Genomic DNA, 58,030 nt, shown 5'->3' on the forward strand with positions numbered 1-58,030 from the left:
AAGGCATTGTCACAGAGACCAAGCTTAACAATAAGTCCATGAACTTGTATACCTCTACTAAGATCACTATTCATAACACAAACTTTGAGCACACTATTTAGACTTAAGTGGTCCGGTACAAAACCACAACTTAACATCATTTTAAAGAATATAAACGCATTCCAACCATACCCAACTGAAAGATAGCCACTTATCATGGTATTCCAGGACACAACATCTCGTTCTGGCATTTCATCGAACACTTGCTCAGCAAGTGAAACATAGCCACATTTCCAGTACATATTGGCCAAACTGTTGAGTAAAATAGTCTGAGGCCCTGCTAAGAGTTTGATAATGTGGCCATGGAGGGCTTGTCCCTCTGAAATTTCCTTTGATTCTGCACATATTTTTAAATGATGGGTATATATTTTCTCAACACGAATAGTTTTACTATAAAACTCTCTTATTATGCCTCTATTTCTGAATTCAATATCTGTGTGATAGAATTTCAGACATACAAGTCTGGCCCTTTGAAGCATGACCTTTTACTTTTACATGACCAAATAAGAACAAAGAAAAAAAAAAGACCTTAAATCTCATAATTAATTGCCTGGAACAGAACCAATATTGTTTTGCTTCACCAAGAATGGGCCAGGCTTGAGACCATACTTTTGCAAAATATTTTTATGGAATATCTACCCTCGTTTTAATGAAGGCCCAAAGCTTTCTTTTAGGCTAGTCCAGGCACTTTTAACTTTAATTCTCCTGTCCCAAAAGACTTGTTTCTGTATATAAAAAGATCCCATAGGTTTTCAACAGTAACATTTTGGTTTGTTCAATCATTGCATAACCACAAAACTCACTATCGGACACTTTACTTTTGTTTTGTTTTGTTTTGTTTTTTTGTTTTTTGTTTTTTTTTTCGTCTTTTTAAGTGCCCAATTTTGACACTTTTGCTCTGGCTTCTTTTTATTTTTTATCTTTTTAAATGCCCAGGTTTGGTTTGAAACTTTGACTTTACCTTTTTATTTATCATGGTATTTTTTTAATCTTAAAATAATAAAATATTGATTCAACAAATTGTCATAATATTTTCTCAATTTTTTAGGTGTTAGTTCCTTATAGGATAAAATAAAATAATAAAAATATCATACTAGAATCAATTATAGGAAAAAAATAAAGGTTTTGTGAAAATGTTGTGGCTTTTTTTTTTTCTTTTTTTTTTTTTTTTTTTTTTTTTTGTATTTCTAGAAAATCAACAGTAACATTTTGGTTTATTCAATCATTACAGAACCACAAAACTCACCGTTTGACACCTTGTTTTGTTCTGGCTTTTTTTTTTTTTTTTTTTTTTTTTTTTTTGTCTTTTTAAATGAAAAATTTTGACACTTTTGCTCTAGCTTCTTTTCATTTTTTTGTCTTTTTAAATGGCCCAGGTTTGGTTTGAAACTTTGACTTTGCCTTTTATTTACCGTAGTATTTTTTTTAATTTAAAAATAATAAAATATTGACTCAACAAAATGTCACAATATTTTCTCAATTTTTTAGGTGCTAGTTCCTTATACGTTAAAATAAAAATATCATACTAGAATCAACTACAAGAAAAAATAAAGGTCTCGTGAAAATGTTGTGGCATTTTTTTTTTTTTTTTTGTATTTCTAGAATTTTTTTTTCAATTTTAATGAGCTAAAATTCACTATTTCACACATAATTTTCTTGGGTTAACTTTTTGTACTTTTGCTTCTTTTTCTAATATGCTGTTTAATATATATATATAAACATAGTTTTTTTACACACAAAAAAAAAAAAAAAAAAAAACTTTAGGGAAAAAACACTTTCCGTATTTTATGTTTGGGATAGTTCACAATTTCCATCTCCACCCCCCTACACTTTAAAATCAAACAATTTTTCCCTTAGTATTTTGGAAACAAGCAAATACCCCATACTTTGCTCTCTCAGTTAAACCCTATTGAAAATTTATAATTCATAAAATATTTCATTTTATAATGTCCAAAATACAACCATGATAAATTTTAATATCCCAAAAATTTTCTTCAAGTATTTTGAGTTAAAGGTAGTAGTAATGCTTGAAAAGTTGGACTTGTGATATAGGATGTTTTATTTGTTACCTAAAGAATATTGATTTGTTAGATTTATATCTTCTAGATATATGATTTTTGCTAATGGAAAATTTGATGATACTACCTTTTTTTTTTATATATAATTTCTTTTATTGCTTAAAATGGGTGTCCATTAAAAACTAAGTAAGCTAAATTTCTTTTATTGCTTAAAATGATGTCATAAACAAGGAAGTATGAATATTTAAAAAAAAAAATTTATTGTGGATGATTGTAGGTCTTAGATAAAGGGCTTCAGTTGTAGTATATGACATCATTCATTGCAAAAAATTAAATATTGTGACAATATTTTAGCAAAACTAAATTGATTATTATTGGAAGATAATGATATTCGTCATCATTTTAAGAAATTTTTAGTAAATGGATGTGGTTGCACGATTTTCTTGGCCCAAATTCTAATGATCAGGCTTTGACCCAAGACGCAACCCACAATGAATGTTCGTAGAGAATGGGTGAAAGAACTTGGCTTCAGTGAGCCTGTTCGGTCGAATGCATGGATAAGGTGGTTGCAGAAGATAAAAGACACGGGGAAGATTTCTCAAGTCTCCTTATATTCCTTTTCTCTTTAGGTCTTCATACAGTTTTTTCTCGTCCCCTTCTTTGGGGGACTGTATTACATTATATAGCTCTCCTTCTTTCATCTAAACCTTACACCTGTTGATCATCTAAGCATCCACTTGAGCGCCTGTCCCATCAGCCGCCCTCACCACTCCCTTTGTGAGTTGCAGAGGCCAAGGCGGTACTGTTCAGGGGTCTTTTCCTCATTAATGCGACCAAGAGGTTGGTTGGGGCGCAATTAATGTGGTGGTAGCTTTTCGAGGGATATTTTGGATTTTATTCATTTTATATGTCTGGAGGGTGAACTGAATTGGTTGGGGATGGCTCTTGGTCTGGGCTTCGTGGTATCCGAGGAGGAGTTTCTCCTCGGATAGGCTTCTTGGGCGTTGTTGGGATTGAGTAACGCTTCATGTGTGGCCTCTCCTCGGAAAGGAAGCTCCTCGGATGGGCCTGGATTTGGAGTGGCCCATTATTTTTGGGCCGTGCCCCACAATAGCCCCTCAAAACTCCGGTTTTTATCTCATTCCGAGGAGAAAAGCGGGGTTTTGATGTTAATGAGTGGATAGGGATAAGGAGGACCTGGGGCGCGTGTGCAGATCGTGACCTTTGACGTGCCACAATTTTCGAGGCGTGGCCATTAATTTCTGGAGGCGTTATGTTCCCTTCATCCAACGGTGCGGTGCGGATCGAACGACCATCGTTCATTCGCGTATTTTTAGGCAGGAGTGATTTCCTCTCTCTCCTCCTGACTATATAAGGCGTCAGGGGGGGGGGGTTCAGTTCCTTCTTTTATCTGCTTTTCATAAACCTCAAAGGACTCCAGAGATCTACAGCGAAACCCAGAGACATACAAGCACTTGCGCCCTTTACGCCGCCGTGACCATTTTCTGCGAAACGTCTCGTCTACGAGTGATTTCCAGGCATCCCATCAAGCGTTTTGTGAAGGTACCAGTACATTTCGCTCATCTCGTCGTTTCAATTCTCTCCTCGGACCCTTCTTTTCTGCTCAATCTTTACTTTCGCTTCCCAGTCCAGTTCAGATGGGTAGGTTCGAGAAACTAGTAAATACTCCGGCCGCTATGGAGGTCTTTAGGGCTAAATACCGCATCCCCCCGGGGGTTGGGCTGCGGTACTGTCCTCTTGAAGGAATAGTGACAGATAAACGTCTGGGAGAAGTTGTCATCCCCATGATTGCTTTCATAGAGGGAGGGATGACACTTCCCATGCGTAGGATTACCAGGGAATACTTGTTCAACCATAGGTTGGCCCGCAACAGTGTGCCCCAAATATGTTCAAGATATTAGGCTGTGTAGATGTCCTAGATGAGCGGATGAACCTAGGCCTTACTTGGCACGATGTGGCCTATCTGTACGAGTGTCACCGCCTCGGGGATGAGGGGTATTATCTTAAATCCCGGAACGAGGACGTTAGGTTGATCTCTTGTCTCCCGGTATCCAATAAGACCGTGAAGAATGACTTCCTCATTGCTTCTGGGGAGTGGTTCGACGGTATTCATTGTCCAACTCGGGCAGGAAACCCAGGTGCGGCGTCCTTTGGGATCGGTCCTTGTTGGGAGAGGAATTAGTGTTGAGGGTTTATTTTTACTGCTTTCCTTATAACTGGTAGATTTCTTGAACTAACCCCACTCTTCTTGGTTGTTTGCAGATAAATCTCACGTAGCTCCTCGGCTTAGCCTTGTGAACGTGCCAGCGTTGAACTACCTTCTTAGGTCGGAGATTTACGTTTCCGAGGACGGACAATTGCGTGCGGCTCATCTAGTTTTGGGCTATCAACCTTTAAGCAGCTCTTTCCAGGCGATCGGTCACGCTATAAGGGCCGGCAGTCCGAGGCTGGCCAGGATTGACGTGTCCAAGGACGGGTTCCTAGCCGACCACGATTTACCGCCAGTTGTGTTGCCCGGTGTTAGAAATCCCTACTTGGCAGAGCAGTTACCTCCGCCAGACGAGCCTGGCGTTGCCGTTCAAGTTGAAGAAGAAGCTGAGTCGTCTCGTCTTTCTCTTGAGGAAGAGATAGACGAGTTCCATTTTGAGGAGGAAGTCCAGCAATCCCCCTTAGCGGAATTTTCCGATCCCGAAGGAGAGCGGGATCGACATTCGGCAGTTGGCGCTCCTTCCCTTGTTATCTGCTCGGACGATACTTCGGACGAAGAGACGGAGCCCATGGCAGGAAAGGGAAAATCTCTGAAGGAGCTGTTGGGTTCCAGAGGGAAAGGCCAATCATCGAAGGGACCACCTCCACCACAAGCCAAGGCCCTTCCTCCCGTGGTCCCTCAAGGAACTTTGGAAACTGGTCTCAAGGTCAATCCGGACCTGAAGAAGAAGAGACCGGTTGACACCCCTGAGGAGGGTGAGGTGGCTGCTCAGCCCACCAAGCAGCAGAAGACTGCTCGGGCTCCAAGGAGCAGAAGGGGCAATTCCTCGGAGAGTAGGGACGAGGAGAGCCTTGCGGATGTACGGGTTACTCCGCGTGTATGGAGCCCCAAATTGGAGTTAGAGGGGGTCGCAATCCCTTACAATGCCTCGATCAGAGAGTACAACCGCGGCCGAGCTGGGTACGTGGCTGAGGCCTTAGAGCAGCCCCTGCTCCTTCCTCGGGACATGGAGGCTTACAGGCGTTTCTCTCAGTCCGAGATCTTCCTATCCCTTAAAAGGGATCTCGCAATGGTAAGTGATCCTTCTACTGTTTCATTAACTCTTTTGATCTCGTTAGATATTTTTAAAGCATTTTGGTTTTGTCTGCAGATTACTCAGCAGGTATTTGTGGCTGAGGAATTCTGCCGAAGTGAACGTAATCGGACTGAGGCCGAGATCCAGGCTCGGACAGAGGTGGAGAAGACCTTGGGGTCCCTTAGGCACGATCACCTTATACTCACGAACGAGTTCAAGGAGTCGGAGCACCGGCGCAAGAGTGCAGAATCTGGTCTGAAGAGCGCCGAGACCCAGGCGGAGGACCAGCGCAAGGAGCTATACTCGACGCAGCTCAACCTTGTCACCGAGAAGCAGGCAGTGCAGGATCTCAAAACTGCCTTGCAAAAGGTCGAGGATGAACTGAGAAGGGTCAAAGAGGAGGCTCAGTTGATCCGAGAGGCTATAGAGGCTGAGAAGAATGCTGCTCGCCAGCTTGGGGCTGAGGAGACGGAGGCCAGGCTATCAGAGGAGGTCCCCGAGGTGTGCAGGGATTACTGCAGTATCTCCTGGGCTCATGCTCTCGATGCTGCAGGAGTTCCTGCGGATTCGGCACTAAGACTGCCCGAGAACATCTTCTACCCTCAGGAGATCCGAGCGAATCCTGATGGTGCCCAAGTGACTTCAGAGCAGGATTTGGCGGCGCCTGATACCGCCCTTGTGCCTGAGATAACGAAGAGTCCCACCGTAGACTCAGTCGTTGAGGCTCCTCCTCCTCAGCCCGAGCAGAAGGAAGATCCCCCTGTTGAGGCTTAGTCTTTTAGGCTTTCGTTTTTTGTACTCTTTTTTTTTTTATGAGAGCCGTCCTGTTTTTCCATTTTTTGTAAGGACCTCTCTTTCCAGTGTACTCGAAATATTAATCTGGAATGTTAGTTTGGCTCTCTATGGATGTATGCCAGTAGCGTTTTACTTTAAATACTTGCAATGATGCAGATATGGCTCTCGATGGATGTGTGCAGCGCATAGAAATGATTTCCTTTAAGCGATAATCTCCCGATCTGACACAAGTAATAGTTTCCCCTAAGTCTGTGGTCCGAAGTGCCATGCAGGACTTAGGTTCTGTTTAGAACTTATGCGATTCTGCTTTTTTGTACTTGGTTTCCCCATAGGCTTGAGTCCGAGGACCATGCAAGACCTTGGTTCTGTCCAAGACTTACGCGATTTTTCTTCTGTACTTGGTTTCCCCATAGGCTTGAGTCCGAGGACCATGCAAGACCTTGGTTCTGTCCAAGACTTACGCGATTTTTCTTTTCCGTACTTGGTTTCCCCATAGGCTTGAGTCCGAAGACCATGCAAGACCTTGGTTCTGTCCAAGACTTACGCGATTTTTCTTTTCGTACTTGGTTTCCCCATAGGCTTGAGTCCGAAGACCATGCAAGACCTTGGTTCTGTCCAAGACTTACGCGATTTTTCTTTTCGTACTTGGTTTCCCCATAGGCTTGAGTCCGAGGACCATGCAAGACCTTGGTTCTGTCCAAGACTTACGCGATTTTCTTTTCGTACTTGGTTTCCCATAGGCTTGAGTCCGAGGACCATGCAAGACCTTGGTTCTGTCCAAGACTTACGCGATTTTTCTTTTCGTACTTGGTTTCCCCATAGGCTTGAGTCCGAGGACCATGCAAGACCTTGGTTCTGTCCAAGACTTACGCGATTTTTCTTTTCGTACTTGGTTTCCCATAGGCTTGAGTCCGAGGACATGCAAGACCTTGGTTCTGTCCAAGACTTACGCGATTTTTCTTTTCGTACTTGGTTTCCCCATAGGCTTGAGTCACCATGCAAGACCTTGGTTCTGTCCAAGATTTTCTTTTCGTACTTGGTTTCCCCATAGGCTTGAGTCCGAGGACCATTTCTGTTTTTGTACTTGGTTCCCCATAGGCTTGAGTCCCATGCAAGACCTTGGTTCTGTTAAAACTTGGTTTCCCCATAAGGCTTGAGTCCGAGGACCATGCAAGACCTTGGTTCTGTCCAAGACTTACGCGATTTTTCTTTTCGTACTTGGTTTCCCCATAGGCTTGAGTCCGAGGACCATGCAAGACCTTGGTTCTGTCCAAGACTGACGCGATTTTTCTTTTCGTACTTGGTTTCCCCATAGGCTTGAGTCCGAGGACCATGCAAGACCTTGGTTCTATCCAAGACTTACGCGATTTTTCTTTTCGTACTTGGTTTCCCCATAGGCTTGAGTCCGAGGACCATGCAAGACCTTGGTTCTGTCCAAGACTTACGAGGTCTTTTTAAGTGTTAATTTCCCCTAAGTCTGTGGTCCAAGGAGCCATACAGGACTTAGGTTCTGTTTAAGACTCATAAGAATTGTCATGCAGATCAGCAAGAAGTGGATAGCCAATAAACAAAATGTGGGCGAAGCCATTTTCATTAATAATAATATCTTCTGAGGTTATTTACATTCCATGGTCGAGGCATAGCTTTTTCATCCAAATCTTCTAGATAGTAGGCGCCTATTCCAGCTACGGATGTTATACGGTACGGTCCTTCCCAATTGGGCCCCAACTTGCCCCAAGAGGGGTTTTTTGCGCTGCCAAGGACCTTCCTCATCACGAGATCGCCGGGACCGAGGGGTCGTAGCTTGACATTGGCATCGTATCCCTGTCTCAGCTTTTGGTGATAATAGGCCGTATGAATCGTTGCTTTTTCCCTTCTTTCCTCGGCTAAGTCTAGATTTCTTTCCAACAACTCGTCGTTACCGTCCGGAGTAAACGAAGCAGATCTCAGCGTAGGAAAGTTGTTCTCAATTGGGAGTACAGCCTCTGCCCCATAAGTCAATGAAAAGGGGGTCTCACCGGTTGACCGCCGTGGCGTTGTCCGATAGGTCCATAGAACGTGCGGGAGCTCTTCTATCCATCTTCCCTTTGCCTCATCTAGCCTTTTCTTTAGTCCGTTCACTATGACCTTGTTCACGGCCTCCACCTGCCCATTTCCCTGGGGATATGCAGGGGTGGAATATCGGTTAATGATTCCAAGCTCGTGACAGTACTTTCTAAAGCTTTTACTGTCGAATTGAAGACCATTGTTGGAAATGAGTGTACGCGGGATTCCGAAGCGGGTGATAATGTTCTTCCAGATGAATTTCTGGGCATCCACGTCCCTAATGTTGGCCAAAGGCTCAGCCTCCACCCATTTAGTGAAGTAATCGGTCCCGACTATGATGTATCGCTTGTTCCCCGCGGCTTTAGGAAAAGGTCCGACAATATCGAGACCCCACTGCGCGAACGGCCACGGGTTAGAGAGGGGGTTGAGAACCCCTCCGGGTTGGTGAATATTCGGAGCAAATCTCTGGCACTGATCGCACTTCTTGGCGTACTCCTGGGCCTCCCTTTGCATGTTCGGCCACCAGTATCCTTGGGTGAGTGCCCTATGCGCCAGCGACCTTCCTCCGGTGTGACTTCCACAAGTTCCTTCATGCAACTCCTCAAGCAGAGACTCGGACTCTTCTGGATGTACACAGAGTAGGTACGGTCCAGAATAGGAGCGCCGATATAATTGGTGGTCCTCGGATAGCCAGAACTGAGGAGCATTCCTCCGTATCTTATCGGCTTCCAGCTTTTCTTCCGGCAAGACGTCACTCTGAAGGAAGTTCTTTATGGGATCCATCCAGCAGTGACTCTTTCTGATCTGATGGACTCTGGCCGGATTTCCGCTGATAGGGCTTGCCCGGGCTAAGTCTTCAACCAGGATCATTCGCGGCAGATTGTGTGCTGAGGACGTGGCGAGTGTGGCCAGCGAGTCTGCATGGGTGTTTACACTCCTGGAGATGTGCGTCAGATTGAAAGATTCAAAATTCGTCTGTAGCCGCTTGACTTGTCCCAGATACTCTTGCATCCTGGTATCTCGAGCTTCCAGCTCACCCATCACTTGTCCGACCACTAGTCTGGAGTCCGAGAATGCTTCTATTACTGTGCCGCCCAATCTGTGAACCATCATCATCCCTTGCAGTAAGGCTTCGTATTCGGCTTCATTGTTCGTGGCCGAGAACCCGAGCCTCAAAGACTTTTCAATAGCAGCACCGTCCGGGGATATTATAACTATCCCAACTCCTGACCCTCTTTGGTTAGCCGCCCCATCCACGTAGACCTTCCATGGCCTGGTTTCGACTGCTGAAATCACGCCAACCGACTTCTCATCCAATGCTTTCTTCTCAGTCATTGTTTCTAAAGAGGGCTCAGCAAACTCTGCCACCAAGTCCGCGAGGACCTGTCCCTTGACGGAGGATCTGGGCATATATTTGATGTCAAAGGCTCCCAGGAGCGCACTCCACATGGCGATCCTGCCTGTATAGTCAGCGCTGCGAAGAACTGCTCGAAGGGGAAGCTGAGTTAAAACGATGACCGTATGCGCCTGAAAGTAATGAGGGAGCTTACGGGTCGCATGCACTATCACCAGAATTGCCTTTTCCAAAGGAAGGTACCGTACCTCGGCTTCGTGCAATGATTTGCTCACATAGTAAACCGGCCGCTGCACCCCATTGTCGTCCCGTATCAGCACCAAGCTCACAGCATGGGGAGCTACGGCAATATATGCAAACAGCACCTCATCTGCCTCAGGGCTGGACATGATGGGTGGTCGAGACAGGTAGTCCTTAAGCTGCTGGAAAGCCTGAGCGCAATCCTCCGACCATTTAAACCCTTTCCATTTGTTTATCAGGAGGTAAAAAGGCCGACATCGATCCGCCGATTGCGATATGAACCGGTTTAGTGCTGCAATCATGCCAGTGAGCTTCTGCACTTCCTTCGGATTCCGAGGAACCTGTAGGCTGTTAATGGCTTTGATCTGGTCGGGACTTACTTCTATTCCCCTGTGAGTGACCATGTACCCTAAGAATTTCCCAGACCCGACCCCAAATGAGCATTTGGAAGCATTCAGCCGCAACCGGTGCTTTCTTAAGATAGCGAAGATCGCTCCGAGGTCACTCACGTGCTCGGAAACCCTTTTGCTCTTCACAACCATGTCGTCTATATAAATCTCAATGATCTTGCCCAGCTGTGGCTCGAACATCCGAGTCATCATCCTTTGATATGTTGAGCCTGCGTTCTTCAGCCCAAACGGCATCACCTTATAATGATAGTTTCCGATGGGCGTCATGAAAGCCGTTTTTTCTTGGTCGTCAGGCGCAAGGGATATCTGATGATAGCCTTGAAAGGCGTCCAGGAAGCTCATTCGAGGGTGGCCCACGGTTGCATCCACCAATCGGTCGATTCGGGGTAGGGGGAATGGGTCTTTCGGGCATGCCTTGTTCAGGTCCGTGAAGTCCACACAGACCCTCCACTTCCCTGTCTTCTTTCTTACCACCACTGTGTTCGCCAACCATTCGGGGTAAAAGACCTCTTTGATAGCCCCTGCCCTTTTTGATTTCGCCACCTCGTCCCTTACGGCACTGGCGTGTTCCTTCGAAGGACGTCGAGGCGGCTGTTTCTTTGGAGTTGAAGAGGGGTTGACGTTCAGGTGGTGACAAATAAAGCTGGGATCAACTCCCGGGGCGTCGTAGGCGTCCCACGCGAACACGTCGACATTCTCTCTGAGAAATCCGACCAACTCCTCTTTTTCTTGGGAAGGTAATTCAGAGCCGACCTGAAAGAACTTCTTAGGGTCGTCATTGACAGCAATCCTATCCAGACCTTCGCACCTTATCTCCTCGGCCAGCCCCTCGCCTTGGCTCGCCGAGGGAGTTGGTTGCTATAAGCTCTCCGGGACCGAGGACTTGATTGGGGGCTGATGTAAAACGGCGGCCACCATACACTTCCTAGCCACGGCTTGATCTCCTCGGAGCTCTTCCACTTGTCCTCGGGAGGGGTATTTCACTTTTTGGTGAAGTGTGGAGGTCACGGCCTCCAGGGCATGGATCCACGGCCTTGCCATTATCGTAGTGTAAGGCGAATAAGCGTCAACCACAATAAAATTTACCTCCACTATCTCCGCCCCAGTCTGTACGGGCAGTCGGATCTGCCCTTTTGGCGTGACCATCCTTCCCTCAAAACTGAGAAGAGGGGAGTCATAAGCGGCCAAATCTTCTGGCTTCAGGTTCAGCCCCTTGTATAGGTCGGGGTACATTATCTCTACCGCGCTTCCCGAATCCACCATCACCCTCTTCACGTCGAAGCCCCCGATCCTCAGCGTGACCACCAAGGCATCATCGTGGGGTTGAATAGTTCCTCTCTTATCTTCGTCCGAGAAACCCAGTACCAGAGAGCTTCCCTTTCTTGACCTTTTGGGCTCTCCTTGCCTACCCTCAGGGGGGAACCGATCAACAACTAACACCCTGGGAGTGGGTGGCCCCGTCCTTCCTGGTGCAGCAAGGATGACATGTATCGTCCCGGTGGGGGGTCCCAAGGACACGTCCTTTCGGGGCTCTTGTGTTGTTTGGCCGGGATGGCCACTTGACGGGTGCAGTAGGTGACGTAGCTTTCCTTCTCGGACCAACTAATCTAGGTGATTCCATAGATTCCTGCAGTCCTCAGTAGTATGCCCATGATCCTGATGATAGTGGCAGTACAGGTTCCGGTTACGCCTGGAAGAGTCTCCGGCCATCTTTCCTGGCCACCTGAAGTAGGGCTCATTCCGTACTTTCTCCAACACTTGTTGTACTGGCTCCCTGAATATGGCGTTCACTACCTGCGGGTTGCTCTGGCCCGCCTGTCGCGAAAAATCTCTCCTCGGCTGACCAGGATGGTGCCGTTCCGACCTGAAGTCGTTTGCTTTGGGGGGGATAACTTTATCCTTACCCCTCCCTTGCAGTTGATCTTCCTCCACTCTTTTATACTTGTTAATCCTATCCCTCAGCTGATCGATGTTGGCAACCGGTTTACCAGTGAGGGATTTCCTCAAGCCATGGTCGGTGGGGAGCCCGCTCTTGAACGTGCTGATAGCGACCGCATCATGGTTGTCATCCAGGTCGTTGTACACCTCCCAGTATCTGTCCGAGTATGCTTTCAGAGTCTCTCCCTCGTGCATGGACAAGGACAGTAGCGAACCGAGGGGCCTGGGGACTCTGGTGCTGGTGATGAAGCGGGTGCAGAAATCCCGAGTGAGCTGCTTGTATGAGCTTACGGAATTTGCCTTTAGGCCATTGAACCACCTCATCGCCATTGATCCCAGGCTGGATGGGAAGATTTTACACATCAGGGCCTCATCTTTCGAGTAGATCGCCATCTTTTGGTTAAACTGGCTCACATGCTCTACCGGGTCCGTTCGACCGCTATAGATGGTGAATGTCGGCTGGTTGAACCGTCGAGGCAGCTTAGCCCCTTCAATTCTATACGTGAAGGGGGATCTTGAGACCTGGTCCAACGCCTTCTTCATGGCATCGTTTCCCGAGCCCCTGCTGGATGTGCTCTCATACTTCCGCACGTGGCGCGGTTCCTTTACGTAGGAAAATGTTTCACTTGGGGGGGTCCTTGACCTCCGTCGGTAACTCACATCCTCCGCATTAGAGGACCCGTCTGAGTCTGAAGGAGATCGTTTTCGCTGGGTTCGTCGCAACTTTCTCTTCAGATCATCTATCTCTCTCAGCATGTCCTGGTGACTCTTTCGCCTCTGGGAAGCGTGGCTTCCTATCTGAGTGTGACTCTGGCTTGTCCGGATAGTTTGCACACTTCCCTCACGATCTCCCCTGTGGCCTGGGTTGACGGGGTTATTCTGCCTCTGGGACTCGACGGGTTGTGTCCGTTGGGAGTCGGCCTGGTGAGGATTCCCCTGGTGCGGATTTAGTTCTGCCATGCTTGACCGTTGCGCCTGCTGATGCCCTAGTTCTTCCCACAGACGGCGCCAATTGTGGTTGCACGATTTTCTTGGCCCAAATTCTAATGATCAGGCTTTGACCCAAGACGCAACCCACAATGAATGTTCGTAGAGAATGGGTGAAAGAACTTGGCTTCAGTGAGCCTGTTCGGTCGAATGCATGGATAAGGTGGTTGCAGAAGATAAAAGACACGGGGAAGATTTCTCAAGTCTCCTTATATTCCTTTTCTCTTTAGGTCTTCATACAGTTTTTTCCGTCCCCTTCTTTGGGGGACTGTATTACATTATATAGCTCTCCTTCTTTCATCTAAACCTTACACCTGTTGATCATCTAAGCATCCACTTGAGCGCCTGTCCCATCAGCCGCCCTCACCAGTCCCTTTGTGAGTTGCAGAGGCCAAGGCGGTACTGTTCAGGGGTCTTTTCCTCATTAATGCGGCCAAGAGGTTGGTTGGGGCGCAATTAATGTGGTGGTAGCTTTTCGAGGGATATTTTGGATTTTATTCATTTTATATGTCTGGAGGGTGAACTGAATTGGTTGGGGATGGCTCTTGGTCTGGGCTTCATGGTATCCGAGGAGGAGTTTCTCCTCGGATAGGCTTCTTGGGCGTTGCTGGGATTGAGTAACGCTTCATGTGTGGCCTCTCCTCGGAAAGGAAGCTCCTCGGATGGGCCTGGATTTGGAGTGGCCCATTATTTTTGGGCCGGGCCCCACAATGGATATTATCTTTAGCAATTAGATACAAAGAAACTTTTATTAGTTTATAGTAAAATATATATTCATATTTGAAATAACTACACTGACTTTATATAATCAAAATTCTTATACGAATGAAATTAATATTATGACACACATATTTTATTTATGGAAATTGCCTTTTCATGGTTTCATATTTTTTCAAATATGATTTTATGTTAATTTTCTCACTTAAGAGGCCATGCTAATATAAATTTATTTTAAAAGCCATAGGGAACAAATTGGTTTGGAAAATGATTTTTAGTTCTATATATGAAAAAAAAGAAAAATTTATGTTGACTTTTCTTATGAAGACTTTAAAGGTACTAACAAGCTTAATAAAAGAATAAAATAATAATAAAAAGAGAGAGAATTATATATACCCTTAGGCTCAAAGTTTTATTGGGCCTGACTATGCATTGGAAATTAATTGATTATTAACAGTAATCAAGGACAAAGCAAGGAGTAAGAAACTAATACTCGTAGCAAGAAATCGTGCAAATCCCAATCAATCATCATTATGCGAGGATTATAATAAGGTGTTGGTTACATAGCCACACTTAATAATAATAATAATTATTATTATTATTATTTGGAAAAAGACTTTTTTTATTTTTTGAGAAAGCTTTATGGAAACAACTTAATTGTATAATTTGAATTATATTTGTTGTAACTTGTAACTAGCTCCTTAAACTAAAGGAATGTGATCCACATTGTCCATATAAATATATATGCACACACACGTCCTTTTCTAATTGATAAATCCCAAGAAATATTGCATCATGGATGACATTGACATCAATATCGTCAAAGAATCAAATTAAGTACACATGATAGGATTTGGACCTGGATCTTAAACCCTCAATTACAAGAGTTTTTAAAGATACTTTCTCTCTGTTTTTTTCTTTTCTTTAAAAAAATAATAATAATTGAATCTATAGGATCATTAAGAGATCCTCATCGTTCAGCTCACCCAAAAAAATAGGAGAAAAAGGAGAACATGTTAAGAGTCTTTGAGGAAGCATTAATAAGGGAAACTTTGTCGTTACATTACTGTTATGTAGTTGTAATTAATAATAGTGCAAACTTAAGCAACGTTTATGATGTTCCAAATTATTTGTCATTGGCCTCTTGGCTAAATAAATTAACTTAACACGTACTTCAATTCTCTCTTAAGTCTTCACTCTTAATTAATTGTTAGTTCAGCAATAGCCTCTTAAGTGTGCTTTTAACACTGGTCAGCTCTTCCGTCTGGGTGCAAGTGTCAAAACTCAAAAGACTCAAAACCTAATCTGGCCAAGTTTGGTTTATGAAAGTTTTAAACCATATCACAGGAAGTTTCTTTGAAAATTTAAGTCAAAGTTTCTATATAATAAACAGATCGTACATTTATTTAATTTAGACGTTGTATTTGTGACTAGGATTTCTTAATTAAATTATGAAAAGAAAGTTAATGGATGCCTTTGGAGAATTGGTTTAGAAAGTATTTTTTTTAAAAAAATTATGAAAAAAGAAATTAATTGTTTTGACAATTTTTTATATTTCTAATGAAAATTGTGTCAAATTTATTTTAAAATGATTTATTAATAATTTATCATAAAAGCACTTGTTAACAAGACTTAAGGGTGGACACTTTGTTCAGGGGGTTCAAATGAACCCACTAACTTCAAAAAAAAAAAAAAAATATATATATATATATAGAATACTTTTGAAATTTAATACTTTAATTTATTCTTAAAAATATTTTTATACACCCTAACTTAAATCTTATACACTTTTATTACAAGTATTTTCAACTCTAAGAGTAAGAGAGTAAGTGTGTGTTTAGCATGCTTAATTTTGCCAGTTTATTTTACTATTAAGCTTATTTTTGCTACTATTCATGGATTATACTATACTGCACTTTTTGGTATTATTCATGGGTCTCATTGTATTATTTCAACTAACTTTTACTTTTATCTACAGTACTTTCAACAAAAAGTTTTTAATTTCAGCAAAATAAACGGATTCCAAAAAGACCCTAAGTGTTTGTAAATTGTAAGTGTCACTCTTTATTATAAATTTATATTATATGTGTGTGAGTGTGTCTAATATTGATTATGTGTATTATTTTTTATTATAATGTTATTTTTGTAAATAATAATGTATGTGGATGTTTGTGTCTATAGTATAAATGTAATATAGCTTTATATAATTTAATAATTAGAAAATAGAGAGGATTTGTTACATGTGTGTGTATTGTTATCATATTATAATAATTTTTTGTTATAAAATGAGAAAAATTCAAGAAAAAAATTGTGAAGTTAGTGATTGTTTAAGCATTTGATTAGTTAAGGAGACATGTAATGTATTGTTTTATGTATGAATGAGTGTAGTTGTGTGTGTCAATAATTAATATAGAGCCAATGTGTTGAGTTTAGTCATTTGGTTTTATTTTATTTTTTTATAAAAATAATGACAAATAGATAATAACAACTACATAAAAATAAAAATTTTAGACAAACTTAACAAAATAAAATGGTCATAGCTACCTACATTGACAATAAATATTCATAATAAAACATCATGTAACAATTCAAAATTTGAAAACTTGTAGAAGGAAATTGTAATTTTTTTTTTCTATAACTCAATATATTCAAGTTCTCTTTTTATTAAAAAGTTTTTAATTTAAATTTCTTAATGATCCTCTAAACAAAATTCCAAGAACCGCCATGAACAAGACCTTTAAATTAATTATATGATTGTACTGGTCAATAAATCACATTGTTTAATAACTATTGTTGTAAAAGACAATAAGGTTTGTATTGTATCAATCAATACAACCATATGGTTGAATTTAATTGAAGAATCTAAAATATTAAATTGTAGCTAGTAATCTTCTCCAAAAAAAAAAAAAAAAAAAAAAAAAAAAAAAAAAAAAAAAAAAATTGTAGTAATAAGTTTGGTCCCTTTGCAGCTTGTGAGGAAAACTCTTTCCATAAAGAGCCTTCATTTGACCTCGAGATTCAATTAAATTTCCTGGACACCTAGATCTCTAACGTAGTAATCAACTAATCATGTACTAATTGTGCGTGACCAACTTTCTTCTAATGTTTAAAAAAAAAAAAAAAAAAAAATTCTTCTAATGGTTTTCGTTCAAGCAATGAGTTTTGCAGATCTTGAAACTTGACATCAATTCAAAACCCAATGGAGTTCTAATATATATAAGATGTATTCCTTATAAGTCGGACAAATGATCCTTTATGAATTTTTTTTTCTTGAGATAAATGCTTGTAAAACGTCATATTTATATATTAAAAAGAAAATTTATCAAGAACCCTATAGTTTGACTTATTAGTATTTTTTGGTGTTTTCAATTAAAACATAATCTAAGATTTGAATTTCTTCCTTCTCAATTATCAAATTAAAATAAAAACTACCTAGAATTTTAAAGTTCAACTGGTTAGTTTCTTCATCCAAGATTCAAATTTTGCCCTTTCCAACTATCAAATTTTTTTTTTAAACCATAACTTACCTTCAAACCCGCACGCTTCTCCAATGATAGAAAATGTGCAATTTTTTAATTAGAAATAGAAAATGTGCAATTTTTTAATTAGTCACACTAGATAAATAAGTTAGAATGAACATATTGTAGTTTGTCAATATACATGTTATGAGTTGGTTGCCACTTACGCAATCATTTTACTAGAAATCCGAAGAGAGTTGAATAAAAGCATATGGACATTTGCTCATTGCTCATTCTAATAATTTTTTATCTAATCAAAAATATTCCTTCAATATTTTACCTAATTAACAACTTTTTCACTACGGCACTAGAGAATTAAAGTATAACATGATTAACAATTAAAAATGTTACTAAGCAATGTAGTTACTAATTACTATCGCGTTGTGTGTGAGAAAGAGCATTATTGAAAAGATGAAAAGTATAATAAAAATTAGAAGTCAAGGGTATTAGGTGTTGAAATTTGGGGGTCCTCGTGTTCCTATTTATGTTGAGAAAATTTGGATCAGTGCCATTGTGACTGCTGTCATATAAACATAAACAATAGGGTTTCGAATTTTAAAGAAATTTTTTAAAACTAGTAGTCCAAAATGAATTTCTAATGCTTCAATCCACTTGCTGAAGTATCGTTGACATAATTATTTTAAAAAATTAGATGATCAAAGAGCTTGGTCTTCACTCATCATTACCTAGTTAGTAGGGTTGTGATTATTTGTTCCCACAATTAGCGTTGGGAAACGGTGATTTATTACACTGCATGCAATGATTTGGGTTCTTGCCATAACCCTTTTTTTTTTTTTTAAGGGGGGGGGGGGGGGGGGGTGTGGGGGCAAGGAACGTAATTCTTTGATTTCATAACTAAAATTTTATTTTATATCTATACTGTAATTTAAAATTTTAAATAATACGACTTTTTAAATATTTTTAGTTTTATAATATTTAATTTAGAATGTAAAATGAATTTCTAAAGAGATCCATTTCTTAAGCTTTTGAATTTTGAATAATCTATATTATTATTTAAAGGGTTTCTCCTATTTGGGATCTTTAATTTAGATGTCCAGAATATCCTCAAATTCATCAATTTCTAAGGTTTAAATTATATATAGGGTTAGAAATGTAAAATTAGTAACTTAAAAACTCCTAATTTTTTGCTAAATTAAAAAAAAAAAAATTTTCTCCTATTTGCGCAGTTCTCTCTCACATTAGTTGTTAAGTACTAATATAGCTTCTTATTTTTGAAAAAATATAAAAAAATAAAACTATTTTTTTTTTTTTTCATAAATGTACCTTTTTTTTTAATCACTAAACTGTTATTTTCTCACTTTCACATTTCTCTCTTATATTAGTAGTCAAGTACTAATGCAACTTCTTCTTAAAATAAAAAAATAAAATAAAACTGTCATGAGTAAAATATATAAACCTAAAAAATAAAAAATAAAAAGCCTCATCACATGTGCAAAGTACGAGTGATGAGGCTAGTATCATTCAAGTGTGTATTGAGATGTGCATTAACTTGAAGTAAGTTAATAAAAACACAAAATAAGTATTAATTTGTTTTTTGGAACCCACTCAAATAAGTTTAATAAAAACCCAAAAGAGTGGGGGTATGCCTTTTTTTTTTTTTTTTGGCTTACCATGATTATCTTACACTGTCTAGTATACACTATCCATACAAATGTTGAAAATGTTTTTCATAAAATATTTTATAACGAAACAAATAGAGAGTAAAACTCTTAGTTTAGGCATTCCTTCCCACATTAAGCTGACATTTTGGGTTTGAATGATCCAAGGTGTTGCAAATAGTTGTTCACTTGTACTCCTTTGTAGGATCATTTATTTCCTTAAAGTTAAAATATTTTTCCTTCACCTTTAGCTTTAAGCAAGTAAATTAACAAAACAGAAGCCTTAATTACCAAATTCATATTTAACTTAATTAATATCTCATCTCTCTAACTAGTTATTTTATACCATAAAAAAAGGCACGACCTTTCCATCATGGGTAAAATTTTTTACTCCCCATGTGGTGTGGGAGTCTTGCTATTGCGTGATTCATACTCCGTGCAGAGAGATATGTGGAATTTTGAAACACGTTTGTTTACTAACTCTGTCGAAGGAAGCCTTATAAATAGTATCATACTTCAAGAAGCAATACTACAATAACTTGCTTTCCAGTTTGCATGTGTGAGAAAGAGAGAGAGAGATCTAGAGCTCAAAAATGGGCAGAAGTCCTTGCTGTTCTAAGGTGGGAATGAATAGAGGAGCTTGGTCTGCTGAAGAAGACAAAATTCTCACTGATTACATCGCAACCAATGGTGAAGGAAAATGGAGAAATCTTCCAAAGGAAGCAGGTAAGACATAAAATAAAAATCCTAGCAAACGAAATGTATACATATGCTTTTCTCTTTGGGATTTAATTATATTGTTCCATGCTTGCATGTAGGTCTAAAAAGATGTGGAAAGAGTTGCAGGCTTCGGTGGATAAATTATCTCAAGCCTGACATCAAGAGAGGAAATATTACATCTGCTGAAGAGGACCTCATTATTAGGCTCCACAAGCTCTTAGGCAATAGGTATTTTCCCATTATTCTTTTTTATCTTTATTTTTGTTAAAGATCAACTATTATATTGAATTGGATAAAATGTTGTATAAATTAAAGACCTTTATATAAATAGAGTCATGAGCTTTGTTTAAGCAGTATAAGTGAAGTACAAGTAAATAAAGTACAACGAGTGTAAAGCTCATTGGACTTGTACTATACATCAACAATGTACTATGTATTGATTGTATTGCTAAATTGTTTTTACAGATGGGCTCTCATAGCCAAGAGGCTGCCTGGGAGAACAGACAATGAAATCAAGAACTACTGGAACACTGTCCTTAAAAAGAAGCTGATCAATAAAGGTAAGGAAGCAAGCGACGATAACAAGAAAATCAAACCTTCAGTTAAGAGTGTGCCAGAGGTGGTCAAGACCAAGGCATTTAGGTTCACGAAGGTCTTTGTTGCACCACAACATGACAAGCATGAAGCTTTTGATGATAATAATAATAATGTCCTTCAAGAACCTATCTACTCTGAGAACGATAACCTTGAAATGGAATTGAAATCCATTAATTGTCAACAACCACTTCCGTTGGTTTCTTTTGATGAAGAAGAAAAGTCATCAAATTTTGCACTAAACTTTAGCACGGAAGAGCTTTTGATGTTTGATAATTTCGAAACGGATATTTGGAATTTATGCATGTTTGATAATAATATGGAAGGAGAGGCTAACAATGGTGGTGCCAATGATCTTTGCTCACTTTTGGATGAGCCTCTTCCATTCTATGAAGAGAATTCTGAGCAGATGCATTGGATCTAGATTAATATACTGTTTGATAACTTCTTATAAGTTAACCTTAGTTGGTACAAAAGGTTAGAATTGACACCCCATGAAGCAGAAAGGCATTCTCACTCTCTCTTTATTTTTAGCTTCTCCTTGTGATAACAATTTGAACAACTTGGTATAGAGATTCAAAGTAGCTTGTACACTGTAACACCAAGTTGACTACTTCTGAATATTGTGAAATAAAACATCTAGGTTTAAATATTTTTCTTGTCCCTATAATATAGCATACATTTTATTATCATCTTTAAAAATATAAAATATTCTAATTTAACCGTTGAAAATTGTGAAATGCTCTAAATTTCATTATTCTTTCTATCCACTATCTATTACGCACTGGAGGTATTTCGGGAACAAAAATAGAAACCATATATTTTTTTTATCCCTTAAATATGCATTCTATTACATACATATGTTGACTAAAAACATTACAAATGTGAATGGAAGGATGACAGATACAAATCTGTCTATATCATACACTTTTCCTACTGATTTTTCAAATTATCTTTACCTTTTTGTATGGGTCACATGCAGAACGTTAAATTTCAAAGCCTTTTTCCTTATGCTGAGTTATTAGACTACTAATTGTCGGGTCCCAAGTGGCAGAACTATAGTCAATTCTGGCATGTGTGGGTTTTTCTTATATTTATTATTATTTATAATTATTCATTTATTTTATTTTTTTCGTTAATTAGGACTTGGGATGAGGGATTTGATTCTGGCCGACATCTCCATTTAAAATACTCGCCAATGTTAATTTGACTATAAAACTCTACGTTGACGTTTGTGTGGGTTAAAACTTAAAAAGTTAAAAGTTTCATTCGAGATATCTATAAAATGCCAAATATTTCATCTTTTCATACTCAAAAACAGGTTCCAGTGTGAGGATTTATATCCCCCGATCATTTAAGGCATTCCATTGATCATGAGATTGATTTTTAAATCTTGTCTTTTATAGATAAAACTATACTTTAAATTTCAAGTCTACTTAAATTGGGGGGCAAAAAATATTTATTTTGTAATATGGAAATATGAAATTAGTGACAATTGGAGGTTTAGCTCAGAATTATTTTCCATAAGAATAGTACAAGAAGCGAGTGATGAGGCTTTGATTACCCAATCATCTGTAATATTCCGTGAAAAATGGGCTAGCGGGCATGTGAGATGGAGCAAGGTCTTGTTTGTTTTCAATATTCTTGGTATCATAGAATTGGAATATCCCAAACCCAAAGGCATTTAATGATTCGATGCATTCATCTTGGCCATTCGATTTTTCAGTGAAACTGGGGACTGAAAGGCCATGGTAGATTGCAAAGAAAGAGATGCATCAATTTTGAGGTTCATTTGGTGTCTTGTACATGAGTATCTATTTGGTGATGGAGATATATAGATGAACAATTAATAAGAAATTTTGAGAGGGTAGGGGTGCTTCGTAATTCTCAATTACGATAGAGATGACCGTGGTCCGTGGACAATAATACAGATGATTTTAGTAATGTTGTTTGTATTTTTTGGAAATACGTGTGGATAAAAAAGTATGTAGAATTGTTTAAAAATTGAAAACAGTTGTTTAAGTTGTGATACCAAACACCCTCTTACTCTTTTGGTGGGAAAGACTATAATAACTAGTATTTCGGTATCAAAGAGAGGATGAGATTATTTTTTAAGGATTTTTTTTTCTTAATAATTATTATGTATTTAGATAATAGAGGTCGAATCTTAGTGCGACGACAAGTGTCATCCACCAAAAGAGGAATGATGCCTACTATAACCTTTCTTTGATGGCTACAGCTCTCAAGGTAGGAATATATATATATATATATATATATGTATATGTGTACTAAATATGAGTATATGAAGAAGAAAAACTGTTTTCTGACTTTTCTCCGCCTTTGGAGATGTAAATATTTTGCCATTTTTAAATTATTTTTTATTCAAAAGTATTTTTATTTATTTATTAGGCATATTAAAGAATGAATAATATTACGTCTACAATATTTTCACAATAAAAACTGGATGATAAGTTGTTAATAGTTCTAATCTGGACTCACTAGTACTGACATCACTTTTTACCCACCAATAATAATTTGACATCTAAAACTTGTTATGAAATTGTTGCAAATGTGACATTAATCTTAAAGAATAACTATTACACTATTTAGAAAAAAAAAATTATTTAAGGACAAAATAACAACTCCATGTTATTATTTCATTATAGGACGTATTCCTACTTTCCTACATCCTAAATTTGGATACGCTGATCAACTTGTTTAATGGCTTGTTCTCATGCTAAGATCAAAATCAGGGGCGGCTTGATGCATTTTGGGGCCTAAGGTGAAAATTGATCATCTTGTTTTAGATGCAAAATTACTACTAATTAAAATGAACTATGAAGATTTATTTTTTTATTTTTTTATAGAAATTTTATAGACAGAAAAAATTTGACAAAATTTTTCATACTTGTTGATGTAGTAGATTGATAGTGGTAAGTAAAACAGTGGTTTTAATGGTAGACTTAGATAAAAACTAGTAAAAGTTTGCAAACTAAACTCTTATTATTATTATTTTTTTTTTAGAAGTGCAACATTCACAATATTTTTTACAACAAATCCTAGATTTTAAACTGCTTTTTGTTTTCTATTTGAAAATATCACTATAATTATTTTTTTGCCATCAACAATAGGCTGTAACAATCTGCTACTTAGTATTAGTAGTAAAAATGTTGTGAAAAATATTGTGGACGTCGCATTTTTCTCTATTTTTTTTATTTGTTTTTCATCTGGTAAAAAAAGATTATTTTATTTATTGATTATAAATAACCATATTGGTTAAAATTTGGGGGCCTTTTTTTTACTTGAGGTCTTAGGCGACCGCATTTCTTGCTCCACCATTTAGCCGGCCCTGATCAAAATCTAATTCTAAGGAAAATTATTTTATAAGACTGTGTTATAAGATATTCTCTCGTAACATGTATAGCTTCTATTTCTTACATATTGTGAAAGAGATATCTTATCAGACCTACATCTCATATACTATGAAAAAGATATCTTATAAGACTGTTTCATACCCTCTCAATCCCAAGGGGGTAGAGGGAAAAAAATAAATCATTAACTAGGTATACACTGTGTTGTGGTAGAAATCTTTAATTACTACCTTATAATTATCATCTTATATAAGTTAAAAAGTAGCTAATGCCAACGCCCTGGTGCCACGGCGCCACGCCTGCCTCCTTCCCATCACAGTTCACAAGACAATTTTGAACTGCCAGTCTTGTGTTGGACATGGTAAAATTTTGCTTAGCAAATAGTCAACTAGCAATACCTATACGAAAACCAAGGAAAGAGTATATAGTGTCATTAAGTTGAGAAATTGAGATCCTAACAAGAAGTTGATAGTTACCAAGAGATCTTTTCATATAAGAATAAAATATACTTTGGGTGGGGATTATAACTTATAATTATGGTTATTTGATTTGAGATCCAAGATTCTACTTTCCAATAAATAAAATGTTAAAAATGACCAATAATGATGTAGAATGTTAAAAATAATAATTAAAACCATTAAAAACAAAATATAAGTTCATACTCTAAATCTCCATCTATTAAAGAAATATTGTGTTGTTATCAATACAGATTAGTCTACCATGAAATCAGCCAATCTTATAACATTTAATAAAAATAAGATTCTTTTTCTTTTTTTATAAGGAAAAAAAATCAGATTCTTAAGCAAGGACTAAAAATAATGGTCTCAAATTAACGACATAATCGCAAGTTGAGACTTAGGACAAGAATGTAGGTGGCATGGGGGTCATTGTAAAAGAAGACTCGAGAAATAATATTGGGGGTGGGATAAGTTCAAAATACTAAAACCCCATTATGAGTTATTCCAAACGCTCAGTGTACTATTTATTCCACTCACATAAATGTGGGTCTAATATGTGGGGTTCACACACGAGGTCTTTTTATAGTATACTAAATGTATCGAATAATTTTTATAGATAAACTTAAGTACAATTCCTTAGGTATAATATATTAAGTATTTTAAATTAAATTTAAATACTATTTGATTTAATTTAATTGTCCTTTGGGAGAGATAATATTTATGCTTCATTGAAAAATGTAACCATGAGATAGAATATAAATTGAGAGATTTAATGTATAACATCTAAATAACCGGCCTTCTTTGTTGCCATGGTGGTTGGGAAGCAAGTCTTTTTGTCCAACTTCAAAGGTTCAAATGCTGTTAAAAAGAAAGCGAAAACACTATTTTAGCCCCTACATTTTGTGGTTATAGTCAATTTGGCCCTTACATTTTAGTGACCGTTAATTTGGTCTCCATTATTTTTAGCTCACACTCAATTTGATCCCTACTGTTAACTCACTAACAGAAAATACATACGTGACAAACAGTGTGCATTGCTGGCACACTTGAATATATAATTAATGCCATTGAAAAGATGTGGACCAATTAAAGATTACCGCGTCAATTAAAAAAACACCAATAAACTCCAACTTAGCTAATCTAAGTTTTCAACCTAGACATATTTCACTTCTCCCATGAACCAAACAACCCTGTCCATTACCTATTAAACCAACCCATTCTCGGCCACTTTATCTTTATCTTCATTTCTATGTTGCTTGCCACCGGTGCCGATATCTCCACAACTCGACAACTTTCTTGGCGGCGCCTCGAGTCATCCTGCACCCACGCTGTCAAAAGATCTTCGAACACATCATGCTCCACAAACTCCAAGTCTCACTCCCTCAAAAGTTTTATTTGTGGACACTTTTCTATGATCATTTAATGAATTTTTAATGTATCAAAATGTGGGAATAATCCTTTGAATGAATTTTACATGTTATGAGTTTATAATTTTTTGGACTCTTTTCTACGATACTTGTGTTTATCTCATTCTTATTCTTATATTTAACTAGTAACAATGATAAATTTGTATATACGTATCAATCCTTTAAATGACTTTTACATGTTATGAGTTTATAATTTTTTGGACTCTTTTCTACGATACTTGTGTTTATCTCATTCTTATTCTCATATTTAACTAGTAACAATGATAAATTTGTATATACATATCAAAATGTCGACATAAGATAAACCTATATAAATTATTTTAGTAGTAAATGTTTGTTACTCTTCAAATTTCAAAATGGCACCTCCTTAGCCTCTTCAGAATTGCCGTGATGGATGATGTGATCTAGGTGAAATTATAAACCCACCTGATAGTGGGTTCCACAGGTTGATCCAACATAGCAAAATTTCAAATCTAAAGGGAAAATGATTTGAATGTCCACATGTACACTTTGATCTGAAACAGACTTCTAAAGTCAGCCAGTGGCCAACGACGTAGCAATGAAGATAAAGATGAAGGTTGAGTTTGGTTGACAAGTGATGAACGGGGCTGTTTGTGTCATGGGTGAAGTGGGATCTTTCTGGGGTTGAAAACTCAGATTAGTTGAGTTATAGGTTACTGCGTTTTTTTAATTGATGTAACAATTTTTAATTGGTTCAAATCTTCTACATTACATTAATTACATATTTAAGTGTGCTGGTAGTGCACACTGTTTGCCATGTAAGCATTTTCCGTTAATAAGTTAACGGTAATTATCAAATTGAGTGTGAGTTGAAAATAACAAGACCAAATTGATTAACACCAAAATGTAAAGACTAAATTGACTGTGACTCCAAATATAGGGACTAAAATGATGCTTTCGCCTAAAAAAATGAACTGTACCAAAGTATTATCTCATCACAACATCCCCAATCCTTTGATAACTGCCATTATAAGAGATGACTCAAGAAATAATTTAATGCAGGGTGGGGAGGGAGAGGTGAGTTTCAAATACTAAACCTTTATTTTACAAATATATATATATAAAAGAATTTATCCTTTCAATTTTGGGGGCCAAGACCCCTCCTTAAAATGAGGAATGATTTTAATTTGAACAGGAATTCAATTAACAAAAATAAAGATATTAGTTATGTTAAGAATTATAATAGAATGACTTAAACCGATAATTTTTTCCAACAAGGTTTTTGAATTTTATATATTTAATGATTAGGAATTTAGGATCCCTAAAATGTTGTGGAGCCAAGGAGGATTTATAAACTATTTTCCAAGAAGTATATTTTTCGTTTATTTATTATGAAACCATCCATCAAAGAGATTGCTCAAAATTTATAAACTCAAGTTTAACGTATCAAATAGTGAATAAAAGTCCCCCATCCCATTTTAATTTAAAAAAAAGATTTATGAAAAACCGAATTGGTGAAATATAAAGTGAAAGTACTATAAATTTATAGGATTAAATATGCTCATTTAGTTAGGTACACTTTTTTGGTCAAAAAAATGTATTATTGGAGATGAGTAATGTTACTTCTATAACATTTTTACAGCAAAATTTAAGTAGTAAATTGTTATTGGTATCATTTTTTCATCCATCAACAATAATTTAATTCTAAGCTTTGATGTAAAAGTATTGTAAATATAACATCACTTAAGATAAATAAGACAAATTAAGGTATGTCTTTAATAACTTATACATAGGAAGAATCATTTGGAATAATTTATATTAAATAGGAAGAATCATTTCGTATAAAGGCCAAAACTGATACATAGTACTATAATAGTTATTTATTTTGTTATTTGGCTTGTAACAAAGGGCAATGAACTTCATTGGTATTTCCAAAGTGTTGATCTGTTTCATGTCTACGAATTCGAGGTAATATAAGACAGATCCTATATATCTGTCAGAAGGAAACAAAGCCCTCCAAAATCACACGTTAATTTTTCTTATATTATTTTCATGATTAATTTTCTGTACCCTACTTAATATATTTCTTGGACTGAATAATGTTCGGCTCCAATTTCAATTTCCATTTTTTAAATAGCAATTCATTTTGCTTTTGGAACTGAAGCAAACGCATAAGTCTCTAAAAATAAGATAAAACCCTATAGAAGTAAGTTACTGTACTATTTAGTGATCAATATCATATTTTCTTAAATTCAAATGAGAGAAATATGAATAAATTATGATGGCATGAATGTCATTGAGCTTGCTTGGCCAACCAAACAATTTAGTTTCATATATTGTTTTTGTGCTGATAATTAAACTATTTGCTTTTATTTCATGTCTATACATTTCTACCTTATCAATGCCATAGGTGATTTTGATAATTTTTCCTTGATTTTATTCCTTCATGGGAAAAGTTTGAAACTGATAATTCAGCAATGTATGTATAGGATATGAGGGGATACTACTACAGCAGAAGAAGCAATCTGTGACTGTGTGGTTATCTGGTAAGGACAGCTTTTGGCCACTGCAACCTGTTTTGGAAGACATTTAGAATTCACAGCATTTACTATACGGATTATGTGTATCGAAAAGTGGATCCTCAAAGAAGCTGACAATTAGCTGCGGTGCTGTTACAGACTACATTGACTTGACTTTTAGGTTGATCTTGGAAAAAAGATATGGTCAAATCCAAAAAACATTTTTAAGTTTGGGTGAATTGTTTATTCCGCTCCTAAAGTTTATAAACTGCAATGGAATGAATGATGGATTTGGTCCTATTGATGGGAGAAAAAAAATTATCACCAATCATAAAATATGGCCTTTTTTTTTTTGTTAGGTAAAGGGTTTTTGGCCCAAAGGCCATTACACTTCTATATATAGCTTGCTTTCCACTACTACTACTATATATAACTAGCTTTCCTGTGTGCATGTGAGTTTGAGAGAGAGAGAGAGATACTAAGCTCAAAATGGGCAGAAGTCCTTGCTGTTCTAAGGTGGAAGTGAACAGAGGAGCTTGGTCTGCTCAAGAAGACCAAATGCTCAAAGATTACATCGCAACCCATGGGGAAGGAAAATGGAGAAATCTTCCAAGGAAAGCAGGTTAGTCAAAAACCATAACAAATGCCTTGGCTTAACTGACATCTTTTAATATTTTTAATGAAAACTTCCAAGTTCAAAACCCCACTCCTCCAATTATCAAATTATTAGAAAATAAATAAATAAATAAAATATACTTTTATCTTGAGAATTTGTATTATATAACTTAGTGAAATTCCTTTACCTTAAATGTATAATTGATACAAATGTAATATAAGTTGTTCTGTGCATGTAGGCTTAAAGAGATGCGGAAAGAGTTGTAGGCATCGGTGGATGAATTATCTCAATCCTGACATCAAGAGAGGAAATATTACACCTGATGAAGAGGACCTCATTATTAGGCTTCACAAGCTCCTAGGCAATCGGTATTTCCCATTATTCTTCCTAATTCAATTTGTATAATCCATTAAGTTCAAGGATATATAACATTTTTCACAATTTTTTCATGATTGTTGACATAATTTTTTGTAATTAGAGTAACATCGCTTTCATATGAATTCATTATTAATACTATTTTTATTTTGCACCAATCACAATATTTCACTAATACTAGTCGCGCTTTGAAATTTTTTACTATTGCTTTAATTAAGTATGTACGTACTAAATATTGTTTCACTAATTTGTTTTTCCAGATGGTCTATAATAGCTAAGAGGCTGCCTGGACGAACAGACAATGAAATAAAAAATTATTGGAACTCTGTCCTTAAAAAGAAGCTGAATAATGGTAAGAACGCAAGTACTGAGAAAACCGTTCTTAAACCATCCCATAAGACCAAACCCTCCACAACGTCAAATGTGTACGAGTACAAGGCGATTAAGACCAAGGCATTTAGGTGCACAAAGGGCTTTGTAACTTCACAACTTGACAAGCTTGAAGCTTTTGATAATAATAATATGGTCATTGTAGAACATCTTACCAAGGATATACACTTGGTGAATATTGACAACGATGCAAAGGAATCAAAATCCATTGATGATCAATCCGCATTGGCTTTTTCTGAAGAGGACGAGTCACAAAACTTCTTATTAGGCTTTAGCATTGAGGAGCTCAATGAGCTTTTGATGTGTGATAATTTGGATGTGGATTTTTGGAATCTATGCATGTTGGATGAGAGTATGGAAGGAGGAGCTAATAATAATGGTGGCGCTAATGACATTCTCTGGTCTTCTTTGGACCATCCTCTTTCATTCTGTGAATTCTAAGCCATTGCATTGGAGATTACTGTTCCCTATTTTTTTAAACTTCTTATAAGTTTGGTGAAATAATTAATTGGGAATCACACCCTATGAAGAAGAAATCATAGGTTCAACTTTCTCTTTTATTTTTTCTTTGAATATTCACTTATATAACTTGGGATAGAAATTCTATGTGATATCAGACATGTACCCCAAGTTTGCTACTTTTGTATATTGTGAAATAAAAATATATTTGGCTAATGTGACCATATCATTTCTGCTTATTTTTAATTGATCTTTATATTTGTTTACTGAATAGAAATAGGCATGTTTTGCCAAACATTTAATTTTTGCAAAAAGTAATAAAGCCTCTGTCCGAAATTTTATAGTTATGTAGACACTTTTGAAACTCGATTTTGCTAAAATTGAGTTTTGCGTAAAAAATGAGTATAGTGAACTCGAGTTTTAAGCAAATGAGCCCTCACATGGATTGTCTAATGTGGCATTTTAAAATAAAATATCCCATGTGGAACTCGAATTTAGTATATTTTAATTCCATCAAATACTTAAGAGTTAAATAGACAAGATAGATGTATTATATGTTTGATGAAACTCGAGTTTCAAAAGAGGCTACATAACTAAATAACTTTGGGCAGTAGCTTTTTAGAAATATTTTTTACAAAAACTGGATATTTGAAAGAAAAAAAGCCAATAGAAATCACTATCCTACTTCTTGTGTTCCATTTTATGGTCTATCAATTATAATATATATGTCATGTGTATAACTTTTTTTTTTTTTTTAATTTTAAAATTTTGTTTTTTTTATAAGGAAAGTAAGAAGAATATATTACAAGATTTTTTTTTTTTTTTTTTTGAGAAACAATATATAACAAGATTATAAATGTATAGTATATTCTCCTACATAATATTACATAGATCCCACTATTAAATTTATGGTAGACCTAATATTTATGCGAAAGGGGAAAAGTGCACATTTATTATACTCTAGGAGTATTATATAATTTTTTGACAAGTTATGACTAGTAAGGTATAAAATGGAATATAAGAGGTAGGATAGAGGCTTTATTTTTTCTTTGTTCACTACACCCCCTAACATAAAGCTTTGCCCAAGATGTAATAAGGTCAAAGCCAACTATTCATATATGGTTGTTTAGGGGTCAAGTCCAGTTGGTTTTAGATCTCCGCCAAATCTGGACGAAGATCTCCGCTTGATCTGAAATCTCTTTGAGATTTTCTTCAAAATTGGTTTGATTGTGTCAGATTTTAATCTGGGAAAATTGACACTAGAACCAAAAGGATTAGTTTTTGGAGAGACTTCAATCCACCACTGACCACCTCTTGCCATAGAAAAATCACTCGAATCATAAGGAGCAGTCTGGGTCCAGCAGTTGGATCAGTTTGAACAAGTCCTTGGACAATCCTATATAGAATTCATATGCTAAAGGGACTGTTATTGGGCCCAACATATCCAAGCTTCCCTACCCATACCTCATCAACAAACTTTTATCTATTTTACTGTCTTTCATACAAACTCTGGTTTTCCAGAACAGATTCATGTAACTCACAGTTAATTTGGATTATAATCTTGTTATTGGTTACCAAGATATAAAATTAATATCAGGTTCAACCCTAGTAATTTTCAATCCTAACTCCATCTTGTCATTGATGTCTTGTTTTGTCTATACTGTGAAGTAAACCCGTCTGCAAATGTTTTGGCAAAGAAGCCGAAGCCAACATGAACCAGTACAAGAATATTATGAACAGTGTCCTTTTTTGCATTTTGATAGAAGAAAGTACAAACTGGGTCAAAGCTCAAAAACTTATAAATCTAAAGTTGAACCTTAGGCTGTGTTTGTGATTTTCCGAAAAGGAAAATATTTTTAAGTATTTGGTTACATTTCAGAAAATGTTGTGAAAAATATTTTTTGATGTTTGGTTGTATTGTTGAAAATGCTATTTTCCTACAAATTTTTCACATGGCAATTCAACCTACGGCAGCAAACTCCGGCAATCAAAAGCCACAACCACCAAAACACCACCACCACACCACCACAACAACAACAAAAATCAAAATCACACAGAAATCAAAATCACACAGAGAGAGATCGGTGGGTCGAAGGTGAGATCGCGCGGAGGCAAGATCGAAGGTGCGATCGACGCGGTGCGATCGTCGCGATGCGATCGGCGCTGTGCGATTGTCGGACTAGAGCTCGCGAGATAGAGCGACGCGGTGCGATTGGCGCAGTGCTGCAATTGACGAGACCGGTGCGACTGATGCGTGCGATCGTCGGACTGGAGCTCAGGGTTCGCCGGCGATCGTCGAACTGAACTGGAGCTCGGGGTTCACCTCTCTTCTCTCTCTCTCTCTCTCTCTCTCTCTCTCTCTCTCTCTCTCTCTCTCTCTCTCTCTCTCTCTCTCTCGGTTCGGAATTCATTTGAAGTGAAAATAGGAATGGAAATTCATTTCCTTGGTCAAAGCGTATTTTTTTCGGTCAACTAAAATTGATTTTCGGAAAATTCTATTTTCCGGACTAACCAAACATCCGCATTTTCGGAAAAGCATTTCCGGAAGTGATTTCCACCCAAAACAAATACAGCCTTAGTTATAGCATTGTATGCATGTTGTTAGAATTCTAATGAATATTAAAAAATGCATTGATTTTTATCTTTTAGTTTGATTTAGTGTTTAATGAATACTCGATAGCTATGCATACTTGGTATGATAGTTACTATGCAAGTATAAGTTTTTGTGAGGTAAGGAGTAAAGGGTTAGAATTCAAGTTTTTAGGAAAAAATGTGTATGGACTAGAATTGAATTTCTATCTAATTTCAAGGAAAAAAAAATCTATTTAGTCAATCATTATCAAGATTTAGTACCTAGTTAATTCATAGTTTTATTGTTCCTATTTTCAGAAATTAAAAACCTGCCAATTTGCCCTTGATCACGCCAAGCAAGTAGTACTCAAATATTAGTACTTATCCCAAAACCAAGAAAATAAATGTGTGAAGTTGAAACTCTGACAGCAATAAATAAAACCAATTCTCTTTATAGTTACCAAGATAATTGTTCGTCTAATAATAACATAAAATAAATAAAACCAACAAATCTCTCTTTTTTTTTTTTTTTTTTTTTTGCTGAATAAATAAAACCAAATCTCAGAACCAAGTGAATTGTAATGTCCAATAGCTTTTCTATCCAGTACTGGTGCATTCAGGAGCTAGCTAGAAGTTGTCCCTAGTAAGGTAAGTTGGAATTTTTTAACCTCTGTATGAACATGTGACACTGATCAGGTTTCATCAGAGTATTCCAACTTTATATATCTATGATTTGGTACTCCCATATGTAACAGAGTAAAATACTAGAGGGAAATAAATGGCTACTTCGAGATGGCCATGCAATCTAGCTCATATATATATATATATTGAGTTTCAACAAGATTTTTTCTGTTCATAATTTTTTTTTTTCTCAAAAATGCATCACGTCAAATTTTATGATTTGTTAATATGACAGATTGTAATTAATGTAATATCACTTTTACATTAAATTATCACTACCTAACATAATTTTTATACTTATTAAAATCCGTTACCTTTACAATTGTAAATAACTAGTCGTTAACCCGTGCGATGCACAGGAAAACTATTAATAACTTAATATGAAAAAAAAAAAAATATATATATATATATCATGGTATAAATTATATACCAAACCAATAAAATCTATCACTTACAAAGTAATAAAATCTATCACATACAATGAGATATCATGAGATCATATTTAGAAAATATATAACTGATATAAGTACACTCCAATACAATTAATTACACGAATATAGTTAATTCCATACTCAAGTCTCAAAATCAAAAACTTTCTGCCACTAAAGGAGTGGGTGGCTGGCGCCCCGGCGCTTGCGGACTATAGTTTAGGGGTTTGAAGGTAGAGAAGGGACAAAGATTGGAGGCAGGGGAACTTGTATGTAGAGAGAGGCATGGAGGAAATTGTGCGTTTGAAGATGGAGATGGGACTGTGTGAAGAAGAAGAGAGGGAGTTTGATGAGTTTGCGTTATTGTGTTTGTGTTTAAGGGGGAAAGAGTTTTTTTTTTTCATTGGGTTTTGGTTTTGGGGAGAACGAAATTTTTGGTTTTAGCCTCTATTTACGCTTTGAGCTTTGTTTTTTAAGGGCTGAAATTTTTGGGTTTTTTTTTTTCCTTTTTGATAATGCCGGTTTTTTTTTAGTCTTAAAAAGGTTTTTTTTTTTTTTTTTTTTTAATATTGTGCTGATGAAATTTTTGGTTTTAGCCTCTTTTTACGCTTTGAGCTTTGTTTTTTAAGGGCTGAAATTTTTGGGTGTTTTTTTTTTCCTTTTTGATAATGCCGGTTTTTTTTTAGTTTTAAAAAGTTTTTTTTTTTTTAAATATTGTGCTGACATGGAAAATTGTGGGAGCTTCAAAAGTTTCGGTTTTATATATATATATATATATAGATATATATATATATATATATATAGATAATATGAAATTTGTTATAGCAGTATTTATTTCTTTGATATTATATCACTCCTTTGGCATGCAGGCATGCTTCAATCTTACCTAATCTTGGCAATCTACTTACACATAAAGTATCACCTATAGATAAAGTATAAATCATAAAAATAAATATATTTTTAATATTCCCATATATAACAAAGAAATAATCCATAAAAAAAAAAAAAAAAAAAAAAAATCCTATTTCCTACTGATACCCAGAACTTTCGCTTACACGTCACATGCATGCATGATCCAATAGTTGCGTCCAAGAGTTGTAGAGTCGAAGAAAACTTAATAATATAATTTAGCAGTAAAATAAATTCTAGTGGGACGTAATTAATTTTCATCCGATTGCCACATGTAGCCTTGCATAAAAGAGACTAAAAAAATGTAGGATTCAAAATTGACTTGACGATAGTGGTATATATTTATAGGATTACTATACATATACGTCCGTTCATTTCTTAAATTTCTCTCCGTATCTTTTCTTTTATTGGTTATATAATGTAAACTTACAAATGAAAAGATCAAGCGGAATCAAGAGAGCCAAAATCGATACATATATAATATAAATTATATTATACTTGTAGGGACAAGGGCTCAAAATAGTATATTGGGCCTTGGACTTTGTCCGAGGACATTGATAGGTTCGAGGAGAAGTAAGTAGTTGTTAAACGTTCCCAATTAAAGTCTCAAAGATGGAGAACAAGTGAGAGGTTGTCTAAGGAGGAACTCCTCCTCGAATATGACGAATACAGTTCACAAGATGTACTTCATCTGTTAACGTAATCTTCCAAGAAACTCCAATGATAGAGATACGTTTCAGGAACATACGACAAGGAAGGAAACCTAGAAAAATATTTAAGGGAAAGCTGCCACCACTGCATTAAATATACTGCAGCTACTTTTTTGGCTGCATTTATATAGAGAAGACCTTTGAATAGTACTACTTTGGCTACCACAATTCACAGAAAACCAAAGAGGATGTCTAATGGGACAAGTACTCAAGTAAGGGTTCGGATGATCAACAAGTGGAGGGTGAAGATGATCCAAAGAAGGATATATAAGGTGAGAAACTCTTCATGTATAGGAGGATCGAAAAAAGGGAAAGAGAACATTGTAGTAATCAAAATTGTCTCTGTATAACTGTGATCAATATACATGATTATAGCCTCCTCGGACTGAAAGTATATTGATATCAATACATCTTGTTTGTGCCTGATTGTCATTTAATTCCATATTAGCCGTTGTTCAATTCATTAGGACCTAGTCCTTTGACCCACTCTCTACAAATTTATTATATTAGACTCATTGGGCGGAGACCCCATATACTTTGGGTTTGGGCCACAAATTGGGACCCTACAATACTACTTCTTAATCATTGTGTACATGTGTACCATGGAGACATAATAACTTATTATAATAAGTTATTATGTCTCCAAGGTAATGCAAAATGATGCTCCATTAATTATATCTCTTCCAAGATCCAAAACAATAACAAAATAATTTTATAAAAAAAAATCTTGGATGGCATGTTCCTTTTATTATATGCAATGACTAATTCTTGATGGCTCACATAATATTTCTTCGTTGAGTTATTAAATATTGTCTCAAATTTTTATTTTGGCCTAATTTGAATTTTATTAGTGTAAAAGGAAAGCTTACTTTATTTTCTATTAAACAACTATACTTATTGTCTATGAAAAAAATGTATTCAATGACGTCCATAAAAAATAGAAACTAAAATCTTATAAATAAATAATACCACAAAAGGTTAGAAGCTAAAATCTTATAAATAGACAATATTACAAAGGGTTTCGTGATTTTGATCCAAATGTTCTCACATGTGAAAAGAGTTTGAATTAGTTTGAAGAAGTTTTAGAGATATTAATTAGTTGGCCTTTTTCTAGAGAGAGAGAGAGAGAGAGAGAGAGAGAGAGAACCTTGCACGTTTTGCATGTGAATTATACAAAATGCAACAAGGGAATACACATGGCTTTTCTTGAGTAAGGCTATGATGAGGAGGATGTCTCGAAGGTAACAAATGTAACTTTTTTTCTGAGGCCATAAAATCCGTCATATATGACGGATTTGTTAACTTATATATGACTAGAAAAGGTTATATAATATATATATATTTGTTAACTTATATAAGTTAACAAATATAACCTTTTCTAGTCTTTCTCATGCACGTAACTTCAATACTAATTTATTTTTGTTCCCCAAAAAAGATTGGTGAGCCACAATGCACAACTCTCTCTAATGTACTATTAAGATAATATGATGAGACATATGGCTAAGATGAGGTGAACACTTAAAGGAGGTGCTGGGGAAGTTCCAGTGACTGCAACTTCCTTGCATGCCAATTCATCAAATACATTCACAGACTCATTCAAAAAAAATCAAATTCATCACATAGTTCAACAAGTCTGTTCCCACAAAACCATTACCACATAGACCACACTACAAGAAAATTGGTCTTTATCGACGACGTATATTTGTCGCTAATGCTTTAAATATCTTTTGGCAACGAAAAATATTGTCGCTAATTTTCGTTAAACGAAAATGGTAACAAAAAAGTTTTTTAGTGACGATATTAATGTTATCGCAAATACAATACTATTAACAACGACAAAGTCGTCGCTAATAGTGACAATTGTCATTATAAATAACTCAAGAACCCAAGACGAAATGTTGTTGCTACTAGCTCATTAGTAGTGACAAATTTTTTTGTCGTTGCTAGTAGATTATTATTAATGAAGACATTTTTGTTGTCGCTAATATGTCATTACTAGCTACAACGCCTGCTGTCATCTCAGATAATGATATATAAGTGACCACAAACATGTCATTACTAAAAATTGCATATTAGTGATGATATTGTTTGTCGTCACTAATGATATGATAAAATATTAGTGATGACATTGTCGTCGCTAATAATATTTTACAATTTTTTTTCTTTAAAATTTACATTCTGAATTTAACATGGGCACCTGTTGGGAAATAACAAAGCACTATCCTATGCACATAAAAAATTTTCAATAACAAATACTCACATAAGCATAACAATTGCTCAATCAATAACTACTAATAAGGGAAAATAATACCCAAGTTCAATATCATATATATAATAAAAGCTCCAATCTATTCACTCAAATACTAATAATGATAACGAATTCCTCATGAAGATATGCAACCAAGCTAAAACTTGTTGCAATGAAATATATCTCCCCTCTTCATCATCTCATTAATGCATGGACATGTGCACTTCCATGAAATCATAGAGAGAACGATGAAAAGAACCAGTCAATGGCGAAGTTCCTTTGCAAGTTTCTCGAGAAAAGGTCATGGAGGAAGCTCTGCAGGGGAAACAATGGTCAAAAACTTTAAAGAGGTTCTGTGACCCATAGCCTAAAATTAAAATTTCATGACCTAAACACAATTCAATGTCACTATTGATGCCTTGAACACAACCCCTTTTAGGCTTTTACATCGCCAAGATTGCACTAAGAAAAACCTAATATGAAGTGGCTCCAAGGCTCAACCAATCCAATCATCCCCACTAACCCTTAATAGGAAACATCTTTTTCCATAAGTTTAAAATCCATTAGAACAGTGCAAACCAAACCCATGATAAAACGCATGATTCTTGAAAAACAAATAAGAAAATTAGGAACAATTGAAGAAATGTTTTCTCAGAAAGGATGGCTTACCAGCAACACGAGGGTCCAGATTTGCATCATTTGTTGAAGCTACATCACAAGAAACCCTTGGAACATGATAAACACCTACATTTTTGGAGAGCTCCCTTTCACAGACATCATCAAGTAAGGAAAAACATCTGACCACCTTTATAGTTTCACCAACAATATATACCTTAAAGAGGACACCTCCTACAATCATGATAGGAATGACAATTTTGAAATCACAACATTTTTGTGGCAACTGCGAAGGTAATAAGACATGTCTTACAATTGCATACCATGTGATAGGCCACAAACTGAATGATCTTTTGTGATAGAAATTAATTAATTAATTAGCCAAGTTATTAATTAATCAATTTATCATGCAAACGTGTGGTAGTACAAACAAATTACCAATAAACTAATTATGCAGTAGAAAATAAATAACACGGTGATTTGTTTACTAATGGGAAAACCTAACGGCAAAAATCCCATCGGGTGATTTTCAGGTCACCACTTTCGAAACTCCACTATTATCATAACAAGCGGTTACATGTAAAGGAATCCCAAGTACCTTACCAACCTACAGTTAAACCTTTACCCCAATATCCAATTGGACTTGTTCTGTAGTGACAATTCCCCTTTCTGATGCACGGCTTCCAAGTACGTGACTAACCAATTGCTCGGATCCCAGTACACGACTTCAATCACCAATTAAGAAGGTTGTTGGCTGCAAAGTTCTTTAGTTCATCCACACAATGAATATCAATAAGATGTTTTGTTACAAAACTCTACGGTGCACATATACAGCAACTTCTTCAAGAGAAAGAAATGAACTAGAGCAAGAACTTCGTATCCGGTCACAATTTGCTTGAACAGAGTTTGCTCAATGCTTGTGCAACTTGTGAATTATTTGACGGCCCTTAAAACAATCCTTTTATATGTCTAGGGTTAGGAGAAAAGAAAGCCCAAAGACATATTCGCGGATCCCAAGAAAATCATATCAGAATCCTGAAATTTTTAAACCTCAACAAATAGGAGGTGTCAAGCAGGTGTCGAGCACACGGGACTTGAACAACTTTCTTAAGCTTGATAGATGCAACTGTCGAGATAGCTGTCGAGCTTTAATGAATTCGCACTATCAGCTTGTTTTCTTGGACAGACTTGAAGGCTTTAACACTTGATCTTGAAACATGGTTTCTTGAAGTATTTAAACATATCCTAAATCTACCCAAATACATATAAAGTGCGTTTTGTCAAAGGATAAGCCAATTACAGAAAATAGTGACATATGTTCTTAACAAGTGAAACACATATGTCCTAACACCATAGCTAACAAACTTTGAAGAACAAGTGGAGGTTCAAGTTTTTGAAGGGAGTTTTGATCAAATACGAGTGATAATTCATGTGACTTTGCACTTCCATCAACAATTAATGGCTTTGCAACTGAAACAGATATGAGAATGTAAAATCATCACCAAACCATTACAAATCCACTACTAATGATTTCCTAAAAGCCATTTAGGCAGCAACTTTCAGCATAAATCCTAAAGCTAAGAAAAGAACCTTATAAATCCTAAATCTTTCTTCTTTATAAGTAAACCATATAAATATTATAATTATTTAGCGCTCATAAGTGAGCCTAGCACAAGAATTAGACATGTTTCAGGCAAAATCTTTAAAATCAAACCAATAAAAAACACAATTATAATCTCATTCATAATTGATAAGTAAACAAAATTCATTCAAGAAAGCACAAAAAGGTGGGCATAACTGTAGCACACAGGAAGTATACAAAACAAGAGCCAACAAGGAACAAGACAAAGAAGAAAAAGAAAAGAAAAGTAACAACTAAAATTCCATATCCAATTTTCTCAGTATTCCCAAACTAGTCTCCTTTTAAAAAGTACTCCATAACTCAAATTGAATTAAGACCCTTTTTAAAATTCACCAATCAATTACACCCAAAACAAACAAAAACTCCAAAAATCATTCAAAACCCATGAAACTCTAAGACATAAAGACCCACAACTGAACCATGAAACAATTGCCGATTTTCAAAGATACCCACAACTTGTTTACCAAAATTAGGGAATACCCAAAAGGTAAAATGAAGAGTGATCATCAAAAGTGCCTCAATTTAACACAACCAGGAAAGATGTGAACTTTGACACTCCCCAAAGTTGAAGTGTCAGACTTTGAGTTTAGTTTCTTCTTCTATAAAAAATAAAAATGAAAACTTTGTTTCTTTCACACAGTGTCTGGTAAATGCCTTGGACTTACAAGTTGAACAAAAGAGTGAGATCGTGCTCTTTTCTGATCACGTTTGTGCCTTCAAGATGAACCACCACTGGTACTTTCAACGTAACCTTCAAAACAAGACCCAACAGAAGTTAACTCTTCAACAAATGGCTTGGAGGCAATAAAGTCATTAAATTAAACTGAAGGTGAAAGAAAAGTAACAATTTAAAATGTTATGATAGTTCAATTATCACAAAGAGTCTTTTCCATCATTCCTTTTTCCATTTAAATTTTCATTAAAAGATGTCAAAAACGTTCATCTCTCTAAAATTAATTTCAGAGAGATGAACGTTTTCTTAAACTCTCAATCTGCAATCACACCCACAAAGCTATAAGAAAAGCTACTAGAGTTGATTAAACTCTCAATCTCTATATGAATTTGGTTGGTTATCTAAGGCCTTAAGAAATAAAAGAACTATTAAAGGAAAAAGGACTTGAAAATTAAAAAGAAGACTCATGGGCTTGGTATAGCCAATTAATTCTCATTTTAGTAAATCTTGAATTTGCCAAATTATGCATCTTACTAAGACTCATCAATGCGAAAAAAAGCTTCTGAATGGTGCCAATTAGGTCCCACATCAAAACTAGACTCCAATTCTAGAATCTCCTTGTTTGATCTTTGACCGCTATGCTAGTTTCATCACTCTCAAGAGGTTGGAATTGAAAATTTAAGAGAGCAAATCCAAGAAATGGTGATCAATGCTGCCTAAAGCATGGAGTTTATTTTACTCAAAATATCATACCATAAGTAATTGGGTTATGGTTTTTTATTTTTTTATTTTATATTTTATATTTAGACTTGCATTATGTAACAATGGTTTTGGGTATTTTTTCTCCATGAGGGTTTATCACCAGTTTGATTGCAAGACTTTCTGACATTCATTTTGTTGAAATCCAAGAAGACTAACAGTATTTCTGCAAGCACAACTTGTACACACACACTTTAGACCAAGGAACATGTAAGCCCCTTTTGAGGGCCTTGTTAAAACCAAGATAACAATCCCAACTGCAAACAACAATGTTTGATAGCATGATTTTTTCTTTATTGGATTTCAATTATGATAATTACTTTGTTGAAATTCAATTGGTAACACCGGAATTTTATTTTGTTATTCTTTTGGCTAATTCATGCCTTTTTTGCATGAAATAGTTTTTTTTTTTTTTCAATAAATTACTCTTACCAATATAAAAAATGATATATCATCCAAATATAAGAGGAAGAAAATGTAAGCATTAAAAACACAAAATGCAACAATTTTATGTGCCAGAGGACATAGTACTAATGAGAAGGTTAACTATGTCCAAGAAAGTAGAAACCGTTGAGAATGAACCTGAGAAAGACTACAATCAAAGTTTAGTTAAAGTTGGTCAAATTTGGTCAAACTTAATAGATGGTCTCGAGACCATTAGACTTTGTGAAATTAGGTTCAGTGGGAAGGTTTTCAGTGGATTATTAGGTATTGGAGTAATTGTTAGAAAATTTTAATAAAGAAATAATTTTGAAAGATGATGAACATCATGTTAACATTGACTTAAATAAGTTTATTAGGCAAAATGATGAAAATTTTATTATTTTGGCTCATATACCATGTATTATCACTTTTGATTTTAATTAATTTGAATATGTATGTTATAAATATATTTTAATTTGATTTATTTACTTACTTTTGGTAAATATTATTACATAATTGATGATTGAATTGGTTATTAGTTGAATATGTTATGAACTTATAATGAATATACCTTTCATATATTTATTGATAGGCGAAGAAAGTATTGACCACTTCTGATGAATTTATTAGCCAAGTTTATTAATTAATCAAATTAACATGCAAGATGCATGGTAGCACAGACAAATCACAAATTAAACTAAATATGCAGCGGAAAATAAATTGATACGGTGATTTGTTTATGAATGGGGAAAACTTACACGGCAAAAACCCCACCGGATAATTTTAAGGTCACCATTTCCAAGAATACACTATTATCAAAACAAGCGGTTACAAGTAAAGGAATCCCAGTATCTTATACCAACCTACAGTTGAACCCTTACCCCAATACCCAATTGGACTTGCTCTGTAGTGACAATCTCTCATTTTCAATGCACGGCTCTCAGTACGTGACTAACCAATAGATGCGTGGATCCTAGTACGCGACTTAATCACCAACTTGAGAAAGATGTTGGTTGCAAAGTTCATCAGTTCATCACACGATGAAAATCACGAAACTCCTTGGTCATAAAACCCTACGGTGTATAAACACAGCAGCTTTTTCAAGAAAAAGATGAACTAGGACAAATTCTATCTTCAGTCACAATTTGCATGAACAAGATTTTGCTACACACTTGTGCAACTGTGTCACCTTTTATGGCCCTCAAAATAATCCTTATATATGTTTAGGATTGTGAGAAAAGAAAGCCTAAACACATACTCACGGATTGGATGAAAAACAACTCTGAAAAACTGAGTTTCATAAACCTCGATAGATAGTCATCTATCAAGCTAGCTGTTGAGTCACAGACTTCAGCAGCTTTTAAACCTCGATAGATGCTAGCTATCGAGCTTTAAAATCCAGCACTTTCTCACTAGATTCTTGGACAAACTTGCATGGCTTTAACATTTGAACTTTAAACACATCCTAGATCTACCCAATTACAAGTAAAGTGCGTTTTGTCAAAAGATTAGCCAATTACATAAAATATTAACATATGCTCCTAACATTGAATCACATATGTCCTAACATTTATAATGAATCTATTAGCTTGGTAAATATTGACTAATACCTTTCTTATGACATATGATACAGAAAAATCAAAAATTGATTCACGATACGATTCATGTTTTGATAACCATGAGAATTAGTCAGTATTTTGAGTGGAATCATTACTTTCTCAATTTTTATTATTTTATCGATTTCGAGTTTCAAATGGGTAACATTATGATTTGAGAGTATTTTGAAGCAACAAGCCCTCTGTTGTCTCATTTCTTCTTCTTCTTTTTTATTTTTTATTTTTTTTAACGGATTTGAAAGTTTTAAATTACTTTGGAGGTTTCAAGTTTATTTTGGTCATTATATAAGTTTGGGGGGTATTTTGGTCATTTTGATGAGGTTAATGGCATTTTAATCATTTCAAATATTTTAAAGGAATTTATGTCATTTTAAATATTTTAAGAGGCATTTGGAGGATTTGATTAAAAAAAAAAATCATATTATATCAAAATTGTTTTGTCCACATATTAGTGACGACAATCTTTGTCTTCACTAAAAGATCCCTTATAGCGACGACCTAATTCGTTGCTAATATATAATATGCTTCCCTCCAATAATTCCCACCATTTTCTGAGAGTGAAAATTTTACCCTCCATTACATTTAGGTAGATATATTTGCGATGACATGTTGTGTCATCGCTGATAAATAAAGCATATATATAATATATTTACTATATATTTTTGGCCACATATTTGTGACGAAACATAAGGTCGTCACTAAAGATGATTATTAGCGACGATAGATGTCATCGTTAAAATAAACCTTATTTTAGCGAAGTAAATGTCATCACAACAAAATTTATTGTCGTTGCTTAAAGCTTCCCTCATTTTCCAAAAGTAAATAAAATTCCCTCCATGGCGTTAGCGACGACTTATTAGTGACTACCTTAGTGTTGTCGCTACAATACACTTATTAGTGATGACCATATATTATTGTCGCTAATGTATGCCTAGTAGTGATGACTTTTTGGTCGTCGCTAAAACATTGGTCGCAAAAGATTAAAATTCTTGTAGTGGCCAAGAACACAAGTAGTTGATGAACTTGTACTCCACCATGATCAACATTCAAAACACAACCTTTGAGCATGCTGTTGAGAGTACTTGAGAGTGATCAGCAGCAAGCTCACAACTTAGCTTGTGTTTGGATTAGTTTTTCTCTGATTTGTTGATTTTTTGAAAATAGGTAAAACTATAATAGTACCATGAAAAAGAAATTGAGACTTTAAAAAAACTGTACATTAGTAAATAAGCTAATAAACTAAAGGAAAAAGTTAATCCAGATTCACATTTAACATCATTTTAAACCACCTAAAACTAAACGGAATTTTAAGAATTACCAAATTTGAGATATAGCCTCTAATCATTGTGTTCCAAGACACTTAAGCTTTCGTCAAACACCTACTTGCCAAGTGAGGAACTGAATTAGTAACTAAATTTTAACTACATGTTGACTATTGGCTAAGCTGTAAGACAATGCAAGATAAGGTTTGAGGCTTTGCTAAGACTTGTTAGCGCGACAATCCCTCTGAATTTACCTTTGATTCTGCACATGTTTTCAACAAATGTTTATAACTTTATATCCTTTTTTCAAATGCCCAATTTTATGATACAAGGCTCCAAGCATTCAGGATTGGGCCATTTGGGTTCGGAAATTGGAGTAGTGGGCCAATTATAATGAATCCATACAAGCTAGCCTCATGAGCATTAGCTCAAGACTCACATGTCCAAATGTCCAATTAATTATATCAGTAATTCAATCAAGTTTACGCAACCAAAAAAAAAAAAAATCACTATAAAATTAGGACAGTGCTTGCTTAAATGAGAGTTGAATAAAAGAGCATGATCATTACTCCTTCTGATGATTATCCAATAAGAGTTTTTCCTTTAAATTTTTAATTGAGTATTTATTTACTAGGCATAAGCATTGGCAAGAATTACTTGATTAACAATTATAAATGATGCTGTGTAGTTGAGAGAAAGGGAGGGATTATTAAAATTGAGGAGTTGGCTTGTTCCAATGTTGACAGAATTTGTGCAAGTTGGGTCACAAAAATTTTTTAAGTTGAAATTCTAGTAGGGCTAAATTTATAATGCTCTATTGCAAGTGCTTCAATAGACATGAAATTATCAAATAGCTAGGACCTCATTGAGTAGGCATTTTTTGGGGGTTCAATGATATTAGATAAAGTTGTCATCTTACACTAATTCAATTAATTAGTATGAAACATACATGCTTAGGTTGATATTGTATGGAAGAATTTTACTAAAACTGTGACAATTTTAAGTTCTTGCAATCTCGGAAGGTGAAATAGTATTATAGACAGTTAAGGCTCCTACTAATAAAAACTGAGAGATCTTAATGATCAAACAAAAAAAAAAAAAAATCATTTTGCATGAACAAAGGACATAAACTTAAAAGAGTAATATTGGAGATTCTACAATTATGTTTTACAAATTGATACCAATTAGGAAAATGAATTTAGATATTTATTTTTTAAGTGTGTTTGGATACCGCTTATTTGCTGAAAATTGAAAACTTATTGCTGAAAACACTGTAGCAAAATAATTTTTAAAGGTGTGAATAGTGCTGTGGGACTCAAAAATGCCTAGAAATCTGTGTTTTGTTGACTTTTGTGGGTCTGTAAACAGTACCTATGGGACCACTAAAAAGACACAGACAAACAGATTGGGCAAAACGCCCAATCCAAACGCAAGCTTTATATAATTAAAGTTTTTATTAATCACATTCATTGTGTAATAAAATTTGAAGTAGTTTTAGTATTTTCCTACTAAAAATAAAAACTAAATATGAAAATATTCTCAAGCAACAAATCTATATTACCATAGCTTTTGAGTGAAATTTGTGATGTGCATTAGAACTCATTCCCTCTCCTGTGTGTAAAAAAAAAGAGGCAGTAAATCTATAATAGGAAAAAATTGCAAACATGAATTTTAAAATACCTTCATCACCATTACATTTTTCAATTCACCAATCTGACTCATGTACTATCTTCACTGTCATATCCCCAGCCAGGAATACGCAAAACCTAGAAAAAGGAAAAAAAATCAAGAAAAGGGTTCATTTTTTCAACTTTAGAATTTTCATTAAATATTAAAACCTATAAGTTGAACAAAACATTGACAAGATAACCAGAAACAAATTAATTGGTCTAAATAGCTTTATTAGATAAAATGAACCCTTTACATGAGAAATCAGGACTTGCAATTAATCAGTAATTAGGACTTGAGAAAGATGGTGACTTACCAAAAAAATTAGAGGAAAAGATTATTAGCCTTGCATAGATTTATCAAGGCCACCACTTTCACTGGGATTCCTCAAAATCTGAGTCATGTTGTGTGCTTAAATTTCCAATCCAATTGCCTAAACGGGGCATGAGTCTTTCAATTATATTAGGGTGTCGTGTCCTCTTTGGTTGAGGTATGTCACTAGAGCTACCTTCCCCACTAGGACCAGGCCCATCATATTCATCAGACTCATCTCGGTTTCGCTTAATTTTGGTATCTTTTATTGAATCATCAAAATCAACCTCCTCAGGAGTGATGCTAACGTTGCTGGACCCAACCACACTTTGGTTCATATTTTCAATGTCTTGCTTATATACCAAACATGCCCCACATTTTTTAACCACCAAGCCTGGTGGACCTTCAGTTCTAAATTTAATTTCAATTGGAATAGAACCATTTTCATCATTTTGACTCAATTTTTCCTTGCTTGGATTGAAGAATCGAGGGGAATATCGCAGCCAAAGGTGATGTGATCCAATCTTCCCAAATTCTTCTGAGAAACCATTGGAAATGCTATGAAAATAATTAGATCCCTTTACCTTTAAGTAACAGACAAGCCTACGTTCACTTCTAGAAAGTTGGTCAAATGGGTGAGGTTCCTGGACCACAAAAACAGCACACACAACAATTCCAATGCATTCATCAAGTAAAGCTGAAGGCAATTGCAAATCCATTGAAGCCCCAACACTTTGATGACTAAAACATTTTGGAATTTCACTTCCTAGGAGAATTAGACCATATGTCCAAAAATCTTCATTACACTGCGTTTGCATCTGAAACTGAATGTAACTTCTTACCATTGTTAAGAACATTTCACTATAGCCTTGATTCTCAACCAATTTGAAGCAATTGAGAAGAGAAAAACTTGGTATAAAAGAGCATTCTTGTCTCAATGGCAATGTTTCCAGTGAGGTACAACCATCTGCCTGAATAAAATCAATATTTGATGGAAGCTCCGGCAAAGATTGAAGCCTGGTACAATTACCCAAAAGAAGATATTGCATGTTAGATAGTTGAATGGTACTTTCAGGAAGGCTAACAAAATTATTTCCTCTTAGATTTAACCCTTTTAAAAAGGATAAGCAGCCAAGAGCATCAGGAATTGTCCAAAGATTGCAATAACTTAAATCCAGGTTGGTCAAAAACCCCAAGCCTGACAAAGAACGCACCAACATGCCTATAGGATCTGGACTTGCTCTACGCATTAAAGGAAAACTAAGGAGCTTATTTGATGATTTAGATGATAAGCCTTCACATCCAGAGAGAGAGAGAATCTCAAGATTTCCTAATGGAAATGTGGAGAAGGACCATTCTCTTATAGCACTTCCACTTAGATCCAACTTGACAAGGCCAGTTAAATGCTCCACTGATGATGGTAGCTCTTTTATAGCAGTCCCATCCAAATACAGGTGTGACAATCGTGACATATTTCCTACAATCTGTGGGAATTTCTTCAATCTTGAACAACCAGAAAGAATAAAGACTTCAAGGGATTCCAAGCTAATCTTGGATAGAAGGATTTCAAGAGATTTACAACCGCTTAGATCCAATCGAAGAAGTTGTTTGAGATCTCCAAGGGATGTATGAATCTTAGATAATCTTGTACAACGTTGAAGAATCAAATGCTCAAGATGTGGAACTTCACTGAAGTTTGGGGTCTCAATCAAGTTCCAAGAGTCACGAAGGTCGATGAGTTTTAACCTCTCAAAGCTCTGTTATAAAACAAGCATTATTCAAATTGAGAAAATTAAATCCTTGTGAACATAATTTTTTCTATTAAAAAATTATTTTGCATTGGTGAAAATCTTACCTTGATTCCTTTCCATAGTTGTTTGATGAGACTACAAGGCATATTGAGTTCAACAAGTTTGTCTAGCTTGAAATTTGCTGGCATGGATTCTAAAGGATATCTATCCCAGTGAATGAAACGCAATTCGCTGGAAAGATCAGGAAGGCCTTGAGGAAGGTCCACATTATTGATTTTAAGTAATCTCAAATTGTTCATGTTTGAGAATGATTTAGCATTCAAGTGTTGCACTTTCTTAGGAGTTGAGTCGAGGAATATTCCTTTAAGAAATGTTGTTCCCTGGTAAATCAAAACAAAAGTTAATAATAGTATAGTCCTAGACATTAACAAAAACTTAATCATTTGAATTACATGAATATATACAATAAGAAATTGTGCAGTTTACTTGACGAATAATACTTTAACTAGTAACCAAAAACAAATTCAGTAGCACTGGACTAGACATTAAGGAAGCTTATATACATATAAGGAAGCTGAAAATTGTGTATAGTTAGCTTACCTCACTATATTTCAGCACGTGAAAAATATCCTCACTAAGCCACAATCTACTTCGTTGGCTAGGATTTTCAGGGGATTCACGACGAACAATTTCCCTTCCAAGCTCTTGTAGTAAATCATGCATTTGCAATTTTTTTTCCCATGAGGTGGTAATAAGAGATTTTTCCTTAAGAACGTCCATATCAATGATTGGCTGGTCATAGAGAGTTTGTAGTATATTTACTACATAGTCTTCACATTTTCTATTGAAGAAACAAGCAATATCTAAAAATATGTTTTTCTCTCTTTCTTTTAGACCATCATAACTTATTTGAAGTACATCTAGAATTTCTCTTTCAGGACTTTCTTTCAGCCTACTAATGGCACCTTTCCATGAATCTATACTCCTGTGAAACAAAAAGGAGCCCAAAACTTTGAGAGCTAAAGGAAGGCCACTAGCATAAGGAATTATCTCTTGAGACAGCTCCACATAACCTTCTGAAGGAGAGTCATTCTTAAAGGCTTTCATACTAAAGAGTTGAAGAGCTTCATCATTATTCAATTTCTCAACCTCATATATTTCAACTTCAGACACTTTATGTTGGATCAATAGATGTTGATTTCTAGTTGTAATAATGATTCTACTCCCTTGACCAAACCAATCTTGCTCGCCTACTAATGCTTCTAATTGTTCTTATTGATCCACATCATCAAGAATGATGAGAATCTTTTTCCGACACAATCTCCTCTTTATCACATTGATTCCCCATTGAATATTTCGTATATAAATATTGCTTTCAATCAAGATATCAGAAAGAAGTTGTTTTTGTAAAGGAACTAGCCAACTATCTCCACTTTTCCCTCTTATATTGGCAATAAAGCAACTACCTTCAAATTTATGATTAATTCTGTCATAAATGACTCGTGCTAGGGTCGTCTTACCCATTCCACCCATTCCCCAAATTCCTATAAAGCGAACATCGTTCAACCCTAATTGTAAATATGAATTCATCATGTTATCCACACGAGGTTTTATTCCAACGAGATCCTTGTTAACACTTGAGTATATAAAATTCAAATCACTAAATATTTTTCCAACAAGTTCTTCAATGACTCTTGATTCATGCCTGTATATAAAATAGAACAATAATTTTGAGGAGTTAGCACAAGCTATAAAGAGATGAAAGGTTTAGAAAATGTAATATGTTGACATTCATTTACTTTTTTCTTTTAATTAAAAAAAAATAAGGAACTCTAAGTTCCATGATAAGAAAAAAATAATATATATATATATATATATAACATATACACCAAATAAAATTTGTACTACATATTTGAGTTTCTGGCCTAACCATTTGCCCATTTAATTTTATCTTTGCTTATGAAAGCTGTACCGGAGAAAATATAAACCAATGTCAGTGGGGGGAGAGAGAGAGAGAGTCATCATGGGTTACAAGAAGATCTGCCTAATCGTCTTGGTTAGAATTGGGTTCAAAGTACTAACAATCTTTAAAATCAGAAATTTACATCAGTCACAATTTCCGGTAGACGGTAATTTGGCCCAACAAATTTCTATCAGGGCTTAAGCCATGGTTGTTTTGGGCCTTTAGGCTTGATGATCTTGTTTGAATTAAATGAAGAATAGGTTGGGATTTTGTGATTAAACTCATCACATTAAATTATTGAATCTTAAAGCCAGTGATAGACTCATAGAAGACATCGTTTATTTTTAGGATTTGCATGATCCAGTCAAGGTTTATAGTGCAAGGCGAAACAATATGTTTAATTAGGAGGGTACATGATTCAAGTTGTGTTAGGTTTTGGATATTGTTAAACCAAAGGTGGCCTCATTGGGGTTGTGAAATCTCCAACCCAACCTAACTCACAGGGATCATGCCTGATAAAATATTTGGATTTTCTTTCAATTATTTAAGCATATTACATAATTGGGCTTAATATTCTAATTTAATAAAAATAAAAGTATCAAAATAATGAAATATATGTATGTACACATATATGCTTAACATAATTGGGTTGGATAACTCAGTTGGAATTTTTTTCCAATACAAATCTGATCTAAACTAAGTTAAATACATTATTCCTATCTTGTATTTTGTTTTAGATTAAAAAATATATATATTATTCCAAAAGAAATTCTTAATTGTCCTGTAAATCCCATCCAGCGATACTAGCAACTTGTGTCAAAGCATCTCTCCATGTGTACACATCCCCCATGTTATCTTTGAAAAGCTCTTCATATTTAACAAATGCATCTGCAAAAGTCTCCCTTTGATGCCGCACATCACTAGGATCCACATAGTGGAAAACAGGTAGTACTATCAGTCCAGTCTTTTTTATGCACTCAACAATCTTTGCAAGTTCCATCAAGCACCAACTTGATGACGCATAGTCTTTTGAGAGAATGACAATAGCAAATCTTGATTCTTCTATTGCTTTCAAGAGCTCTGGGGCAATGAATGTTCCTCGCTTGAGTTTCTCATCGTCCCTATATGTTAATATGCCTTTTTCTTCCAAAGCAGTATATAAATGGTCTGTAAAATTTTTGCGGGTGTCACCTCTAAAGCTAAGAAAGACGTCATACGTCCATCCAAGCATAGAAGAAGATGGAAAAGATGAGGAGGCGTTTTCTGTGCCCATTAAAGCCATTCGAACTGTAATCTAAATTCTTGAATGGATATCTATCAAAAGATTTGATGTGGGATTTTAAGAAGTGGAAAAGAACTGAAGGACAGTGACTGAAATAAAGGAGATGGATGTGCTTGAGTTTTATAGATTTAGGAAATTAGAGCAGTGACTGAAATGCTCAAAAAGCCTATAGAACTTACGCCGGATTCAGTTTCTGTTGTGTCATTTTAAATAGAATGGGCATTGGAGTGGGGTAAGTGACGGAAGGACAGACATTCAAGTCATCGATCTGCTTGCAATCAGGTCAACAATTCATTTTTTTAATACAGAGTAGGTGTGTGCAAATAACCCTCCCCCAGTCCCTCTCTTCCAGGTATCAAACAACGAAAAACAATCATATTGGACAACATTGGTTGTTAAAATGTGTGAAAAATTATTTTTTATATTTACTGTTCATGTACACTTTATATTATTGACTAAACAAATGTATATAACTTTCAAACTTTGCACATATATCTGGACATGCAAAAGAATAGAAATCTTAGTTTTAAACAACAATGCTACACCTACTTGCATGAAAAAAAAATTAGTTTGATTAGTTTTATACCACTTTCACATGAGACCATAATTGACATTATTTTTATTATGCATAAATTACAATTTATCATCTTAGATGTTGTGAAATTTGTTATGTTTTCAAACTTAATATTATTTAAATAGATGTGTGCATGAGTGTACAAGCGTCCCATATATATTAGGACACTCTTCATGTAAAATGGATTTCATGGTTCATATTACAAATATAAAGGTTTGCCCCATGCCAATGGTGTACAACGTTTGAATTCAAGAAATAAAATATTAGCCATGAAATACACTCTCTCCATTTTCCAAGTATCTTCCTGACAAAACAACTTCTTAAAATTATTGAACTATATTGGTTGTTTATAAGGAGTATGCATGAGAGAGAGAGAGAGAGAGAGAGAGAGAGAGAGAGAGAGAGAGAGAGAGAGAGAGAGAGAGAGGGCTACATGTCAAAAACTCTTTTTCTAATAAGTGTGCGAAAGAGAGAGAAAGCATATCTTATTCCAAATGTCTTTGTATGTCAAAAACTCTTTTTCTAGTAAGTGTGCGACAGAGAGACAAAGCATATCTTATTCCAAATCTCTTTGTATTTATCCTTGCTCTTTTATGATTCAAAGTAACGTCTAGTTGATCTGTATTTCTGTACTGACTGTACAGTTAGGAGCAAAAAAGAATGAAATTTTAAGCATAGATACTTGTGGGGGTCAGGTAATTAGGAAGTATTGTTAAAAGCAGTATTAACTGGGCCTATGGTCCTACCCGAGGACGATAGACTGTCCGAGGAGGCCCAAATAAGGCTATGAGGGGAATAAAGTTAAAAGAGGAATAGAGACAATGAGAGATGGGTCCAATAAGCATTCGAGGACAAAAGCCTTCTCGGCAACGTGTGTCCAAGGTAAATCTGAGTGCAGTATCATCACAGACTCTCTTCAGATTTACACCATAACTAAGGATAAGACTTTGGACCAGGAATAAGAAAAGAAAAATAAACAAATATCTTAAAAAGCTACTACCTCCACATTAAATGCCTTTCAATTAACTCTCTGGCTGCATTAATGTTGAAATGATGCCTGAACAGTGATCAAGCAACCTTACATTTACTAGTCGATGGTTCTAAGAGGCGCTGGATGGGACAAGAAGGAGTCCTCCGAATCTAATCTACACGTGTGTGGTAAGGATGACATCAAGATTGTAATATATAACCCGGAAGAATGCACTGAAAAAAGGATCTAAGATACAATTTCTGTCTTGAAGAAAATCATATGAAACAAATATCTTAGTTTGTTCTGAGGATAAATTTAGTAGTCTTATTTGTGTCAAACCATCTTGAATCGTTAAGTTTAATCGTTTTTCTTCTAAGATAAATCTAGTTCTTCTATCCACGCTCTACAAATTCATTGTTTGGATCGCTGGCTTTTGAGCCCAATCCAATTTTGGGATCAATACAATTTCAATCCCTACAATACTTATTTGAAAAGGAATGAAACATTTCTCAAAAAGGAAGAAAGTTTATCAAATCCAATCATATAGTGATTCAAATATACAATCAATTTTAGCTTTTTATCTCCTTTCTTGCTGGGATTTTTTGTTCATCAACAAAATATGGACGTTTTTTTGTCCATAAGACAAGCCTCTTCCCATCTCCTTTCCTCCTCTTTGAGTTTTTTGTCCCGAGGTTGGAAATGGGCTATGCTTCTCCACGTCTTTTTCTCAATAAATCATATTTATTCATAAAAGAATATACGGTGATGAGCTCAGCTGCAGCATTGACATTGATGCTGACCCAGGTTTTCACTTTTATCCTCAATTATTAAAAAAAGAAAAAGAAAAAAAAGAAGTCTATTTTGTGTTTGGGCTGTGAAGGATTGAGTTCATTTTTGGGTTTTTAGGGATTTACATACGAATGGATTAATTTAAAGTTTGGGTCTTTTTCTTTTTATTAAAGTATACCTTTTTGCACTTAAAATATGGGATTGTTTTTATTTTTCCCTTAAAGTTTCAAAATTTTCATTTTGATCCTTCAACGTTTTGTAATTTTTTTTTATTGGTTTGCCTCATTTCTGTTAATAATTCGATGGTTAAATGCTCTTCTTATTTAACTATTTCATAAAAATACTAGCTCTAAAATGCTATATAAGGCAAGAATATTATTGTATTAGGCGCAAAATGCATTAGTTATATAGAGGTAGGCAGCAAGACCAATATGAAAACACCAATATGCTTTAGAAGGCAATAGTTATCAATTTTTTTTTTCCTTCTAAAAAAAAATTAAAATTTTAAAATGTAAAGATCCAAAATAAAAACAACTCAAAACTTTAAGTACAAAAAATTTACTTTAGTCTTTTTTTTTGGGGCGGGGGGAGTAATGCAATATAGTTCTATAATTGTGAAAGTTTATGCTTCAATAAACAAGCTACTATTACTTGTTATGTTAATGGTGGTTCCTTGTGTTGATAGCTATTTTAGTAATTCCTTTTTCTTGCAGTAGTTTATTATGCGTTATGCTAGGAATATTACAAATCTCATCACATAAGCCTTACAAATTAATGTGTCACCAATCGCATAAATGTAACTCAAACATTTATTCACTATGTTCTTAAATTGCACTAATCACATTCAAATCACATTCATTGTCATGCTAATTTATAAGCTTTTTTTTTTTTTTTTATAGGAGTTATGTTATAGGCAAAAACTATTTTATAATATTTTTACAAAATGTTGATGTGGCCAATCTTTTATTGATTTTCATCTAAACCTACCATTAATATCACTTTTTCATTTACCAATAATCAATCACTACATCAGTAGTTTGTAAAGTTTTTTGTAAAATAATTTGTATCTCTAGCATTATTCTTTTTATAGTAAAAATGATAGTAACTTTGGCATTTTCCTTGAATTTTAACCCATTGATTAAGAGTTATTGAGATAAGAGATTTTTTTTCCTGTTAATTATATATATATATATATATATAGACACACACAAACTCATCTTGTTCATATTTCATTCACATTAAATTGAGTGGAAAAAGAGTTGTATTTAATTCATCATTTTGTCATTGATACTTGTTGTGTTGTAAGTCTTTCATGGTAAAAATGGTAGTATCTTAAGAACTTTTCAATTTTTTTGGTAATTATAAATTGTATTATTGTCACCATAACCAACAATAGTAGATGGAACTTCTTTAACCACCTGAAATTCGAAGATGCTTCAAGTTCAAGCATTACGACAATGTTAAGCTTATCTCTCTCTCTCTCTTAAAAAAAAAAATTGTTTTGAATCATGTAGTTAATATTCCTCTTCGTGATTATCAATTTGCTATCACCAAGAAAGCATTATTTTCAAATACATTGGCAGCATTACCGATGGGGCTTGGGAAGGCAGCCCATTGCTGCAGTCGTCTGTTGATGATGCAAAAAGAAAGCACCATTTAATCCATTTGATAACTTTTGCTGAATTTTAAATAGTTTTTCATAAAATTAATAATTAGTAAACTTCTTAGTGAGAAGCTAATTTTTAGAAACTTGCCATCCGATACCTTCAAAAGAAGCAAACTTTGGAGCACTAGCATCAAGAAATGCTATCCTATATTTTTTTACCATCTCAAAAAGCAACTTTATTGCTTATACCATACCATTTTACAATTCCTCCCACATCAAAAAACTCTATTTTTATTAAAATATTATTATTTTATCTTTCTTTATTATTTCTTTTATTATTTCTTTTCCTAGGCTTTCCAACCGTTTTTTTTTTCTCAGGCTCCCTCAACCTCTAGCACAAACCACAAACCACAAACACAGACACAAACACAAACAAACACAAACCCACACCGATAAAAAAAAATCATCACCGGAGCCGATTTGAAACCCAAACACGACCGGAGCAAACCACGACCACAACCCAACCACGATTTGAAACCCACCGGAGCAAACCCATTCAAAAAAAGACATCACCGGAGCCACCTCAGCCCACAACCCAACCACGACCCAACCACGACCAACGACCCACTTCAGCCGCCGATCCACGACCAACGACCCGCTTCATCCCAGCTCGCCGATCCACGGCCATGACCCAACCACGCCGATCCACAACCCACAACCCACAACCACGCCAATCCACAACTCAAAACCCACAACCACGCCGATCCACAACCACCACTGACCCATAACCACGCCGACCCACAACCCACAACCCACAACCCACAACCCACAACGGACCCACAAAGGGATTTGGAGATGGGTCTGAGATGAGACGCTGTGTGAAGCTTCGGCAATGGAGAGGGTAGTTGAAGAGGGTGAGGGTGAATCGGTAAAGGGATTTGGAGATGGGTCTGAGATGAGACGCCGTGTGAAGCTTCGGCAATGGAGAGGGTGAGGGTGAATCGGTTGAGCTTCAGCAATGGAGGATGGTGTGTGATGTTGATGTTGATGTTGGGAGGAGTTTTGGTCTGAAGAGAGGATAGAGCAAATGGAGATACGGAGATACAGAGAACGAAGAGAGAGATGGGAATTGAAGTACCAGACGGGTAGAGAGGATGGAATAAAATATAATTTTTTTTTTTAGAATTGTACTGTAGCACAATTCTAACTTTAGAATTGTACTGTAACACTATTGTAAAAAATTTTACAATAGTGTGATTTACAATCCTTTGATGCAGACACTTTTGACTCATGAAATGTTAAAAAGCCCTTACATATGGCATTAGCATTCTTCAATGCTAATGCTCTTTATTTGTTGAATGAATTGACCAAAATGGACTAACATGGAATGAATAGATGGAAGTGGTCCAAATGGACCAAAGTAGACACAAATGGACATAGGACCTAAGTTGACCGAATATAACCAAAGAGAACAAAATGGACCAAATAGGACTAAAATAGACCAAATAGGACCAAAGGGAACGAATAAAGCCTAATAAGACTGAATAGAACTAAAGTAGACATAATGGATCAAGTAGGACTAAATAAGACGGAATGGACTGATTAGAACCGAATTGGAATGAATAGGACCAAAGTGGATAGAATGGACCGAATAGAAGCAAAGTGGACTGGATTAGACCGAATAGAACAGAATAGGACCAAATTGGAATGAAGTGGACAGCATGGATGGAGTAGACCGAAGTGTGGACCAAATAAACTGAAGTGGACTGAATATCACTAAAGTGGACATAATGGACCTAATAGAACTGAAGTGGACCGAATAAGACTGGATAGACTGACTAGGACCGAAGTGCACATAATGGACCTAAAAGGACCAAAGTGGACCGAATAGTACCAGTTAGAATAGAATAGGACCAAATTGGACAGAATAAGACCTGATGGACCGAATGGGACCGAAGTGCATAGAATGGACCGAGTGGGACCAATTGGGACCGGATAAGACCGGTTGAAAATAATAGGACCAAATTGGACCGAATAAGACCGAATCAAACAGAATAGGACCAAATTGGACTGAAGTGGACTGAATAGAACCAAAGTGGACCGAATAAGACCTAAGTGGATTGAATAGGACCGAATTGGACAGAATGGACTGAATATGACCAAATTGGACCGAATAGAACCGAGGTGGACCGAATTGGACTGAAGTGGATTGAAATGGACCTAACATGATCTTTAAAAAGAAAAAAAGAAAAAGAAAAAGACATGGGGGTATTGAAGCTATATTTGTTAAACAATATATAAGTGTGTGTGCATATTTTATCTGGTATCATGATAGGTCGTCCAGAGGTTGCGAATTGGATATGCCTTTCCTCAAATATTTCTCATTAAATTATATTTATTTACCAAAAAAAAAAAAAATGTTTTAGATCAAAACTTAGATGTTATCATTTAGGTTTCCCAATTGAATTAAATCGTAGGATTATATTAACTAATGCTACGAAAATAATGTTATCTTCTCTAAGGAAAATTAAATTTAATACTAAATTGTGATTTATATACTTAAATTTTGGGGTGATTTTGATTTTGTTCCCTAAAATTTTAGAATTTGGATTTATTTTCATTAATGAGATAGTCATTTAGTACTAGAAAAGTCTGCAATCTTTAGAAACAGTCCATAATTTTAAGAATATAAATTGCAATTC

At 35.6% G+C, this 58,030-nt stretch overlaps 3 protein-coding genes and 1 pseudogene across 3 annotated transcripts in view; 2 read left to right on the forward strand and 2 right to left on the reverse strand.

Moving 5' to 3' along the window:
* LOC115959496 (pentatricopeptide repeat-containing protein At4g13650-like) overlaps positions 1-666 on the reverse strand; it is a 3,273-nt gene extending 2,607 nt beyond the window's left edge. Inside the window, exon 1 of the mRNA XM_031077915.1 lies at positions 1-666. This exon is cut by the window's left edge and continues 2,014 nt beyond it. Within this exon, the coding sequence (XP_030933775.1) occupies positions 1-518 (518 nt within the window). The 5' untranslated portion in view covers positions 519-666.
* An 18,913-nt stretch (positions 667-19,579) lies between these two features.
* Positions 19,580-20,724, forward strand: LOC115961092 (transcription factor MYB8-like). The gene is made up of 3 exons (XM_031080134.1): positions 19,580-19,712; positions 19,805-19,934; positions 20,172-20,724. The coding sequence occupies exons 1-3, from the start codon at positions 19,580-19,582 to the stop codon at positions 20,722-20,724; spliced, it is 816 nt and encodes a 271-aa protein (XP_030935994.1).
* Positions 20,725-28,525: 7,801 nt separating this feature from the next.
* Positions 28,526-29,858, forward strand: LOC115961093 (transcription factor WER-like). The gene is made up of 3 exons (XM_031080135.1): positions 28,526-28,658; positions 28,891-29,020; positions 29,288-29,858. Exons 1-3 carry the CDS (start codon positions 28,526-28,528, stop codon positions 29,856-29,858), a joined length of 834 nt encoding a protein of 277 aa, XP_030935995.1.
* A 16,597-nt stretch (positions 29,859-46,455) lies between these two features.
* On the reverse strand, positions 46,456-49,695 carry LOC115961095 (annotated as a pseudogene).
* Between the last annotated feature and the right edge of the window lie 8,335 nt (positions 49,696-58,030).

This window comes from Quercus lobata, chromosome 9 (assembly GCF_001633185.2).
Source record: "Quercus lobata isolate SW786 chromosome 9, ValleyOak3.0 Primary Assembly, whole genome shotgun sequence".
Taxonomy (NCBI): Eukaryota; Viridiplantae; Streptophyta; class Magnoliopsida; order Fagales; family Fagaceae; genus Quercus; species Quercus lobata.

Excerpts from the sequence above, each read along its gene's own strand:
- LOC115961092 (XM_031080134.1), top strand. The coding sequence starts at position 19,580 with ATGGGCAGAAGTCCTTGCTGTTCTAAGGTGGGAATGAATAGAGGAGCT. Across the intron at positions 19,713-19,804 it reads AAATCTTCCAAAGGAAGCAG|GTCTAAAAAGATGTGGAAAG; the intron begins GTAAGACATAAA and ends GCTTGCATGTAG. Across the intron at positions 19,935-20,171 it reads CACAAGCTCTTAGGCAATAG|ATGGGCTCTCATAGCCAAGA; the intron begins GTATTTTCCCAT and ends TTGTTTTTACAG.
- LOC115961093 (XM_031080135.1), top strand. The coding sequence starts at position 28,526 with ATGGGCAGAAGTCCTTGCTGTTCTAAGGTGGAAGTGAACAGAGGAGCT. Across the intron at positions 28,659-28,890 it reads AAATCTTCCAAGGAAAGCAG|GCTTAAAGAGATGCGGAAAG; the intron begins GTTAGTCAAAAA and ends CTGTGCATGTAG. Across the intron at positions 29,021-29,287 it reads CACAAGCTCCTAGGCAATCG|ATGGTCTATAATAGCTAAGA; the intron begins GTATTTCCCATT and ends TTGTTTTTCCAG.